Source organism: Lolium perenne, chromosome 4 (assembly GCF_019359855.2).
Source record: "Lolium perenne isolate Kyuss_39 chromosome 4, Kyuss_2.0, whole genome shotgun sequence".
Taxonomy (NCBI): domain Eukaryota; kingdom Viridiplantae; phylum Streptophyta; class Magnoliopsida; order Poales; family Poaceae; genus Lolium; species Lolium perenne.
The window spans coordinates 77939273-78009615 of NC_067247.2; the positions used below are offsets into that span (position 1 = coordinate 77939273).

The window sequence follows — 70343 nt, forward strand, 5'->3', positions numbered from 1 at the left end:
AATGGCACCTGCTAGGGGAGGGGCATCAGCAGAAGCACATGTCAGGAGGGGATCGACGGTGATGCTCCAGATCATAGCGAAGTGAAGGATCATGGTGAAAGCAGCCGTCTCAAGGGGAGAATGGGATTCGGTGGAGAAAATGAAGGGGGGAAGAAGATGAGGAGGAGTTAAATAGTGGAAGAGATAAAAGAGAAGACGCCCAGTTAACTCTGAAATTTAATGTGCGACAATTATTTGCTTTCATTCGGGTTTGGGTGGAGAAGGTGAATGGGAGGAGACAAGGCGGAAGTAAATAGTGGAGGAGATAAAACAGAAGACGACCTGCTGCATAGACTCTGACATGCATATAAGTATGTGGGACGATTATTTGCTTTCAAAATCTATACCTAATAATAAAGGGAGAAGCGTTTCCTCGGTTTGGTCCGTATGATCTAAGGTTTCTGCCAAAAAGTTTCGTCAACGCTTTTTTTTGGACCGTTTTGCCCTCCCACCAAAATACATATTACATCAATTGGCATAGTACCGGTTCGTTTGGTTCTTTGCTTTTCTTCCTCCACCGCGTCCGTTTCCACACGGCACGAGCAAGGTCACGGCAAAGGCCGGAGGCGGACGTGGCCGACCAATTGGAGTGCGGCGGCGCGGCCCGCCATATCCCGGCGCAGCAGCGTCGCTCGCCGCGGGTCAACGCCGGCGTCGGAGGCTCACGGAATCTGCAGGGGCGCGGGCGCACGCAACTCGCCGCGTCCACATCCCGCGAGCAGAAGAAGAATCAGGCGCTTCGTCTTGACATATCCCGGGCCGAGATGGCCGCCGCGCCAGCGTCCTCCGTCCCTGTCCTCTGTATTTCCTGACCCCCACCTCTGCCTGCAACCCCGTATGCTCCTTCCCTCCCGCCTCTGGTACTGCCAGGTCCTGCTGTGCCGGCTCTTCTCCTGCTGCGGGCCGAAGCCAGAGCGTCGCCGCACCAGGTGGGAGTGGGTTCTGCGCATCTCGGTCACCTACAACGAACGCGGGCAAGAGGGGTGCGCCGCGACGGGGTGAGGTTGAGGACGCCCGTGACGGATGGCGCGTCTAGCGGCGAGGACGGCCTGGGAACAGCCGGCGCGGCTTGGGCACGGGAATGGAGCGAGGTCGTGGTAGACATAGAAGCGGCAGGAAGTGAGGTCGCCTGGATGTCGATTGGATTTCTTGCAGCTCCTCTACAGGATCTACTCTGATTAGTACTACTAAAATAGCAGCAACTGGACAGTGCTCCTTGTGACGTAGGGGAGAGATTGCGAGGATAAGGTTTGGATGGGTATTGTCGACTTCCGCACGAAAGCAGCAACTGTTAATCTAGAAAAAATAAACTTTTAATATGATGTCAAATTGTGGCATTTATTTAGGCAAACTTATTTTTTCTTTTATTTCATTTGTCACTATTTTCGTCGACCCATATAGACGCTGGCTGATTTTTTTTTTCAAAAATCCGCTAATATATTAATAATCATCAAAAGTATTACAAACACCTCCAAAATTAATAAACATTGTCGTATATGTTGAATGCAACACATTATAAAATAGATGCCACACACTCGGCTTTCGATTTGTTATCTGCATGCCTCAGCTTACACTATTCCCTAGCCCGATGGAGGCGAAATACTTCGTGGAGTAGGTTAAGGCGGCGATGACACCGCAAGGATCAGCTCGTATTAGCGCCCATACCTGTCGGAAGAAACATGCGACCAAGTCGGTGGTGGTGTGCCGAACCACCATGCAGTTTCATAACGTAATCTCACTAATCTTGATGCACTTAATCTAATGACTGAGTGACTGAGATTTAATAAATCTAAGGTGCCTGATTTCCAACAATTCCTTATAGTTAAACTATAATAAGAAGCCAACGATTTATTCGTCTTCATTTTCTCTTCTTAACGCCAACGGTATATTGATATGGTATGTACGGTGTAGTGCGATCGAATCGGCGGGTGAATGAGCCAGTGAAGGCCCACCTAATTGTAGTTCATTAATGGGACAAACATATACAAAAAAAAGCATAGGCAGTGTGCCACGGTGGCATATTACTGATGGACTTTTAGAATTGATTACGATGGTGACCAATTGGAAAAGTGTCAACACAAATACTTTACCGGATAATTTGAATGTTTTTTTATCCCGGTGCAACGCACGGACACTTTTACTAGTAAAAATAAAAACTGAATGCAATATAATTTGTTGAGGTGGCAGACTTGCTGAGGTGGATGATTTGCATGTCAAGGATGAGGTGGATAGGCTGCATGTAAAGAGAAATGAGATCACCTATTAAGAATAGAAAGATAGTTGAATTCGGCACTTATTACGTACAACAAGGGATTCATACTTTTTTTCTCATTCCACTTACATTGAGCTAAATCCAATCGTAGAACTTGAAAATCTTTTTTTAACGATTTTGCTAGTTATCAGCGCTCATTCTACACTTTTCGATTGCATCATGATTCGTGCATATGAGTAGCCAGTTGATCGCAACAGAGATTTTTTTTTTTCAATTATAAGTGGGATGCAACTCAGAAAAATGGTCAGCACTACTAAATTTGCTTTGTGATTCATGCTAATCGGGAGTTGCAATTGAAATTTAATGATATCAACTAATTGTGACTAAAAACGAGAACGAGTTACTTCTCAGTCAATTGAGAACTAATCGCACCTTTTTTTTTTAAATCCATGTTCGTTATTAGGAGTAGTTCAAATCTGATATGTCATGTTCGTGTGTTGAAGTGTATAATATTCGCTTGCAAGTTGCAACAATGCAACTCGATTGTCCAAAGGAGAACTTGTATGCAGCAGAGACCAAAGTCAAACCATGGAAAATGAAATGAACACGCAACGAGCAATATTCTCCACGCTACGAAATAACCCACGATTATCCCGTGAATCCTGACCGGCGCAGCTCCGCAGCCAGCGATTACTCCGGGCCCGCAGCGCCGGAAGGAAGGCAAAATTTAGACCACCCAAACCCGGGACCAAATCCATTCTCCGGTGGTTCAAACCCAAAGCAGCTCCCTTTCTCCCCATCCCCCCGCCGGCGCCACCGCCACCGCCACCGCCGCCTCGCGACGATGCTGCTGGTCAGCCAGGCCGCGAACGGCTCCCTCTCCGCGCGGCGGCTGCCCTCCAAGCCGCCCGCCAGCCACCGGGGCGCCAACCCCTACCCACTCTTCGCCAACCCCCGAATCACACGCCGCCGCCTCGCGCTCTCCGGCGCCGACGCGCCCCGCCGCGCCTCGGCGCAATCCCCTCCCCCCCGCGCCGCCGCGGGCGAGGGGCCCTCCGGCTCCGCCGCCGCCGCCGAGGACCCGGTCCTCGTCGGCGTCAATGACGACCGCGTGCCCCTCGAGGGCGTCATCCAGGTCGAGAAGCCCGGCGGCGCCGACGCGCAGGCCAAGCTCGTCTCCTACGCGTAATCCCATCCACCCCCACCCGCCATTCCCAGCTTCGGTCTTAGTCTCATTCGGTCTCGGTTCCTTCGCTGACGCGTGGGTTGCGTGCGCTCGCAGGAAGGTGGGGCTTTTGGCCGGAGGGGATCTGCTTTGCCTCCTGGTCTTCTCCGCGATAGGAAGGTTGAGCCATGGCCTACCCGCCCTTGACGCTGAGACGTTCAAGACGGCCGACCCGTTCATTGCCGGTCAGAGAAACGTGGCCGCCTCTCTCTCTTTTTTTCCCCTTCGCTGCTCATCTGTTGGACGGAGGCGTTGCTCACAGAATCGGGTCTTCTGCAGGTTGGTTGCTCAGCGCCTACTTCCTCGGTGGGTTTGGAGATGAGGCCAAAGGGAGCAATGGTGTGGGGAACGCTGTAACTGTTGCAGCCAAATCCTGGGCTGTTGGGATTCCGGTAATTACTATCTCCCATTCATGCTCAAAAAGAAAAAGATCTCCCATTATCTCTTAAATTGAAAACCCAAGCTAGACCTTTAATTGGAACAGACATTACATATATATCCTGGGCTGTTGGAACAGACATTACATGTGGATTTCGTAATGTTTATTTATAGGTTGTGATATATTTATGAGCACTGCACACCCATCTGCAAACTGACAATTAGCTGCTGCGGTTTTGCCTGTTAGTGCCATGTTCCATCAATCAAATCCATCCTGCTGAACACGTGCTCTATCGTAGATTCTCCATAATTCATTATGCTGGATACATTGAGATGTACCTTTATCAATACAACCATTGTATGCATAATGAAAATCGTTAATTAGGTAATATGGCGGCTGTTTTCTTCTTGTTACTGCTGAAAGATATAGTGGAAAATCAGCCCGCAGAGATAGCATGCCTTGCCTCAATAATTTCTTGTGAAAAGAAAGGTGGGTGTTCTTTTTTGTGTTTAGGTTGTGCGATTACTTTTTTTCTTCTATTTTTCTAGTTTCTTGTAGTGTCAATGTTTTTTGTGAAAGGTAAACTTCAAGCACAATCTGTGATTGGTATCATAACTAAAGAAGCATACCATGATGACATGCTGTGCTTTTGAGTATTTGTCGGTTTGCCCAGCCAGTCTTTTGGTGTTAAGTCTCCTAGTAGGCTAGTAGTAACAATTCAGATCATTTTCTAAGAGTTTAGACATTTGTGCCAAATAACGCAAGATGTAGGCCATGAGTTTTTTTTGCCTCATTGAGTGTTGAACTGTGCATAATATTATTAGATTTCCGTGAACTACTGGGCATCCAACGAAATCGTATATAAAAGGTAAGGTGGCCATTCACACATTTTCCACTACCATCTCGAGTAAAAAATTGTGCATGTAAACCTAATGTGCGAAGTTTATCATAGTCTTTTGAAGCTGGAGAGCCACTGTTAACTTGCGCAAGTCTGCATATGCATCTATGTGTGTTGTGAACTCTCTAAAAATGTGCATAGTCATTTGCCTTATTATGTGATTGTTTCTTTACACTTCTTTGCTTGATGACTTCATTAGCGTAGAAGTATCTGATGATGATGTGTCTGCTGGTGTTCAATGTCTGGTACTGACTTCGATTTGCTCTCTCCTCTCAGTTAGGAATTGCCATTCGTTCACTGGCCTCTGGTCATATTCCACAAACTCCTTTTATCTTGGTGGCCATGGGAAGCACTGGGGTCTTGTTAACTGCATGGCGTGCTCTGGCTTCCCAAGTTCTTTCTACTGGACAGAAGAAGGATGATGTCTACAAAAAAGGAAACCCTTTTGAACTTTTTGAGGTTAGATTTTTTTTAAACAATTACAACAGCATCGGTGATTTCATTTAGATTTTTTTTTTTTTTGCATAAAAGGCCATTTTAGCTTAAAATTTCTCCTAAACGTACTGTAGCATGATTCCTTCGTCTATTGATAACCATGACCATGCAAATGCTCCATCCTTCCCAAGGTGGCTTCTTTAGGTCTGATGATTGCAAACAACTCAGTGATAATAGGAAGCTACATTTTATTTGTTAATGTGTGTTGTAGGTCGGCATTTACGTTTAGTGGCCTGTGTTATCAATTACTGTACCATGTAAGAGTATTATTGCAATTCTGTCGAAATATATAAAGTAGTTGTCAATTATGGGTTGCAAACATGGCAACAATTTTGTTTAACATAAAATAGAAGCTTTGCTGCCTAAAACTTGACAGTTCCTCCCCATGATCATTTTGATTTAAACATATCATGAATGGACATTTTCATATTGTAGCAATTTAGAAAATGTCCTGATAAAAGAAATGTGGTGATGATGATTGGACTATCTGCTTATTCGTTAGGAAAAAACTACGAGTATGTACTATTCAAAGGCTAAATGTTTCTTGATTTCAGTTAAAAAGTCATCTTCTTTGCTCCCATTGTAAATTGCTTTCCTTCACTCACGGATACTGGCAGGTTGAACTTTCTTGAAACAGTTAGGAGAAATGCTAAAACCTTTTATCCTTGCAGTTGCTCACATCTCTGGTGCGGAGGTGGTGACACCTGAAGCTCGGACGGGCGATGGTTGCCACTGACCAGGCGACCACTAGGTTCAACAATCTATGGTGTAAGTACAATTTTGAAGGTGAAGATGGCCGTATTAGAACATAGTTGGAGGACAGGCAGGGCCGAATTCTTTGATAAGATCAGAAGAGGCCATGCCACATATGTTAATATTAAGATGTAGCTGATCAACAACTTATGATCATGTATGCAGTTTGACCCAATAAATCTTCTAACGAATAAACTGTGCCTCTTGATCTTGAAAAATGTCTCTACTTGATTGTGAGCACGTGAATATATCAGCCTGGGATTCCACTGGTATGCTCACTCTTTCATGAATATTTGACATGTTTCCACATGTTCTCTACTCATTCATGTAACATTCCTTTATCTTTCCCAATGCATAATTTCTCAGTTTATACCTATCAAATACAGCAATGTTTCCTCAGAGACAGGAAACTACAACGATATTGTGGCTTCAGTGTAATTGTAGGATATCTCTCATTGCTGGAGAACATCTCAAAATTAATTGACGACAATATTGTTTGTACAATATAATTGCAGGGAACGCTTCTACTATATATATCCAAAAGAAGAAGCAAAACGAGAAGAGCATGATCTTCATTTTTCAGATTGTAGTTGTTAGTAAAATGCTACTTCTACGCAGTAGCATTTTAGATGGAAAAACAGACGGCAACCCAACTACTTCTACGCTAGTTGCTACCGGCGGGTCTAGAACTCTAGATGCCGCCTCTGAAGAAGGGCTCGCCGAGGAAGGAGCTGGAGTAGGTGCCGCCGCCGTTGGGGAAGAGCGTGAGGAGGCAGACGACGGCGAGCACGAAGCCCCACGCGTAGCGCTCGCTGCCGAGCGGCGTGATCTCGTCCTGCGCCGGGATCTCCTCCCCGCCACGGATGAATGTGGCGAAGAGCCCCCACGCCAGGCACAGCACGCTGCCGCTGATGGCGCCCACTCCCAGCAGCAGCGACGTGCCGAACGACAGCAGCGCCGCCGTGCTCCGCCCGAACAGCGCCTGCGCGATCCGGCCGCCTTCCAGCCGCCCGATCGGGAGCAGGTTCAGCGATGTCACGACGATCCCCAGCAGCCCCGCGAACGCCAGCGGGTCCACCGGCACGCCGACGCCCTCCACCGCGTTGGGCAGCACGTTCCCGAGCTCGTCGGCGTACGGCCCGATCACCAGCTGCACGAACGACAGCAATGGGTTGTTGTAGAAGAACTCCGGCCGTATGAACCTGCCGCCGCGAAAAAACGTCAGAGCTCTACTTTACTTTGCTAGTATTTACAATGGCGAGATGTAAGGTAGATGAACTGCTACTTACAGGGCGTTCTCGCCGCCGTTGAAGCTGCCGTCGACGATGAACGCCGAGACGGCCAGCACCACCGACGTCAGGTACGCGCTGGCCGTGCGGGCCACGGGGATGTCGAACAGGGCCTTCTTGTTCGGCAGCAGCGACTCGTAGTTGTTCATCACGCCGAGGCACCCCGTCCAGTTCGATGGCACCAGCAACGACGGGCTCAGCTTCACGCCGTACTTGGCCGCCGTCAACCTCGTCGCAATCTGACACGTACGAGTTTGTTATTCATCCCAAGATGATTACAGCAACGGGGAATAAGCAAGAGAAGATTAATCTGCAGATGCATATATGCAGGAGATTGAATATAGGTGTAGTACCTCGGATACGCCTAGGATGGAGAGGAAGCCACCGAAGAGAGGGAGGACGTCGGAAACGTAGTCGTCGAAGGACGCGCCGGGCTTGAGGAAGAAGCCGCTCATGAGAGCTATGGTCCCGAACGTCGTCACGGCCAGCGCCACGGCGCTCAGGTAGCCCCATGGCGTGCTCAGCTTGGTGACCTCGAGCTGCAGCTCGATCTCTGCTTTCGGCTGCACCATGCATACCTGAACCAAATGCCGTTTGTCAGTGTCAGTCATGCTAAAGGGAAAACATTTCAAGTCTGCATTGCAACTCACAAATGGAGTGCAGTTGATTAGATGGTGATCACACACTGGGCACGAGATACTTAATGATAATAACCTGCTTTGTGATGTCGTCGTTCCTCTCCTCCATGAACCACAGGGTGACCTCTGTCCCGGCCGTCTCGGCGATCTTTTTCTCGAGCTTCGGCCTCACCTCCTCGATCGGCTTCCTCAGGTTGCCGATGAAGATGCCACCGTCGCCGAACCTCCGCACGTCCACGGCGAAGAACGTGTCGTACCCGAAACAGCTCTTCAGCTGCACCATTAGACCAGAGATCATCAAACCTTCACCACTTTACATCTCCAATTCAGTGTTCAACTGAATTTTTCCCAGTTAGGCAGTTAGCTAGCAGAACAAGTGATGATACCTTGTTGAGGTCGAGCGCCTTGAAGGTCTTCTCGGCCTCCTCCAGCCTCTGCTTCTCCCGCTCCAGCGTGTTCTTGATGAACCCTCGGAGCAGGCCGGAGACCGGGCTGGCGTCGGGCTCGCGGTCGAGCTCCCGGAGCTTCCGGTCGGCGCGCTGCTTCTCGAGCTTGATGGCGGCCTCGATGGAAGGGTTGCCCATGAACTTCCTGAATTCCTCGTCCGACCTCCAGTCCACCTCCTGCTGCTCCTCCCTGCTCTTCCTCTCGCCGTCCTCACCATCACCTCCTTCCTGATGATCTCCTCCTCCTACGCTGGCATGATGAGAAGATGCCTTCGCCTCCTCGACCTTTTGCTCGTCAGGAGCCACGGCAATGGAGGAAGCTCGCCGGTTCTCCGTCGCCTGCTCTTGCTGCTCCTGCAGCGAGCACCTGACGACGGACCTGTTCCTGACAGGCCTGACATGGACCCTGTGAAGGTTCTTGCAGAAGCTCCTTGATACCGCTGCGCTTCTACTACTGCTTCTGCCTCTGCACACGATAGATGCCACGAGAGAAGTGGAAGCCATTGGCGGCGAGCTGTGGAGCTCGGTTTATGGTGCCTGCTGCTTGTTCGGTCTGGTGCTTCAGTTTCGGTGTGGAGAGCTTGGGAGTTCATGGCGGAGCGCTTAAAATGGTTGGGAAGGAGGAGGATGGCGAGAGTTCTAGAAGGTTGGAGAAGGCGCCCGGAGGAGTCGTGAAGAATGCGACGGCCGGAGCTGATGAGGTGATCGATCGAGTAGTGGCGGGTGGCGGGTGGCGACGAAGGAGGTGAAGGCCCCCGGCTTATCCAATTGGTCAGGACGATGCACACTTGGCGGCAGCTCGGCTTTGTAGGCAGGAGTGGAGGAAATGTATCTAAATGCGTTTATTAACTAGATATACAAACCGGGAAAACACCAAAATCTCCCTCCCGGGCTGCTCACGCGGGCGGCTCCGGAGGGCACCCCTTCCCCCAACCAGAAAACCTAGATCCCGAGCTGCTCCGGCCGCTGCCGCCGCCGGCGCCGACGGTGGTGGCGGCGCCTGGCCGCCGAAGGTGGAGGGCATGGTGGGGCGGGCTCCTCTCGTCTTCTCTTCGCGTGGAGAGGGGCCGATGCGGAGGCCGCGGCGGCGGGTGGCGGCGGCAGGTGGCGGCGGCGGGTGCCGGCGGCGGGTGGCTGGTCGCGCGGATGCGTGTGGCGACGAGCGTCCTGCCGGTCTGCGAGGTGCGGCATCTGGCCGCCGGCGGCGCTCGGGCCCGATCTGGGCCGGGCGGGCCGCTGCCGTTCGCGACCGGTGGGGAGGCGTCCGCTTTGATCCGCGTCGTGGTGCCTGTGTGCTGGAGCTCGTGGAGCTCGCACCAGACGGGCCCGATCTGGGCCCTTGTCGCTGCTCTGCTTCGCGGCCGATGCGGGCAAACTCCGTCGCCACGCAGGATTGTGGTAGCTAGGCCAGCAGCACGACGGGCTGCTGGGTGGTGCTGAAGGCTGGCTACGACACCAAGCTCGCCGTTTCGCGCTCGTCTCTCTTCGGTGGCGTCCTTTGCCGATGATGGCTCTTTCCTTCCATTCATGTGGGCAGCGGGGTTGAAGTCAGGGCTGGAGAAATCTTGGGTTGTTGCGTACGACGGCGACGCCCGCGGGCGCCGTTACCTTCTTGAAGGCGTCGTCGACCGCCCCCCCTTTTTCGTTCAACCCTTTCTCGGGCACCAGGGGAAACCCTAGATCCATTTGTTGGATCAGACAGTGGTGCCACTTCGGTGACATCCCCTTGTTGGAGGCTCTGTCGAGGTTGTCCCGGGAGCCCCACGACGGCGGTTGGAGCTAGAGGTGGCCGCTACTCTGAGCATGGTTCTTCGGAGTGCTATGTACCCTTCGTCGGCGCCTAGTCGACGTTGCGTCCTCTTGGTCAGGTCAGGTCCTGCCGCCCTCCCGCCTCTTTTGGGAGGGCCGTACGTCGACGTGTACCTCCCTAGAGTTTCTGTCGTTCTAGGTTTCCTGCTATGGTTGCTGCGCACTTTGGTGACCTTGTGCCCCTTTGCCACGCCTTTGTTGGCCGGTGGTTGGGCAAGGCGGGTGCTTGTAGTGTGTTAGTTTGGGTGTGCGTTGTAAGCCGGAAGGCACCATTTGTTCGGTTTTCGGTCCGGTTTCCCACATAAACTGGACCATGGTTTTCTCTTGTAAGCTTAATACAATGACGCGCAGCTCTCCCGCGGGTTCTCGAAAAAATTAACTAGATATATCTATACATAGACAAAGTGAAATCAATTACTTTAAATTAGAGGGGATAGTACTACAGTTTTCTTAAGTCAACTGAGATTTTCTTAAGTCACTTACAAAAGCGTTTTGAGTTGCACTTTTCTGTTAAAAAAAGTGTAATTGCATTTTTCTAGCAGAAATATGTAACTGGACCGAGTTACACTTTTTTAAAATGCAGTTGAAAGTCTCAATCAACTGAGACATAGACACACCCATAGTACTACTCATACCAATCAATGCTTCATTAAAAATAGCGTGTAAAAAAATTATGACAGCCTACTCCAAACTGTATACACGCTATATTGTGCTAATATGGTGCTATATTTTATTTGCGTTAAAAAATACCAGGTATAGCTAAAAAAAATAAAGAATTTGAGAAAGAATGAAGCATATAGTTAAAAAATGTCCACATGCATGGCCACAATAAAAAATGTCAATTACTTTCTCCTTTCTAAATTAGGATGCCTATAATTTTCAGTCAAAGTTAAACTTTTTAAAATTTGACAAACTACATACAAAAAATATTGACATCTAAAACATTAAATGCACATAATATGAAAATATATTTTATGATAGTTCTAAAAATATTAATTTGGAATTATAAATGTTGAGACTTGTTTCTATATAGTTGATCGAACTTTGAGAAGTTTTGACTTTATCCAAATATTATAGGGGTCCTATTTTGCGATAGAGGGAGTATTAACATCCCACAACATATAGGAAGCAAATTAATTACTCCGTATTAAGGATCATGGATGGACATTCTTTCGATTAAGAAGAGGAAACATCAGATTGCAGATCATTAGCACAACAAATTAGGAAGGGAGTAAACTAAAAGAAAACTAACATGCTACAGAAAGCATGTAAAACAGAAACCAAATATAAAAACATCTCGGGATGCCTCCCGTAAAGCGCTTTCTTTACAGCCATATAGCTAAGCTTACTTATTTGTTTGAAGTGTTATGGAAATTATGTGGTAGCATACATGCTACCTCCTTCTTCCTTGAAAAGTGTTCCATACATTTCTTTTGAGGAAACTGAAACTTAACATTCCCTTCTTTGGAATCAGTGATAGCTCATGTTGTTCTTAGAAAAGGTCTTCCAAGTATAATAGAATTAGAGATATTTCTCCCCATGTCCATAACAATGAAATCAACAGGTACATATGTCATATGCAATTCAACCATTACATCTTTTAATTTTCCTATGGCTATTTTGGTTGAATCATCATCAAGTAATAAATCAATAGAGCAACATGAGCTAGATCCTAGATCATATTTTTAAGATTCAGTAATCCATATAGCTCTTTCGATATGACAAAAACACTAGATCCTAGATCAAGAATGGCATGATGTGTTTCTTTGTCAATATATATTAAAATCTTGGAGATCCACACATCCCCAAGCTTAGGTGGTATCATGGCCTCATTATTATACCTCTGAATCTTTTCTTTAATCACATAGTTAGCAATATAGGAACCAAAACTAGCTTGATTAACATTGATAGTGGGATCTTTAGCAAATTTATCAAGTAAAGCAATCAATTTATTCAAGCTACATTTATCAAGATAAAAGAGTGGTTCCCTAGCTTCACTAAACATCTTAACTTCTTCAATTTTGTTTTCCCTATTATTTAATTCCAAATTTTCATGCCTATCATCAAATTTCTTATATTTTTTACTTCTATGAGGAAACCATCTAGCATAACAAAAGCATTTTGGGCTGTTAAATTCATAAAGCTACGCCCACTTTGATTATCAAGATACATTTTACAGGTATTTCCCAAACCACTATAGAACAAATATATTAGCATCCAATCTTTAAAATGACTTTCTGTTCCGTATGCAAGCCCTCTAAATCTTTCCCAAGCACTTAATAAAAGTTCAATTTTATTCTGCTTAAAGGAAGAAATGATTTCTCTAATATGGCTTACAATTTTAGGTGATCCAAATCTTTCTACAAAGACAACTTTAAAATTAAACCAAGAATTAAAGTTTCCATGTGGCCATTTTAAAATCCAATCTAAAGCTTTACCACTTATCATTGTTTTGCATTTATCATTGTTCCATAGGGAGTAAGGAAAAAAGTTTAACTTTGATAATATTATTGTTTGTATTCCTCACATTAAGAGTTTTGCACTTATCATTGAATGTTTTTAATTGTTCCATAGGTCAATCATCAGGTCTTCCATAAAAATGATGTTCATAAATAAATTTGACTACTTTAGGATCAATTTCAAAAGACTCAATAGGTATATCATTATCTTGAGGAAAATTCTTCACACTAAAAGGCCAATGAGTCCTTCTTTCCATGATTTTCAGAAGAAAGTTGCTACTACTTTTTATGTGTTTTTCAATTTTTTAAGAAAGAGAACTAACAAGAAAAAACTAAAAACAAGCAAACAAAGACTAAAAACAAGACAAATAAAATATGATGCAAAATCTAAAAGAGATAGGAGATCTCACAGTGATGTTAGCTCCCCAAGCTTTGGTGAGACACGGCGCCAGATAATACTCTGTTGCTATGGGAGTTGGCAATCTCTGTGGTTTGACTCTTCTCAGTTCCCCGGCAACTGCGCCTAAAAGTAATTTTGATGATGGCTACTAGCAACACCAAAAAGATCTTGATACGTTGGAACTCCAAGTGCAGAGTGTTGTATCAATGGAGTATCTTCCCCACACAAGGGTGACTCGAGGGTTTATGTCGAACTCTCGGGGAACTCGATGAAAGAGCATCCTCTTCTCTCTTCTTCAAACAATCCTGCAAGTAAAATAAATGCATTGTGTCCTCAACTCCACCAGGTGGTTGTGAAGTACAAAGTTTCGTGTAAGTAAATAAAACAAGTAGTAAACTAGACTAGATAAAATAACTAAGTAAAATTGTAAAGAGATTGATCGTCTTTTGTGTTTTGGATGCAAATAAGAAAGGTAAATATTTTTGTATTTTCGGATTAAAATAGTGCAGCAAATAGAAAACAAGGTAAATGCAATATAAAGGTGTTTCTAATGATAAAGATTAAACCGGGGTTCATGGGTTCACTTGACTATTCTCTCTTAAAGTTGTGGTTGACAAAAAGCAATTCATCAATGAGATATGAAGGTACGAATAATATTATATGTAAGATCAGAATTAATATGGGCATCACTTCCTAACATAGAGATGATGAAACACATCTCTCTTATACTCCACAAGAAAGAAACTCCATCCCTCTTGTATTAAGAATTAACTGAGCATAGCAATAAGTACTTTGACATGATGTTTGAATATCAGATATGCTACCTTGAACAATGAAGATCATCATTACTGTCACATGATGGACATAGCACATGCATTCACTTTATCCCTAGTGGGGTAGCAAAAAAAAGGTAAAAACCATAATAGCTCTTGGACATATTGTCACTATCCAATCACTAAAACCATGCTACCCAATCTAACACACACATCACCCCACACATGCTCTTGCATATAAGTTTGATCAGAACAAATACTTAAGAACGGGGTACATAATACGCATCTATCAATACATCTCACCATATAATAAGATCAGATCTCATAAAACAATATCATAGAATAAGGATCCACCGCATAGGTATTACAAATATGACCATAATCATGATAGGCAGCTCATATGGCACTAAGTACTATGAAGAACATGAGAGAAATAGATCAATCTACTGCCACAAACCCATAGTACGGAGGTGAACTACTCCCTCTTGATCATGGCGATGATGATGAAGACGTTGGAGAAGGTGGAGATCCCTCCGGCGGTGATCCCGACGGAGTTTCCCCCTCCAATCTTCTTTCAGCAGCCTCTGGTTTCATGTTTCTGTCTTTCTGCGCTACTCTCCTCCCGAGAACTCTTCGGGGTCATATATATATATATATGTTTTTAGGGCAAAATGCGTCAATTCGCAAAAGAATCAGAGCAAACAGGCGACCAACGGCTGAATAGAGGTGGTTGGCGCGGCCAGACTTTTGGGTCGTGCCACCTATGCTCGTTCAGCCCTCAATCCGCTCCAGATGTGCTTCCAGGGTCCATGTTGTTCCTCCCGATGAAAAAATGATGCTCCAAAAATCCCAGCTCAATTTGACTCTGTGTAGATATTTGAAAGTGAAAAATACGCGAAATACAATTTTCCTATTATGGAGGGTTATAAACCAAATAAAGGGGATCATTGGTAAATCCCCGTAAATCAATGTAAAACATGGTATTATCATCATATATGTTGCAAATATGTGAGAATTTAATATGATAAAGGAAAAGTTCATGTATCCATTTTGCATGCATCACTGTCCTTGAAGATGCAGCTGGGGCAGCGTCTATGGGATGGCCATGGGCGGTGGTCGGGGCGGCACTCCCCGGCAAGGTGGAGGCTACCACGCCCAGGGGTGGAGGCATGTTGTAGGACTAGGTTTCCAGCTTAGGCACGTCGTCCTGTGGCGGCGTGGTGGGGCGTGGGGCGGCGCGGCTGGTGGCGGGGTGAGGTGGAGGCCAACGGCTAGGGCAGCGTCGGCCCTTGGTGGTTGATGCCGGCGGCGGTGGGGTCAGGTCATGATCCGGGCCCAAATGGGCTTGGCAGGCCGCAGTCTCGCGGCTGTCGAGGGCTGTTGTGCGGCCTGCTAGCTCCTGCACGCTTCCTAGGGTCGTTTGTTCTGCTGGCTTTTCGGTGAGATGGACGGTGTAACACCCCAAATTTTCCAAAACAAAGAAACATTCATTTTCCTATTTTTCCAAATTTTGGAACCAACAAAAACTTTTATTAAACTAAGTTAGGAGCATAGTGCTCATGCATGTGTGTGATGGTATTGCTATGACACTTAGGTGAAGTACTTTGAATATCTCTAAAACCCTAAAACTTGCCCTTTTAGGTCAAGAAGAAAACAAAAACAAAAGGAAAGAAAATAAAAGAAAAAGGCATATGTGGCACATAACCATAAATGCAAATCTTGGCTTATGCCATCTATACCTTACCCAAATGGTTTGAAACCTTTACCAAACTCAATCTAACACCAAATGAACCCTAAACCATGCCTAAGTGAATCAAGAGAAACAAAATAGAAGAAAAAGAAAAATAGGAATAACCCACATGTGCTTATGGCCATTTTGCAAAACTTTGAACTAGGCCAATTTAGCTTGTAACATTAGTTGGAAAATGTTACTAAACACTTATAAACACTTTTGGAATCAAAGAAACTCAAATCAAATCAAAATTGAATTCAAATTATGCTCACATGCACTAATGGTCAAAACTGCAATTTTTAACCTGATGCCTACTTTGAGCCTCTGTATTAGGAGTTTTTCAAACCAAAAAATTCCAACTCTTTGCACCTCATCCAAGACCACATCAAGGTGAACAACTTTGGTAAAGCACACCCCTGCAAATTCTTGCTAGATCAAAAGTTATGCTCAAGCAAAGTTGGAACTTTTTAACAGATTCTAGTTAGTGTCAAAGTTGAAATTTCACAAATCTTTTTAATTTTGAACACCACCACCCCCCTTGTGTGTCTTTGATCATTTGAATCAAGTTCACCAAATTTCATTCAAAATTTTCAAACTTCATTTCATGCGGCCATTTTTACAAACACATGGTGAGCAAAATCAAACCAAATCCAAATTCACTATTTGAAATAGTGTTTGGCCAAACTTTGAACACCACTTGCTCAAGCCTTGTTCCCTGGTCCCCTCCAGCACCAATGCCACTAGCTTGCCAACCTAGAAAGGGCTAGACATGGCAATGCCATGCCATGCCGGCCATGTTTGCACACACCATGCCCTAGCTCACCCCTCTCCTCTCTAGCCGTGCCCACCTTGTCTCCCAGCTCCCCCTTGCTCTACTGAGCACGCCTGCACACGCCCTTGGTAGAGAGGAGCACGACAAGGCCCAGACCACGCCATGCCCACGACGCCCAGGGTTGCCAAAGTGTGCACGACCACGTCGACGCGTGCACACCGGAGCGCGCCAGAGCGCCGTGTCGCGCAGCTGCTCCAGCCCTCGCCTGGACCCCCTCTTTCGCCCTGAGCGTCACCACCATACCAGGAACACGCGAGACACCCACCTGTCCCCGACCGTGGCCCTCCGTCGCCGGAGACGGAAACAAAATCCGCCGCGGCCGCGCAGATGCTCGCACGCGCCCGACAAAGTTAGGCACCGCCCAGCCTCACCGTTGCCGCCAAGAGGACCGCCTTGACACGCTGAACAGCGCCGCGCCCTCGTCTAGCTCGCTAGCTCGCTGCAGCCGCGTCGCCATGGTCGCCCTCGCCGCAGCACACTGCCTCCCTCCGCCGCTATAAATAGCGAGCTCCCCTCGCTCAACTCACCACACCAGCACCTTCCCCTCTCCTCACTGACCCTCCTCAGCCACTCGCCCCTCGACATTAGCCATCGCCGCCCTCCAATTGCTCCATCGCTGCCCGTGACGCCGCCGTGGAAGGAGGAGATGCCAGAAGCCACCCCCGGAGCTGCCGTTTGTTCCAGGAGCCTCGCCGCCGTCTACAACGCCGCTGCAACACTTCTCCGACGATCGCTGCACCGCCGTTGAGCCTCCGACCCCCCACCTGCGTCGCGCCAGTGAGCTCCTCTCACCGTCGACGACGATGAATGAGATCCGTTGGATCGATTTCTAATCATACGGCGCAAACAGACGCGTACCGTTTCGGTAGTTAAGTGAGGCTGACAGGTGGAGCCCACCCTGTCAGGCAGCCCACGCGTGCTGGACGCGTGGTGGGCTGGCTTCCTCTCGTTTGAATCGTTTCGGCCCAGTAACGTTTCCCGCGCGGCCCAGAAATTCAAATGCGATTTTTGGATTTAAATCAAAATAGCTCTCAGATGCCACTACAAGAAATATGTTGATCTACGACCCTCCATTTTCGTCAATAGATCGTCATGGATTTTCATATATGACGATTTTATGACGAAAAACAGATCGTCAAAAACCGAGCGTCAGAAATCAACTACAACGACGATTTACTTGAAAACGTCATAGTTGTCTATGACGATATTTGATCGTCGTAGCCCCTATGACGATCCAATATCGTCACTGGCAATTTGGCCAAGCCACATCACATCCTACGTGTACAATCTGACGTGGCAAAATTATGACGAATAAACATCGTCGTTAATCAAAATCAGCCCGGTCCGTTTTGGTGGTCTACATGGGCCGGGCCCAAGATTCATCCAATTTTAGTTTTTTTTCCTAACAATTCTGACTAGCCAAGCCCAACAATTCTGCCAGTTTATTTCTAGGCTACAGCCTTTTATTATCCAATTATTTTTCATTTTCTACCATTTTGTTATTCTTTTCTGAATCGTACACACTTACGGTCCAATATTGGTCCAGCATTGTTTTGGGCGTGACCTTCTAATAGGCCAAATAGCATTTGTTTGGCTTTCAACATATCAGTAGTTTATCTTGAGTATTTAAGTCAGCAGAGCATAAATTTTCACAAAGGAAGACCAAAATAAGAATATATATATTACAATGCTATAGTTCACATCACCCAGGAATGCAGTTTACAAAGATGTTACAACCATGCGATATTTCAGATAAGAGGAGGATATGATTAGCTACAGAGATATATGACTATATACTCTTAAGAAGATAAGAAACAATTCACTGCGTATAAAGCCTTCCTGCATCCAACTTCAACCTGGAGCTCTTGTAAAAGAGAGGAAATGATGGTTACTGTGGCAATAACATACAACATATAGAAACAAAATAAAACAGTAGCAACAGAGAGTATACATATTAGCAAGTATAATATTGGTGAAAAAAATACAAAAGTGAATACCAACAGCGTCTAAGAAGACCCAACAACTTTCTCACAATAGTCTGTTTTTTTACCACAAATACAGCTACAACTAAGGCACAGATCTTATTCGGGCCACATCTTAGTAAGCTACTTTTCACCAAATTCAAAGATTCAGTTGCAGCACAAGAATATAATAACATAATTTGGAATTGGGAGCCAAAAAAGACCAAAAATTATACTGATTAAAGATAAGAAAACATAAATGTACTACAAAGTTCCTAGTGTGAAATAGCTCAGATTAGATTACCATAATGTGTAATGGTTAGTGAGATAGCTCATGTTTATTCAATTATAACAATGAACCAAATAATATAGCTCAAATATTTAATTCAGTTATAACTCATCCACTCACTACTCAGTTACAAATCTATGGGTTCCATTTTCAGTTTAACTAATGTTTTAGATTTATAAGGCCACCTAGATCCAGTTACCACATTCAGGAACAGGCATAGGATATAGGATAATTAAGAAATAGAAACATATGTAGCATTATTAGTAACATAGACTGATTGTGCATGTATATAATAAAATAGTTTCAACACTCAGTAAAGTAATTGGCCAAACAATTTAGAGAGAACAGAAGCTTTGACCGTGCCTATACATTTGGGTGCCAAACTAACATAAAAAAATCAACCAAAAAAGATAACAATTTAGTAGCTGCAATTTTTACTAACTTATTTTGGGCATCATAAACGTCTAATTTGCTACGCAAGAGCATACAGATCTAGACTCAATGAGCTCATTAGTTTTCAGGAAACAAGGTCAGTGAATCAGAAGGAAATGGCAAGCAACACAACGACTACAAAATTGTCAGGCAAGTGGAAAACATGTGACCATTCACAGCAACCTGATAGCTTCGGTAACAACAGAAAAGAGACAGTCTAGTGTGTTCTGCATGTTGCTTATCCTGATTTTAAAAAGGTGAATTGGCACCAGTAGATTTAGTAATGAACCATGTTAAATCGGTACAGTCTGGAGAATGACATGCCCTTCCAAAACAACAATTGAAAGGATTTGCTTTAACACTACCAAAGATGCATGTCAAGATGTCCAGAAAATTAAGACCAGAAACGTATCCAACTGGAATGTTGATTCTAGCCCTTTCAAGCAAAACAACCTGAAGAAAAACGCTTGCCCTTATCTTCTAGTAGAAGAAAATATCAACAACATATGATTCGAAAGTAGAAACATAGAAATGGGGAGCAACATCTTGCAAATACAGGGGGATTTGTTTCCTTAAACTACAATATGAGCAGCAATACATCTACCAGGACCTAGTCCATTACATGAGGTTGTAATTCTTCGTACATTACAATCCAAGTAACTGAACTCATAACCTTAAATAGGATCGTTAATTACTGCAGTACCACTAAGATTGGCTTGCATAAAATCAGTTCTATAAGCAGAAAAGCCTCACTTTGCATGAAAATACGGTGAAAAATATTAAGAGATCCGGTACCAGTTGAACACATATACAACATCACTACAGTACCACTAAGATTGGCTTGCCATCATCTAGTACTGAAGAACAAAGCCTTTGCACGCATATGTAGAACGAGATACTTCTATAAATCTTTAGTCAAGCATATATCTTCACACGAAAGAAAGAAAAATCATAAACACATGCAGCAGACAAAAAATCAGCCGTAGTTGCACCCTAAAAAATAATTACCAGTAGATCGATCTAGAGATATTCAAGTATGTCCTCACCACGTACAGGAGCACCGTTCACCTCACAGCCGCTAGTTCCGTCCACCTCGTGTCAGGGTGCGCCTGCAGAGAGAAAGAGAGATACTGAGAGAGAAGCCTAGAGAGAGTTCTATGGGAGGGTTAGGGAAATAGATAGAGGCGGCCAGATCCTTCGACCCCGAGGCCACATCTAGCAGCCGCGTCCATCTTGGCAGTGAGCCCGACGATGCTGCCGCCCACGACGACCACGTCGTGGTGCGAGAAGGAGGAGGGAACGGAGGGCGGACGAGGGGATCGAAGGCCAGGAGACGGTGGCGCCGCAGCCGCCGCTGGTGGTTCCGCAGCCGCCGCAGGTCACGAGCGCGCGTGGGAGATCTGCCTCGGGGCGGCCGGCGGGAGGGATCTTGCTAGGGGCGGCGCAAGGGAGGAGGTGGGTTTCTTGGGTGGGGCGGAATCTATGGGGGCGGCGGCGCACGATGAAAGTGGGATGTGAATTAGGGTTTGGCCTCAAAAGGGGTGATATATTGGCCGATCTGAAATTTGGAGGTCGCACCTCGCGCGGTCTTTTCCGAAGTTTCCCTCCACCCCTCATTTTCCTTTTTTTGGAGGTTGCACCTCTCATTGTTGTTGTGCATCTCACACTACAGTGGCTGCAGGTAGGACCAATCTCTACCTGACCCCACGGCCCAATCTTTCAAGGTAGCCAAGTGGGTGGTAGCCTCAGTCCCGCAGGCTCCCTGAAACTGGAATTTTTTTTGGCAAGTGATATTTTTGCTCTTGTTAGTTTCGGCGATTAATATTCAAACATTACAACCTTACGAGCGTACCTAAGCAGAGCAAAAATTATGGTGGCGAGCATTCAGTGTAAAATCGACATGCCATGTAGCTAAAATAGCTGAGGTGGCAGACACGTGGACATAACACGTAGGCAAAACAGTTGAGGTGGTCGCCTAGTCATTTGAACACATCAACAAATAGCAATTACGACGATCATAATTGGTCGTAATCGCCAAGAAATAACGTCGTAGACCGTGTTGGCTTTGACTATGACGATTTTAGCATAGAAAATAATGATGTTTTTAGCCAAATCGTCGTAATTATCTAGGGTTTTGATCCCCCAAAATAGCTAACGACCATTCAGTGGAAAATCGTCATAGAATCATGACGATTTTTTCAAGGGTCATTGAGAGAAGGTCACAAGTCAACATATTTGTTGTAGTGTGCTTTTGCAAATTTAAATAGAATCAAATTGGCTAAACCAAATTTGATGAATTGCATATGGTTGGAAAGCTAGTAAAAAGATCTATTCAACCCCACTGGTCTCATCATGAGATTCTTTGTAGAATTAATGTGAAAAAAATACCAAGGCAGGGCCTTTTCAAACTTCAAACTTTATTTAAAATCCAACCAAAAATGCTTTTGAGTTGTTTCCAACTCTCATAAATCACATTTCACATACTCTACATGTTTATGTAAAAATATCACATGGTTACTTTGTATGATCATGGGCTAGAATAGAAAATGGCTCTATGGCTATTTCTAGTCAATTGATATTGTCCAAAACTATGTGTTAAATCATATGAGAGGTATTGCTCTCATTTAAATCTTGTCTCTAATGACTCAACATGAGGTAGTGACCATGGTCTATTTAATCTCATATTGAATTATTGGATGACATTAAATCACAACTATGTTAGTATTAAATTGCATGAGGTACTTTACCTCATTTTAATCATTTTCCCAAATGATGATTATGAATGGTTGACCTTGGTCAACATGGGTTCATACATTATTTATTTGAGGAGATTAAATCTTAACAAGAGTCAAGGAGAGGAAATTATTTCCTCAAGGAACTAAATAGAAACCCTAATCAATATTGTAATGAGAAGAAATTATTTTTCTTAAAAAGGAAACAAAGTCAACCAACATGTTACTAGTATTGTGATGCTAGAATAGCTTGTGAGAACCAATTGTGTGCTTAGTCTAGCTCTTAAACTTTGTTTGGTGATTATTACCTCGTATCCGTTTTTAGACGCTAGTACCGAAGAGTACCAGGAGGAGGAGGTCTACTTCCAGGAAGAAGAAGACCACGTTGATCAGTACACCAACCAAGGCAAGCTAATATTCTTGCAAAGTGCAAAGCTCTACCAGAGCAAGGCACACTCGCCCATTACTTTATGTTTCATGATCCCATCCCAAGTTTTATTCTTACAAGTTTTTACTTTGATTATTAAAGCTTACTTTTATAGTTAACTTTGGTCTAAGTATAGAGTACTACAAGAGTACCAAACTTAGCCTAAAGCAATACAAGCTAGTTAGCACCCTCATGACTAGTTGCTAGTGCTAACAAATAAAATTGACTACTCTAGATGGGAACATATGAAATGAAATGACTTTGAAAGATTTTGAAGGTGAATATGACTGGAATGACATGATGAATTTGATAAAAACTGATGGTTGGGTTCGGATGCGATACCATTCCAATTTACAAGTACCCCCACAATACCTGATTATGGGTAGGGCTTAACTAGAAGTTTATGTGTCTTAGTATGGGTTCCCTCTAAACAAGCGTCATAGGGGTTATGCCGAGGCTGCCTCCGTTGAAAGTGAACTAATGTGAAATGACGTGAAATGAGGTGAATGTCCGGCCCAAGCCCTATGCAGTTCCCAGGCTGACGGTTTGTCTTCACTGGGAGGCCAAGCTCATGGGAAGAGGTGCCTATACTAGGATATGTAAGTGAAAGGTTATGGTTGATGATCCGTGTACTGAGTTACGATTATTCAGGGCTATCCCTGACGGATGTAATCAAATGTTGTGACACAAGAGTACAACCTCTGCAGAGTGTAAACCTATTCGAATAGCCGTGTCCACGGTTATGGACGGTTGGAAAGACCATACTGTTCCGTCATCAGACCAATTTTCAAAAATATGACATGTGAAGGGTGACTTGTGACTTGAACTTGAATTGAATGGTGAACTTGACTTGAATCACAACAGAGTTGTGGGAATGACACTAATGTTCCCACTTGAGTTAGTTAGCAAATGAAGAGTCTTTTATTAAATGTTTATGAACTAAAATTGGCTTTATGCAAATAAACCTAGAGCTTAGCATCCCCTTAATAAAATTGATAGTACTTACACTAGTATTAGTTTGCGAGTACTTTAAAAGTACTCATGGCTTTGTCCCTGGCTATTCAAATGGCCAGACTATGAAGAGGAGCAGCAGTATGAAGATGACGGCCAGCAGGACGTCTACAACAACTAGGAACCTCGCTAACGTCAAGCGTTGGCCTGTGGACTAGATAGTCCGCTACTACTTCGCTTCCGCTATTTGTGATGTTTGTTGATCAATAGATCAACTATTGTTGTAATATTGGATCATGTGATCTACTTTTGTAAGACGATTATGGGTTGTAATGAATGATGACTTATGATATTCAACTGTTATGTCTCGCAACAACAATCTTCCTGGGATTGCGATGTATGGCATAATAGGCATATGGACTTAAAAATCCGGGTGTTCACAGACGGCGAGGATGGCCGGTTGCATGGGGGCTCGGCCTAAATAATGGTGGTGGTCCCAGGGTTCCTCGATCAGGAAGACGAAGATCTTCCTGATGCATGTCCTACTAGATTCGGTTGGAGTGTTGAGTTCCGGAAGGCTCCGCCGATGAATGTAACAATGCACCTTATGCTTGGAGTTTGCTGGATCGGGTGGTATTTGGTTGTGCGCACCTATGTTTTTATTCCGACCGTTTGGTTCTCGAGGGATCGGCGCGAACCTCTGTTCTATGTTGTCATTAGATACCATTCTGGGTCCATGAGAAATTAGAGGTGGAGAATATCATAAAGGCCGGATTGGAGGACTAGCAATGGAGAATTGAGTCTCTGTGATGTTGAGGGACTTGTTTGGTGTTCTGTGTTCGCAACAACAGTATGCAAGTGGGGGCGGCAGCACAGGTGAAGTTCAGAGTTTTATCTTTCAGGGTGAAAATCCAAGGTTTAGCCTTAATTGGTTGTGCTTGGCAATGTCCTTGTTGAAACCATTGTTTGGCACAGGTGAAGTTCAGAGTTTTATCTTTCAGGGTGAAAATCCAAGGTTTAGCCTTAATTGGTTGTGCTTGGCAATGTCCTTGTTGAAACCATTGTTTTGATAGCGGGGACTATCTTCAGGATGAAAACCTAAGATCTTTTTATCGGGTGACGACGGCGCTTGTGCACTGTTTCCGTCTTGGAGGCATCGCTTTTGAAGTGTCTGGAGTTCAGGTGTTTTCTTGATGGTGGATGTATTGTTGCTGCTAGCGCTGGAATATCGTAGCGGGAATTTTATTTCTTAGTATTTTTTTCTTTTTTTTAGCTGTGTGCATCCGTACTACCATTAGGGTATGGCGTCGTTGCAGAGGCTGGGTAGAACATGCTCCGGGTGCACCGGGTACATAACTAGGTGGTATGTCTTTTTTCATGGAATATTTCTTACATCAAGGTATAGAAGCATACCAATAGAATTGTTTCATCCTTGCAAGTTGCAACTATGAAATAACAGGGTATAAGGTTTACAAACATGACAATCTTTATCGCAATCTGAACATTTGGTCCAAAACTTACATTTGTAATATTAAAAACTTAATCAAACAATGCAAGTTTTAGGAAAGTTCTGTTTTTTTTTGGGGAGGCACGTGATCACCTAGACATCTGAGCAACGAAATCTTCCAAATCTTGCGCGATGATCCATCTACAGCTGTGCAGGAGCAAAACTGGGCCCTTCGCGCACGGTGGAACTATGTTTGTGATGTGCTTGTGCCTTCCACATTACATTAGCCACATGTCGGTTGCAATAAGTCTAGTTTTTTTGTGCTACCAGGGTTTTGATGGAGTGCGATGCGGTGATTTGTACTAGTAAGTATATACATATACTAGAGAGGATTCGTTAAAAATAGACTCTTGCATAACAATTTAAGCGCAAGAGGAGTAATCGATTGAGCGGTGATGGTGATTGTCGTTTCCATCAAGATATTCTCATAATTTGCAGTTGCACGAATGTGGATATTCGAATCAACTGACTATTATAGGTGGCTGAGAATGATCCCAGAAGTAGAAAAAGAACTATAACTGTAACTAGCTGGCGAGCCGTAACCAGGCTGCTTTAATCCTGCTCTGACGACGGCGATGCTTTGTCGACGCCACGGGCGCGGATGCAGAGACCGAAGTGGAGGCAGCCTGGACGGTTCGTGCCGATGCGTGGCGGCGCTTGCACAGGTCGTCCTCGCAGCTGCAGAGCAGCCCCATCCTCTCTAGGTCAAGCAACGGCACGACCGGATCGACCACCGCTACCGTGCGGATAACATCAACGTCACATCGGACGGCGAAGCAGTCGTCCACAAGGTATCCCGAACTCTCGAGCTCTTCTCTCGTGATGAAGCGCTGACCGGAGGCGCGCCACTGCTTGAAGGCTCGCGAGAAGCTGACACAGTGCGGCGTCGGCGGTGCCGGCTTGCCATGGTGAGGGAGCAGGGTCAACCGGACATTAGCGTCGACGACGATAGCGTCATACTTGGCGGTTATAAACTGGACGAGGAGCGAGATGCCATCGGCGTCCTCGTTGGATACTCCGTTGGGGTAATACGAGATGCACCAAGTGTAGCCGCCTGCCTTGAACTCTGGCGATCTGGCTGCCATGCCATTGCCAAGCAGCAGTTTGGTACGCGAGTAGTCCTTGATTCTGAGCAGGTGACAGGCGCTGGCGCTCGTGTCTGCCACGGCGGTAATGGTCGACGAGGAGACATTGTCGGTCGACATTGGTATCTCTTGGTGATTGGCGATGCACAACTTCCTCGGTTCTCAAAAGATAGAGGAAACGGCCGGGGATAGAAGACTTTTGTTAGATGAAGTCCATATGTAGCCCGTTAGCAAGGAATCGTAACAACCTTGAGTTTGTACAAGGATATGGGTCCTCTCAAACTTCTTTCTTGTTTTCCAATCCTTGTAACCGCGTCATTTTTTTAAAGGAGGTTCAAAACCATCTTTATTGAAGTTGATGCAAGGCAACGAGAACAGAATGGACAACAAGTGTACAGTAGAATACATAACATAAAGCTATGGCAAAAAAAAAAAAACATACTTCGTCCCAACATAATTTGCTTAACTTTATCTAGATACTGAAGTATATAGACGTATTTTAGTTATAGATACATCTGTATCTAGAAAAGGTTGACCAAGTTATTCTTAAATGCATGGAGTTAATATACGAATTTAACACATCAACTAAGTCTAGTTACCACAATAATATCTTCAGGAAGCCAAAGTCGCCCTCGTGCCATGGTTGCCACGTCTGGCGCTGAATACGACCAAGATAAGGATTTTAATCATGATATCCAAGACAACCAATGAATGCCATCAATCACACGATGTTTTCAACAAGGTAACAATGCGTGTTCCTCGCTGCTGAGCCCAAGTAATGGAGATAAGAACAAGAGCTTTCACCTCGGACATGAAGTGGTGATCAAATCACCATCTTGATAGAGAACTACCGATAGACATGCCACCCAAATTTCCAAGCTAGGCCTCACTGACACTAGCGTATAGGTGCCAATCTTCCCACCTTAGACCACATCACATCTACCGTCAGGGGGCCTCCCATGTGGGTGTGCATATCTGGCCGCTGCCACTTCACACTGGTGTGAAAAACCTGCAACATCCATCACGAACGTGAAGCCACTACCTCAACGTGGCGACGTCTTTCGTGTGATAGCTTGGTCGGGAGTAGCTTTTGAAAACCTCAAAACAAGATCTCATCTGCCTATGAGAAGTACCTTTTTTTGCTTTTCACATGATACAAAGGTTGTTTTGACTTGCTGCAAAGGTTGTTTCGACATGCTACAAGTATCTATTTTTTTGTTGTTGTGTAAGCATGAGTAAAATACTGCAACATTGGCTGGGTGTATACTACCAAGAGTTTTTTTACAATGTTGCAAACTTGTTTCTCTAGTATTGGTTGAGTTATGCATATATGTTTGATGTGGCAAATGGTGACAAACTTTTTTACGATTTGTCCAAACAAATATGGAGTTGTTACATATGTTCAGGAAAGGAGGTAGTACTCCAATTTTTCCAGTGGGCTAGGAGCATAGTGCCCCATTTTAGAGTCTCGCACAGGGCCCTCAATTTTTTCCGGCCCAACCCAGCCCTGATTATGACTATGTTTTGCCAACAGAGCAATGGCCCTCCTTGATCCACCTTTAGCCAGTCTCTAAGAAAAAACACATTGAGCAGTAAAGATGTCATTTACAAAGGGTTTGATTTCTTACCACCTTTGTAGGGCTCCATGCAACCCTCATGTCATATTCCAAAGTCCGAGTGTTGAAGTCGTTCGTCCATTGAGGTCTTCAGACGGAAAATCCACTTGATGCCTTCTTTGGAAATTTATGTCTCTTCCTCAAAACAAGCATCTATCTTGGTCTTATATATGGCAAGACGCATCAGCATATCGTCCTAAGGCTTCAGATTTTTTTGTCCCCGAACCAAGCACCTGATTCATCGAGCTCGATGAAGTGGGTGAAGGGAATATGTCAGAGAGGCAATAATAAAATGGTTATTATCATAGTTCATGTTTATAATATATATATTTATTTATTTCTCATGCTAGAATTGTATTAGACGGAAACGTTAGTACTTGCGTGTTTAATAAACAACCAAGAGTTCCTAGTGAAGCCTTTCTTTTAACCAACTCGTTGATTAACCGATGATCAAGGTTTCCTGATCATGAACATTGGAAGTTTTTAATAACGGGGTCACATCATTAGAGAATGATGTGACGAACACACACCCAAGTAATTATTGAAATACGATCAAGTCATTAAGTTTACATTGTTATATCAAACAAATACGAAGTAACTCTATTCTGAATACCATGAGATCATGTCAATCAGTAACACCGGAAGAGTACTTTGATGACATCAAACTTCACACCATAACAAGACGGCCATAAAGGTGGATTTGGGTACTATGAAAGTATTAGTTGAGGATCATGGATCAAGAGTGGGATTTATCCATCCTAATGATGGAGAGAGATACTCTGGGCCCTCTCGGTGGTATCACATTGACATCGTTTGCGGATACGTTTGTAACAGGTCGCATCCTGATGGAAGCATCGTCCAGGGTTTGCTCACCGAAGAGTGCATCTCTTTCTGCACGAGTTATCTAGATGTCGAGGACCCTATTGGTTTGCCTAGAAACAAGCACCTCCGCAGGTTCGAGGGAGTAGGCCACAAAAATGGAAGGAGGGAATTGCACATGCATATGTCTGGTCGGACTTCCGAGTTTGACAGGTCCAACTTAGTAGCGCTACAACACATTGACTTGATCCGATCATTGATTGACAGAGCACAAAACCAGGATAGCAAACAGTGGCAAGCCGATGACGGAAGCAGAATAATTTAGAGACCACAACTCCCCTTTCGTGTGCTGGTTCAGAGACCACATTGATGCTAATCCCCCACCAATGACTTGTGACGACGATAAACTAGTATTGGCCTTGTCACATGGCCCCGCGCCCAATATCAACGGGTACATATTCTACAAGGAGGAAAAAGACAAGAATAGTGATTACCAGAACTCACCGTAACGATCGAATCCTATACGGATGACGTAAAGACTAGATACTACGGTAGGATTGAGGAAATCTGAGACCTTAGCTACACTGGGGAGAAGGTGTCGATGTTCCATGTTTAGATAGGCTAAGAGTGTCACAAAAGAAGACCGGTATTTCACCACCATGCTTTTACCCAAAGCCAACAACTCAAAGTCCACGAACGCCACCGCGCAAAATGAGCCATGGGTATTGGCTAAACACATGGACCAATGCTTCTTCCTAACCGATACATCCAGGCCTAGCCGTGTTGTCGTGAGGAGAGGCAAGAGGGCCATTGTCGGAATGGATGGAGTTGCAAATGAGAGAGACTTCGACGGTCAGGTCGGAGACCCACCGATGCAATAATCCGATGACGAAGACGCGACATACACTATAAGAAGAAGCAGGATCACGCTACCTAGGTCAGGTCAATCTTTCAAAAGAAGAATTCATGACACGGAGCTAAATTATTCAACGGCGGGCAAAAAAAGCAAGAAGAAAGTGAAATACTCTTCCGATGATGTAAAACTTTATTTGCAATGTATGAAAAATAAAGTTTATAATGTTATATCTTTTGTAATACATAACTCATATTATGTATGACATCTAAATTTTCTAATGTTATATTTGATGTATGACATCTAAATTTTCTAATGTTATATTTTTGGAAATATATAACTCATATTATGTTCGTCAAATTGAGGACCTAGAAATACGCGCAAGACTATTTAAACTGGAATGGAGGTAGTATTTGCAAAGATGGTATTTCCGCTTTATAATTATCTTGAAAAGATAAGAAATGAAAAGGCAATAAAATACAGAAAGAGAAAAGGGAAAGAAAATAAAAATAAAGGAATAAGAAAGTAAAATAAGAGTCATGACAAGGGGGTAACAAATATAGCTAGGGTAATAAGTCCCAGGTATAGCCACACCCAGAACATACCCCCATCGCACCCTGTCAGGGTGCGCCAGCAGTAACCAGTACACCTGGGACTTGGCCGTTTTCCTTTCTCTTTTCTCCACCGCACCCACATCTTCCCCAAATCCCCCACCCTCGCAAAACCTAACCGCGCAAAACCTAACCGCGGTCGTCAGAGCAGTTGCACCCGCCATCGTCCCGTGCCGCTCGAGCCGCCCCACCCCGTTGACATGGCCGCCGCCACACCATCCGCCCCGCGCCTTCGACACCGCACCCGCACCCGTTGTCATTCCCTGCCGCTCGAGCCGCCCTGTACTGTTGACACGACTTCTGCCACACCATTCGCCCGCGCCTTTGACACTGTCGCTGGTCCACGTCGTACGGTGAGCATCCTCCCCCCCTCCCCCTCTCCCTTCCCCTCTCTGCCTTTGCAAATTTTAGGGTTTAAATGATGCTCGATTTTAGTTGATTTAGGGTTCAAAATACATAGTTGATATTAGTTATTTAGGATTTGGCATTAGGTTTATATAGTTGGTTAAGTTGGACGTAGTTGATTTAAATGAATAACTTTGATTTCAACTTTGATTTGGATTTGGCGGTAGTTTATTAGGCGGTAAGATATACTTCTAGTTGGCAGTGATATAGAAATAAAGTTGAAAATGAACTAGTTTAATTTATTAAGTTATTCTCTGGTTCCAATACCATATAGAAATTTATGCTTGTACTTGAAAATGAACAAATGTCAGGGCACTGGATTATTTTCATGTTCATATAGCAGTTCATGTGTACTCGATCCATTGGCAGTGGTTTTGTAATGAAAATGCTCTCTGAATTTGGTGTTGCTGATGATTATGGTTATGGTGTTGCTGATGGTTATGGTGTTGCTGAGATGGTTATGGTGTTGCTCAGAATGAAGCTGCTATATATGTTTGCATTTCTGTGTACATTTAAAGGGATTGAGTTGCCGGAACGTTGATTCATTTCCGTTTTGGCAAATATAGCACTTCGCATGATCATTTTTTAGCAAAGGTCATGCTGATCTTTTCCGTGGATTTTAGCTAGGTTTGCTAATAGCTTTCATATTTGATTAGTGCTAGCCACTATGTCGTCTCCCGGACACCCCAGCGATGGCGCCGGGTCTTCTCACCAAGATATGGAGTTGCACTACCATCACTATTTATTGAATTCGTCGTCGCAACCTAGGCAAGATAGTCCACCAGCTACAAACGACCATGAGATGGAGGATGTCGTTGGGGGTGACGAGATAAGTGACACCATCGGGGGTAGTGGCGCCGAGACAAGTGGCGTCATTGGGGCTAGTGGCGCCAATACTAGTGGCACCGCTGGGAGTAGTGGCACCGGGACAAGTGGCGCCAAGCGTCCGCGGAAGGCAAGGCGCCCAAACATGATCGCCACTTGAAGAGGCACTGTATTAACGGTGGGCCCCAAAAGTGGTTTGCCGACAGAGCCTAAGGATATCGCGAGATGGTACGACAACCAACTAGCAGAAATCCTCCGAGAGGTCGTCAATCTCAACGAAACAAACCTCTGAGGGAAGAGCAAACAACATTTGCGGATCCAACTCCTTGCGAGGTTGCACGAACGATACAAGTTCCTAGGCGACTACTCCTCCTCTCATCAAAGAAAAAACATTGTGAACACACAAGTCCTCCTCAAGTTCACCAAACACCTGAGCGTTATAAGTACATGGTGAGAAAGATGGTGGGTGAGGGAAAAAGTTTCGAAGAGATCCACTATTCCTTTCCGAAGGTTACACAAGAGGACTTCAATACTTTCGTGGCCAATGAAGAGCTACAAACGAGCAAGAATCGCAAGACGTGGGGGGGAGATGCGGGAGATGAACAACGGCAACCTCAAACTTGGGAGCCAAGGTTATGAGGGAAAGGAGCCCAGGTGGGAGAAGGAGGACGAGACATATAGACTTGCCGGTATTGAGAACCCCTAGGATAAGTACAAGGACCCGCATGAAATAAGATTTATCAGGTCTCGGTACCATAAACAAAGACCAGACGGGAAACTTGTCACAGACCGCAAGGTGGTAATGTATATAGTATGGGTCTCGAATGACCCGAAGGTCCTAGAGATTGAGAAACAACTGGTGAGCAATTTACCGGCTTAATTAGATCCTACCAATCATCAAGTATTGTTTATATAATAGTACAAACATTCTGAAATGGTTCACGCTACTTCTGCAGGAAGCCGAACAACAAAGACTTGCCCAATGTGACGAAGGTTCCCCATCCCATGTGTCGACGGGCAAGGTAGAATAGACAAGCCTCTCGTCTGGGCGATAAACATAGTTCTGAATCATTCACCTATGAGAATGCCGCATAGAGGCCGTGTGGATGGCGCTGGCACATGCCATTCGCACTACGGCTTGGCGTCTATGCCAGATAAAGCTGAACTCGTACCTGAAATCAAAGCTGAACTCATACCTGGAATCAAAGCTGAAGTCAGAGCTGAACTCCAAGAAGATTTTGATGTTTTCATCGCCTGGTATGAAGGTGGCAAACAAGGGCCCCGCCCGGTGGCTAGCGTAGGCGCCAGCAACTCCATGGCGCTGTCGGGTGGAAATCACGATGTTATATTGGAGACTCCTCCGGCCGCCAGCAATGACGCTTGTGCTAGGGATTCACCGGCCATACCGGCCGGCTAGCAGCCCCTCCGTCACTTGCACGCCTGCCGTCGCAGTTGTCAGTCCATCGACATTTGCCGAGCTCGACGCCCTCACGGTAATTAACTAAGTGTACATCCAGTTAATAATTACTTCATCCTTGCCCTCTCTCTAACGTCGTACACATGTTCTCGCAGGCACCCTCTGTGCCATGCACCTTTCTGATGAAAGTGAATGACGAACTCAAAGATGTTGCAAGGGGGTCCATCATTCGGCCTCTGGATAAGAAGTACCTCACAAGAGATATTACCACTGAAAATTACCGGGTTGAAGTGGATTGGGCGTTACCGGGCTGGGAGGATTTGTATCCTCCTAATCAACCAGATACCATCGATAGAGAGTTGAAGGTGAGAGAACTCAAGGGTTGGCTACTGCTATGGCCAAAGATCCTAATTAGGCTGAACACCACCTTGGGGTCGGTGGCAAGCAAAGAAAATGGCGTTGCGCCACAACAGCCAGCACCAGAGGTCAGCGCCCCTCCACAATAGCCAACGCCAGAGGTCAATGCCAACGAACGTGAAGATTTCGTATGGGATATTCCTTGTTCTTCACAAGCTATATCTTCATGATGCCTCGGTGGGGACAAAATATCAGTGCTCCAAGAGGCTCTTCGGTTCTCAGGCCACCTCCACCCAGATTCTGATCCCGAACACACTGCATGTTGCGGCCGGAAAGACGCTAGCTCCTGGCAACACTCCACAAAAGAAGAAGCGGAAAAGGCCACAGAAGCCCAAGGACAAGAAGGAGCCATTTCGCTGTCTTGACAAGTTACCCGACACGTGGTGACCTCTACATTACTTGGGTGAACATTAAGAAGAGCATCATTGTCATCCATTGCTTCCCCGAATAAGTAATCATTCGCTAATCACCATTAAATTCTACCCTATATCTCCATCATTCTATTGCATTTGCGAAGGTTAATTCGAGTATGATGGTTTGTCGCATTGTTTTGCGCAGAGACAAGTAATGCACCCTCATCGGCGTGCACCCACAAATGCAACTTCCCTTGCCTCAAGCAGTCGTTGGAAGACAATGGGATGGACGCGTGGTACGCCATCCTTAAGATGCGGGAGTATGTAAAGGATGCATAACACATCTTGTTGCCAGAAGGTCTTCAAAAGAAGATGACAAACCTGGTAGACGCCATCGACAGCGAGTTGAGAGAACATTGGGTTCACATCCAGTTGATGGTTTGCACGATAATCCACTAGGATGTCAGCAGTAGGTCTGGCGATGTTCTTCTACAGCCACAAGCTACCATCTAATGATGAGGTAGAACTCCGCTTAACGGTGTCGTGTGATGAGAGGCCATTCAACTCGCTGAAGGGTTGCCGTCCATTCCAGCCTAAGCCTACAACTTATCCTACGATGTGAACTCTTTTTCTTAGTTTGAACGATACATCGATGTACTTGCGTACTGTAATTGCTATTCCTACCCGATCAACTCGTCGCTTTTATTTAGTTTCTACGGATGTGCATGTGAACTCATGTGGTCTAAAATGCTTAACTTGCGTCTAGTAATTCGTTACTCGTTCGAATCACACCATGGAATCTTAATCAATTCCGTTTACGTTGGTATTTCTAGATTATGGTGTGCTTATCTTAATCATTTCCATTTAATTTGGCCTTTCTTCGAGAGAGTGTCGATGATTAAAATATTTGGTCACTACACTTGGGGGCGGCGCTAATGAGCCTGGTGTGATGGCACAAATATCAATCCTTTGTGCATCCTACTTGGCCTCGCTAATACCGTTCCTGAATGTTAATATTTGTTTCGACCAACAAAATATGAGGCATGCTATTTAGTTGATACTACTTGGCTCGTATTTGAGTTGGTACTTCTTAATTAATTAATTTCATTGGACGATGATTACAACTAGCACCATCTAATGACAAAAGGATAGTGTAAGACCATTTCATATGTACATGCAAATTTCTTGCGCATTTTATTTGGTCTTGCACTTCTCTTTTTGTTTTATGTGTACCTTTATATGAGGCCTTGTCATTCCATTTACTTTGGTCTTTCTTCGAGAGAGTGACGATTATTAAAATGTTTGGTCACGCCACACGGGGGTGGCACAAGTGAGTCTGGTGTGATGGCACAAATATCAATCTCTTGTGCATCCTACCTGGCCTCGCTTACGCCATCCCTGAATGTTAATATTTTTTTCGACCAACAAAGTATGAGACCTTTATTTACTTAATACTACTTGACTCCTATTTGAGTTGGCCTTCTTCGTTTACTTTGGTATTTCTTATAGAGTGCCGATAATTAAAATGTTTGGTCACTACACGTGATCCTATGGTGGTGCTAGCGATCTTAGTGTGATGGCACAAAAATACAAATCTCGATCTTGTGCATCCTATTTGGCTCGCTGGCCCCATCCCTAGAATGTTATAGTGTTTGTCGACCAACAAAGTATGAGGCATATTATTTAGTTGATCCTACTTGAGTTGGCACTTCTTAATTAATTGCATTGGCGTTTCGTCTCATACTTATATGTTGCATATATATCATCTATGATTTTGCTACTCACATTTTATTTGTCTTGTGTATGGATATACCGATGTATGTCGTGTACAAGGGGGGTTCCTGGAATCTATGATGATTGAAACAATTATAGGAGACAGGTGCACCGTTTCAGCGACAACACAGCTACAAAGGATACCAAAATTGGGCGAAGGCGGAAGGAAGATACGCGCGCTATCTAGCGGGAGAGATGAGAGAGACGAGGAGGAACCGGATGAAAACCATGGGCTTCGTAATGATACTCATCGTGACCATGATCATGCTTTATGTGATTGTAGTTTAGGTTAGTAGCTAGATTGTGAGGTGTATGACACTTGTGACTATGTACCGACTTCTAACTTTGTCACTTCTAAAACTTTGTTCGGTGGTGTATTGTATAAATCATGATTTCGAAACGAGACTTGGATATTTGTATTGATACTGAAATGAGACTTGGCTATATGTGTTTTCCAGATTGCATATGTATTGAATCTGTATAAATATCAATTGTATTGAACCGTATAAATGTGCTACTACTGCGATTTACAGAGTAATTTTTTCTCTCTGCGTCGATTTTCAGAAGAAATTGGATCATGGGAGAGGCCTCATGATATAGGCGCATATCCCCTGTGTCTACTATATACTTTCTGGTAGTTATACATATGTGTGACTTAGATTAAGAGAAATTATCATACTTCTTCCGTTGATAAAAGAATATCGGAGGTTTGCCTAAATTCAGACATACGTCTAAATTTATACAAACTTGCGACAATAATTTTATGGATAGTGGTAGTTCAATTTTACTGGAAAACAATTTTATGACTGAATGCAAAAATTGTGCATATAGGCAATCTCCCGAGAATGCGAATTTTTTTCGTTTGAGGGGAGAGAATTGAAAGATTTTGGAAGAATTTTTTTTATAGACTAACAAACCAATCGGTAGGGGCAATACCCTACCTATTGTGTGTGAGAGGAGCAACATGGGGCCAGGTTGAGAGAAAGAGATGGATACGGGAGAAATCGTGAAAGTGAAAAATCAGAGGGAGACGGAGAGACGAGGGACACAACCATCACAAAAGGAGTGAACTAGGACAAGGTAAATCGGAAAAATTGTTGCTGCTTGCTATTGAGAAGGCGAGAGAGATATGGCACGGCTTTTTATTTTTTGAAACAAACATGAGAGAGAGAGATGATGCCGTCTCTTGGTTTCAATGGATGCATCGAGGAGATACTACTGATGCTTCTGGATATTATAACCATAGCATCGCACGGGTATTCTGCTAGTAACGTTATTATCTTATGCAACAAACTTCACGCAATGCCGGATAGGGGATCTATTGGAGCACCAACTGCCAACAAGTGATAGTTTGTTTAGGGTGAGCTTTACTCTTTGGTTAGAGGGCCCCCTCCCGGGTTGCAAGCGCAGGCAACCCCGAAGGGAAAATCCTAGATCGAGCAGCCCCCTCGCCCCTCACTGCCCTAGGTGTTGCTGCCGCCTGGCCGTCTAAGGCGACGGGTACGGAAAGCAAGCACCGTCGGGCCTTGCTCGCGCGGGGCGGGACAACATGATGGGCGACGCATGGTGGTGGATTCGTGTGGCGGCGCACGGTGAGGTGGAGTGGCGATGCTGGCCGGCTGGCTTGGCGAGAAGGTCGGCATAGGCGGTGACACAACCTGGAGGCAACGACGCGGTTCCCAAGCTGCAACGTTTACCTTCTCGAGCCTTGTTGTGATGTTGGAGGCGCATCGGTGGTGCTCCCAGACGCGGGGTTCCCTGGAGGCGGCAGAGGCCGCGAATGAGCCAGTGTGGGCGGGCAAGCTGTCGATGGTGCGGGTCCGATCTGGGCCTTAGGGCTGCAGGTTGCGATTGTAGCACAATTTTTAGGAGGTGACAACTATATTGGGGCGAGATCTCGGCCGTTTAGGAGGTGGAAGTAGGGTGGGGGGTTGCGGTAATAAGGTGTGTCCTTGTTCGTGCAGGTCGGTGGAGGTCCATGACATTCCAGCTACAACGGTGAAGTGTCGTCGCGAAGGTGATGATGTGAACAACTTGGACGGCTGCCCCAGTTCGGCGGGTAGTAAGCGAAGTGTGCGGCTATACGAACATAATTCTTGCCCGCCTTTGGTCGGTACCGCGAAGACGGTGCCATAGGTGTCGTTCCCCTCCTTGAGGCATCTCCGAGGTGTGTCGACACTTCCCTCCCTCTCGCTCTAGTTTGGTAGATGTCTCCGAGCGAAAGCTTAGGTGTGAAGTTGGACCAGCGCGATGGTGGCATCCTCGACGGCGTCACTCCGTTGGGAGAATCGCGTTGGAGACACAGCTTGGAGGTCCTTTGTTTCACTCATCCGGTGCTCGCCGCTGTCCAAGGTTGATCTTCAGGGGCGTTATGCACGCCACGGCTGGTGCGTCCAAGACAATGCCTTATCGGGGCCGACCAAGTTATGCCGTATATCTTCTTCAGATGGTGTGTTGTCCATTGACAAGGAGTCCTTTTGTAGTTGTTGTTCTTTGAAGGCATCCGCATCGGTTGAGACGAGGCTTTGTTGCTTAGAGCATCTCCAGTCGCGTCCCACAAAGCGTCCCCCAAACCGATTTGGGGCGCGCCGGACAAAAAAACGCGTCCAGCCGCGTCCCCCAAACCCGTTTTTTGTCCGGCGCCCCGAACCCGTCCCCGTCTCACAGGGGACGCACCGGGCACGCCGGACACAACGAAAAGCGAGGCGAAGCGACGCGGGCCCGACCCGTCAGCGGCACGGAAGCCTAAAACCATGTCGCCTACCTTTGGTCAAGCTACGTTAATGGCGTCCCTGATTTCCCAGGCGATGCAGGTACGCGTCTCGTCGTGCATGGCCGCGTGGCTGTCCGCGCCAGCGTTATTGCGTGCAACCACCCGCTGCCGCCGCTGTACATTAATAAACGCCCTGCGGTTCGTCCCAATCTCTCACCGCTCCCAAACCTTCTCGTCGCCCCCCCCCCCCCACCCCAGATCTTTTCCTCGCCGCTCCAAACAATGTCGACCTCGTCCTCCCGCAAGATCGCCGCGGCGAACGGCTTCGGCCACGGCAGCCTAACCGTGCCGGAGGCATGGGCGTTGTACCACGCGGGGTATCCTGTCCCGCCGGATATGCGCCTGCCAAGTAGCGGCGGCTGGAAGATGGCCGTGAACGGCATTGGCGTCCCGCCGCCGCCGAAGCCGGGCATGGAGCAATGGAGGGACGGCATCAAGGCCCGGCGGGCTCAACTCACCGCCGAGGAGCTGGCGGATCCGACATGGGCGGCCAAGGACAACGACGCCTGGTGGGCCACGTACTTCAAGGCCAAGTACGACGTCGAGATGCACAGCACCACCGGCCTCATCGGCGGGCCCAATAGCTGGAACAGGGACGGCCGCACCCTGTTCTGGGGCGTTCCGGGGCGCACCCTCGACAGCGTCATCCGCAACGGCGCTCCAAGGTTGGAGACGCCACCGTCACCGCCACCGTCTCCTCGAGGAGGAGCACCGCGATGGCAGCCGAGGAGGACCACGTACTCGTCCTCCTCGAACTCTTCTTCCTCAGGACCGGCCCGATCGACGCCGTCCTCGTCGTACCGCTCGGCGCCCTACACCGTCCCCAAACGCGTGGTGAAGGAGGAGCCGGCGACGCCCGTCAACACGAGGCGTGGCGGCAGCGGCAGCCGGCGGCAGCAAGAGAGGCGTGGCGCCGCCCTCCTCATCCCGAAGCCGGAGGTGAAGGAGCAGCCGGAGGAAGCGGCGCAGGTGGCGCTGCTGGCGGAGTACGAGCAGCAGTAGCGGCTCATCGCCAGAAGCGACGACCCCGAGGACTGCCCAGGGCTGCGAGCGGCATTCTTGGTGTCGCTCAACGATAAGGACGCCTGGAGGGGCGACGTCGAGACGGCGATCGCCATGTCCATCCGCGACTCCGGCAAGCCGCTCGTGGACCTCACCGACGACGGCGTGGCAGGGCCAAGCGGCCTGGTGAAGGACGAGCCCGTCGACGAGCCGGACGAGCGCGTCAAGCAGGAGGTTGTCACCGACGACATGTACAACTTCCACCAGTACTACGACGCCTCCGGCCGCCGCAAGTACTTGTAGATTAGGTTTAGTTTAAATTTAGTCCAATTTCGTTCGAATCTATTTAATATATGCCAAGTTTGGATGAATCTAATTGAATCTCGCTTAAGTTTAAAATTTCCGAAATTTTGTTTGGGGGACGCGACTGGGGAGCGACGTCCCCCAAACGCGGCACGAACGAAACACGTCCCCCAAACGCTCAATCCGGCGCGGTTTGGGGGACGCGACTGGAGATGCTCTTTGTTGTTGTTTTATTGGTGTTGGCTGTCTTCAAACTAGCCGATGGAGAGTTCGTGCTAGTTCTGTTATATTCAAACCCCTTTCTTCTTAAAGATATGGTACATCTTGACGTACTCTTGAAAAAAGAGTTTTTTAGGCAACAATAGTGATCTGGTCGAGATGCTCTTAAATCCTGTTTTGTGCAAGAAAGATGGCAACATCACAAGTACAACAATTTTGGAGGCCACAACGCCTACTATTGAGGTAGAGACAAAACCTTTGGTTGAAAGTCCAGTAGATGGATTCACGAAAATAAAATCCGGATGGAGGATTATAGGCAAAAAATCCGGTTGACGAAACATAATACTCTCTCCGTTGGAAAGGGAATGTTAAAATTTTGTCTCAATTTAAATGTAGACACAAGTGCTTGAAGAGAGTACTAGGGTCCACATTATCATAGGCTTGAGTGGTATTTTTTCCAGTTTGCTGCAAAAGATAAAGGAAGTACCACGCTCGGAACCGAGAAAACCAGAAAAGGAATGATTCGTCGGAAGAATGTAGCAAAATGCACGCGCTAAATGAGACAAAATGTGTATCAACTAGCATTGTATACCGTCGACATAAAATGGTTTAAGGACAAACGCTGTGGCCTGTGGGCTCTCTACCTAGTACAAGCCTGATGTCACTAGACCTAGTACGCTAGCACACTTGGTACGCGTGAACTAGACTATGACTACTCCTTGTGCTCCCAGATCTTCACAGAAAAGTTGGGTAATGTATATATTTCAGATGAATGATCACTTCACGGTGTCATGTCACGGACATGCTCAAAATCCAATAAACACTATGCGACTCTCCCTCTCTCAGCCGAGGAACAGGAACAGCTAATGTTTCTATATTAAAAACAAAACAGGCAATTGGGTCTGAGCCATTAGTATTAACTATGCTAGCTTAGAAGATTACTGCAAGCGTGTAAACAGCCAATCAATCAATCACACCGACATACTATAATACAAGTCCCAGATTCTCTTATTGGGATGTGCAAATCTGGTAGGCGTCTAGGTGAGGGTAATATATACTCCAACATGTACAAAACAATCTCTCCAACATCTGCAGGGCTGATTAAATTTTCAGACCTACCGTTGATTTGCTGCTCTCCATCGCCAACAAGTTGGTTTTTTGTTCTGTTTTCTGCTGGTTCTAGCAAGAAGTGAAAGATAGGACACCTAAGCAAGCAATGGCAGCAGGATTCCCCACAGTGTTTGCTTTGACCATATCCCCACAAATCCAGCTAGTCCTGCATTCCGGACTGTAGAGGACAAGAAGGTGAAAAGATTGCAAGATTCTTCATGTTTTTCTTTTCTTTTCTTCGGAAGAGAGAGAGAGAGAACAGAAGAAGTACAGTGGTAGGAGGGCTGTAGGTAGGCTGGCAGGGAGAAAAGGCCCAGTACCATGTCAGTTGGAAAGAGATCTCCCTCCCTCATTCAAAGCTAGTTTGGTGTGGAAGAGAAGCACCTTCCCTGCCCTCCCCCAGCTTTATAAAGAGGGAATTGCAGTTTGCACCAGGTAGTGTTCCGGGCGTTGTAAAGACCACCAGGTCGACCTCTTTTTTGCAAGATGCACCAGGTCTTGTACTAATCTGTTGCATTTTAGTCTAGTACTAATCGTTAGCAGCAAAAAAAAAATGGTGCTCCCAGCAATCAGGTCGGCTCAAGTGCATGACGATTTGAGCATTTTCATCCTTTGTTAGAGCATCTCCAATAGACGCAGCAAAGCCACGGGCTAAAAAAATCGCCAGTTTACACGCGCGGACCCCAGTGGACGCGCGAAAAAGAGGCGCGCGCTAAAACCTTTACAGCGCTCGCGCTGTTGCGCTATCCCGCGCGGGAAACATGCCGCTTCGACTGGCGCGCGTGCTATAAACGCCACGCGCGCGCACACGCCAACCATTCGGAAAGTTCAGTCGCTCCGTGTGTCGCTTCGCCTCTGCCTTCCCTCGTCCCGCCGCTCTGCCTCCCACGCCACCGCTCCGTCGCCGACGACAGGATGCCTCCCCGCCGCCGCTCCGCCTCCGGCAACCGTGGTGTTCGCGCGCGGCCAAGTGGCCGCTTCGACGCCGAGATTCGCTCCGAAGAGGAGCGCATCCACCTGGGCACCTTCGACACGGCGCACGAGGCGGCGCGCGCCTACGACGCCGTCGCCTGGCGCCTCGGCCGCTCCCGCCGCACAATGAACTTCCACGATGTGTGGACGCGGGAGCGAGCGGAGGAGCTCGCGCCGCCGTCGCCGACCGTCACACGCGAGCAGCAGCGGCGCCAGCGCGAGCTCGAGCAGCGGCTTCTCATCGCGGAGCGCGACGAGCGCCTCCGCCTAGAGTGGGCGCGGCAATTCAAGGAGGACGTCGCCGCGATGGAGGCGTTCTACGCGCCAAATGAGGAGCAGAAGACGGCGGCGGCAAAGAAGAAGGCGGGCCGCGAGAAGCGCCGGGCGGAGTCGGCGGCGAGGAAGGCGGCGAGGGCGGAGAAGGCGGCGAGGAGGGCGGAGGAGAAGAAAAACAGCGCCGGGCCGTCGACGATCGTCCTCTCCTCCTCCTCCTCCTCCTCCTCCTCCTCCTCCTCCTCCTCCTCCTCCTTCGAGTGGACGTCTACTCCGGTGTCCAACACTACTCCGGCGTCCGAGAGCACCCACTCGTTGGTTTTCGATTGGAACTCAGAGTAGATTTTAGGGTAGTTTTAAATAAAATGTCGTCGTACCGTCGAATTTTTAATATATTTTGTATTTTTAGTTACTTTTTCGTGTTTTGTTTCGAACCAAAAACGATTAAAATAGTCGATCGAGCCACGCCGCGCGCTGCATAATGGCGCGCCCGGTGGAGGAGCACTTTTACTACCCGCGCACGCGCTGCAAAATAGAGCATTCGGCGGGGCAAATTTCCGCCCAGCGCACGCTATCAGTTTACAGCGCGGCGAAAACAATCGAGGTTTAGCGCGCCGGAATATAGTGTGCCTGTTGGAGATGCTCTTACAAACAAACCTGAAGAAAAGTATTTTAGAAAATTTTGGCATGATATCTCCTTATAAAAAAACCAACTTGAACATTTTATATCGACGCTGGCTGTGGGGGACCTGCTGCTAATAAGGCTATCAACGCAAGGCAAAGCAAAATTTAAACTAGAATGCAACAGATTAGTACAAGACCTGGTGGATGTTGCAAAAAAGACGTAGACCTGGTGGTCTTTGCAACCCTTGGAACAGGACCTGGTGCAAACTGCAATTCCCTCGCTTTATAAACAAAGCCATCGTAATTTACTCCAACAAGTGTAGAATGCTAATTTACTAACAAGTACAATGCTGCTTCAACAACAAATAAAGAACATACTACAACATATTACTAACTCATTTCAAAAACAACATATTGCGGAATGTGTAAAAGTAAAACTAAATATCTCATGTAAAGATCATAACGAAAGTACACGAGAATCCTTTTTTCCAAACAAAAAGAATAATTATGATCTAGCATTTGGGTGAAATCTTTTCAAAATGGAACATGACAGACGCATTGCTACCCCATTTTGCACCAAGCAGCTACCCTTGCTGTTTGGTCAAACCTTGTTTTAATTCAAAGTTGCAGCTGAGTCACTTCACTAGTGATATATCTATTCCAAGATCAATAAGAATAACAAACAGTGGCCAGTAGGTGTACCTCTTGTTTAGAGTTATTATTTCAGAACTTATCCTACAGTAGGGCTGTGGCCCACGTGACATTGAGGGTATGCGAAGCTGGGACAGGTGAGAACAGTATGCTATTTTTCACCGCCCTCTACTTTATTTGTCTCCCTTGCAACAGCTAATTTAATCCATCTTCATGGACTAAAGTAAAGCACGGCAGTAAACTACTAGTCCTGGTACACCAAGCCTGCTGTTACTTTTTGATTAGTTGTTTGCTTACGCCAAGGTTTTGGAAACATTAGAGAGGGAAGAGAGAAGAGGGAGCAGTTGAAGTGGTTAACAACCCTTTGCCAGAGAGCAAGAAGGAATCATTTCACCTCAGCGGCAGGTAACAAACGCCACTTAGCAGCGTCACCCTCTCCCCACTCCCCTTCTGCTTCCCTCCCTGCCCTTCAAATCTTTCACCGCCGCCCCCTGCGGTCAAATTGCGATCCATATTTCGCTTCAAGAGCGACCGAGCTCTACAAGCGCGCAGCAACACCAGGTAACCCTGCGAAAAAAGATTTAAGAGAAGAAAGATCATGAGGCTGCTCCTGCGTTCTTGAATTGTTCCCCCCTCCCTTCTGCAGGCGAATTGATGTTGGCCTCTCGGAGGGTTCGTCTTCCATCGCGGTCAGGTAATTTTTCGAGCAGTTACCGTCTTGGACATCTTAGTATCTGTTCCTTTCAAGATCTTTACACCGCACCCCATACATGGTGTGGTCGAGTGGTCAAAGGTTGTTGCTTTCCGTCCTCCTCCTCTCGGCAGGCTTCAACACTGCCCTAGTTATTTCCTGCAGATCCTAGTCTAGCTATGTTTGCATTCAAATAGCCACACCGGTTCGGTGCTCTTTTTTAATGTAGATAGCAACTCCTAGCTTAAGCGCTTGCTTCATTCGACTGGCTCTGTTTTATATGTCCTGTTTTCTCCTTAGCTTCGTATCTGTGATTTTCTAGATAATGATGAGAAGATTCTAGGGTGATCAAATCCTGTAACAAGGTAGGCTCATCTTGTTTTGTGTGTTCCGGTGTCCTGACGATGCTAGTTTTGTGCGTGGTCATCATAATAGGGGCCATTTTCTTGTTTAGATGTAAGGTGCTGTTTTGAGCTTCTTGGATGTAACTGCTCGGTTAGTTCCTAACTTGTTTGAGAGTTCTTCATCGGGTGAAACATGTCTCTTTTCTCTAAAGCTACGCCGATAATGTGCTACATGCCTGGTTCTTGAAGATTTGGTAGGCTTTTGCTGTTTCCAATTAGCTTTGCTGTTTTCAGTCTTCTAGAAAGAACAGGCAGATGCAGGCTCTCCTCCCCCATCATCATCACCACTTTGCTCCACTAGACCTAAGTTAGTGAGTGATGTCTGGTTAATGATGGGGTTATATCTTCTGTGTCTCCTCTGCCTTTATGCTCCGGGTTTAAAGTTTCACTTTCTGGAACCTGGACTGAGTGTGCTTCTTTAATCAGTAGCAGATTTGGTTTGTTCCTCAAGGTTCCCAAGCATATCTCCAGTTGTCACACTGTTGCAGCAGGCCTTTGCCTGGACGGCGGATCGTTCTTTCTGGCTTTCTTTCATCTGTTGATAGGGATTGTGGGGGGTGATTCTTGAAGGGACTAGTTACTTTTTACCTCTCTGTTAAGGATTACCAGTTGAGTTGTTCATGTGATGCAAAAGGGTTTTGCAGGCTTCGTAAACTTTTACTCTGTATTCAAGGTGCATTTGTCTTTCTGTGCTCTTTGAGGACAATCTAGTGCAAGTTCTAACGTACATTCTCCTTTTCTTTTATCCTGAACAGTGAACTAAGGAGGATTGGTGTTTTTAGACAATTGGACATGTATTCAGGCCAGCAATCTGATCAGGGTCCTGTTGCAAACAGTGGTAAAGAGTTCCTGGAGGGGAATTGGGGTTCTGTGGCAATGCATCAAAACATGGGGTATAGCAGTGGGACATATGGATTTCAAGCTTGCAGCATGGAGTTCGAAGAAAAGCCGGGGCTATATAGAACTTCTACTGGTTAGTGTTTCTTATCATTCAGTTATCCCTATCGTTTGGAGGGTGATAATTCTGATGGTAATGGCAATAATTCTCGCAGGTGCATTCTGTCAGAACATCCAGATGAGTGATGAGCATAGTGGTGGTGTGAAGAAAAGGAAGGGAACAGATGACTGCATTGCTTTGCTAAACCCATCAGCCAGTAGCAGCATGCAGGTGAGCTTGTGGTCTATCTTGTTCTACTCTAGATGTAGTGACTAACTGCATTATCATTCGGTGTTTTAGAATGTGGGTGATCTACAAACAGAGGTTTCATCTCAGCCAGAAAGGAATTCGGTGGAGGAGGACAACAGAAAGATTTCATCGAGAACGCAAAGCAAGGAAGGATCTTCTGATGGCGATGGCACTAAAGATTATGTTCATATGCGGGCAAAGAGAGGCCAAGCCACTAACAGCCACAGCCTTGCAGAAAGGGTAAACTTCTCATTAGTACTACTGAGATCCCATTTCAGTTCGCTTTATGTTCTTGCTATTATCATGGTTGAAGTTGGATACAACTCTTCGCAGATGAGGAGAAAAAAGATAAGTGAGAGAATGAAGCTTCTTCAGGATCTTGTTCCAGGATGTAGTAAGGTAACTTTCTTCTTTCTGTCGTAAGAACTTCTCTAGGATCATCTTGTACTGCGCACCTTACCATGTTGCTTCTCATAGATTACTGGCAAGGCAGTGATGCTTGATGAGATAATCAATTATGTGCAGTCCTTGCAACGTCAAGTTGAGGTATTATTGTCTATTAGTGCACATGTAAATGGTTGTTTCTGGGTATATGTATGCCATCTGTTGGAATATTATCCTGTGCTCTGATACAACTTGAGACCTGCAGTTCTTGTCGATGAAACTTGCAACCGTCAACCCTGAGCTTGGCTTTGATATTGAGCAGATTCTATCCAAACAAGTAAATTCACTGTCAAAATCATTCTAAATATTGTCAAAGATTTTTAGACCCACCTGTTCAGCGTAAACTCATGTTTGTAGATGATGCTTCCACAAGATAGACATCTTGCTTTCTATGGAGCTGGCCCAGGATCAAACACCCTTACTGCTCATTTTAACCAAGGAATCATGCAGCCAGATATGATGTGCAACGCTTCCAATCCTGTGGGTGTTTTGCACGGAGGGTTCCACGACATCTCCACAATGCATCAGGTAAATTCAGTCCATTTTCACCTCATACCAATCACATCTAATATCTAAAGCCATGTCAATGTACTTATGTAAACCGTGAATCTAGATGCCTGAAATGTGGGAAGCGCTTCAAAACATCCCTCATATGAACTTCAACCCTGCTGCGGCCACAGATAGCAGCACCAACAATGCTGGTATATCCAATACCCTCTCTTCAAAAAGCTATGTACGATCATACCACTCTATCAAACTTACAGAAATGTTCCTCTTGTACTCTGCAGGTTCCATGAAGATTGAACAGTGAGTTACTGGTATAACTCTGGAGTTGTTCTGTGAACCGTAACGCGCTTGCAGAATTAAGTTTTGTATAGCTGGAGGTCTAACCATTTGTTGCTGGTTTCCTACTCTTTGCTCCCCAACCCCGTAGTGTATGGTTAATGGTACCCTATCTAAAGACCTCATGTACAGATGGGCTCAAGAACTGATTCTACTGTTAAGTTTCTTTCACGCTTCAGCTTGTTGAAAGCGGGAACCCCATATTGTTCATGAATTCCAGGCTTGGGAGCCATATGTTGATGCCCTAAGCTTACTTAGTAGACTGGCTTATTATTAGAATTGTTGGTACAAACATCCAAAAATATTAATGAGATGGCTTTGTGGGGAGTTTCATGAATCCTGCATTTATTTGCAACAAGTTTCTTCTGAGAGCAGACTTTGTTTACCTTTTTTGATTCCTACCTCACCTAATTGTGTGCCCTATGTGGAAGTCTGTGGAATCAAAGTGATAGTAAGTACCTTCTGGAGTTGTGATGCTTGTACATAAGTGTGAATCACCCTTCTGTAACCATGCTTTGGGGCCCCTCTTATGGACACGGTGATCTCCTGCCTCTATCTGCAACCTTATCTGCAGCTCAAGAGTACAAATGTATGAATCTGCCGTGTAGATTACATTTCCCTGGAACTTGTGATCTGGGCTGATGGGAGAATTATGTACGGTTTGTCAACTCAGAATGCTAGCTTACTTTCTCGTTCAGTTTTGTTCTTCAAATATTCACAGATGTGGTTCACAAACAGGGAAGTGCATGATACTATTTACATACAAAGAAAATAAGTAGACGAGAACCAAAATTCTCAACTCATTTGCATTATAATGTAATGTAAGGGATCTTCCACATTAAGCTTTGTTTTTGTTAACTACTATCCAGACGGTACAAAGTTACACGGCACAAAGCAAGAAGTCTAGAAATACAAAACTGGGAAAAATTGATAGTGAGCTGCTTGCAATATTAAACTTCTGCCTTCTTCCTCCTCTTTCTTCTATCTTGTTCTCCGTCCCTTTCCTTACCCCCTCGTTTTCGTGATTTGCCCTGAAAGGAAACAAGAAAAATCAGAAGACAGCACTGTTTAATGGAAGAACTAAGTGTACAAATATGATGTGCATAATCATGAATATTATTAATGCATGATATTTCTCTATTATAAATGAACAGATGAGGTGCATAATAAATTCCATCTAGAATAAGAGTTACACCAATCCTGAATATAGAATCTGGTAAGTCAAAATCTCATTATCAAACAAGTGCAGCAACTGACAAAGAGAATAGTTCAGAAAAGATATGCATATAGGTTGGTGACAATAATGAATGCTACACAAAGGACCTTGCAAGTTGTGATGGACTGATGGTATTTTAATCGACAATGTTCTTAGTCACTGGATATATAAATGTACCTCAGCAGAGAACGTTCTAAGGGGGTCACTACTTTTGCCTGATCCCCTTCTGAATCCCATTTTTCTCTTCCTTCCAGGATTATCAACACCCATAGCAGCCCTTGAAAGTTTGATTGCATTGCTGGCTTCTTTTGTTGTGGGGTCAATTAGGTACTCAGGGACATCACGCAGGTGAACAGGAATTGCTTTGTTGCTTAGTATCTTGTCATGTTTGAGCAAATCTGAAAAAAGGTAAAAGATTAAGCATCATTCATTTAGAAGATTTAAATACTGAGCCTTCAAGCTGTTCTGAACAAGATTGAAAAATCTAACCAAGGTCTGTCGGATTTTCTTCGAAATGAGCCTTCAACCTACAAGGCAGAAGAGATTAGTGTCGATGTTAGAAGGGAAATATAGGCAGAAATGACTAGAAACTGAAGGTGTTTCCTCATGAAATATTATTAATGAATAATGAGATGTTATATCTTGATACCTTGCATCAAAAAAGTACTATATCATGAATTGGATGATGAATTTTTCGATTCGAGTTTTGGCAGGGCAGGCAATCTGCGAATATATGTTGATGCTTTTATCTACTACTCCTACCTCTGTTTCTAAATATAAGAAGTTTTGTCAGTTGAAGTTGATCTAGCAAAACGTCTTATATTTACAAACCGAGGGAGTAACTGCTATATCATGAAATGATGGATAGTGAATAGTAAATGAGGTGGATTGTAAAGCAACTAATAATATATTTGAGGTCGATTTCAAACACTAAGTAAAAAATGGCAATGTGAATCTGGTGCCTTTTCCCCACGAAATTCCATTATCATCATGCTATGTGCATTTTCTTAACACTTGGTTATTTCCTCGATGGCCGGAGACTTTTCTTACTTATCAGAATTCAGGATTTCATTCTTTATGTCTTGACGACGTGCTTCCTGTATATCGCGGCTCGTCACACTCCTAGCAACATCCTGCAACATGAACATCAACTGGCATTAGCTAACCAAATCAGTGTTGTTTTCTACAGAATAGATAAATATATTCAGTAACCATGTGTGTTGAAACCTCGAGAGTGGTTAAAATAAGTTAGCAGAACACCCCTAATGTAAAGTTAGCACCAATAGTGTTTAGCTATAGCAGTTCTGGACAGATAAAACCAAACTGGCCTTGATAGCCTCATTTTTTTGTTTTTCGTACAGCTTTGGCTCATCAAAACCATGTAACAGCAAACGGTAGAGCAGGAATTGCATTACTAAACAAATGGCATTCCATGCCGAGATATGACCAAGACAAATAATAATAATATGTCCACCTGAGTTGTCTTTGAATGTGAGTGACCTACAACAAACCCAGCATCTTTCTAGTCAAGAGATTTCTATGGAAGATCTAATTGGCTATAGCACTATTGTGTGTGTGCGTTCTACTGGTACATCAGTAAGAACGTGGGACTAAAGGGTAAAAAAGGGAAGTTGGGTTTTGGTGAACCTCATGATGGGATTCGGTTAACCATTTATCTTTTGGGTTCAAACCTATTTAACCGTTTTGTGTAAAAGGTAATATACGTTAACCATTAGGTTATTAGGATAAAAATGGTTAACCATTGGTTATTAAGGTTCGGACCACTTTTAACATTGTATAGCACAAATCGTTGGTAAATGAGAAATATTAAATACTCGCAAAGCTCGGCTTGCTAGATTGAAGAATGGGTGAAAAGATCATAGATAACTTCCATTGTAAATTGACGAGCTAGCTAAGCAGCTAGCAGCAACAATGTATCAGCTGAGAAAGTTGAACATCTGGAGGAGAACGGCGAGCGGTATATTCCCGAGCTTAATGAGGCCTTTGATTCTTTCTCTATTTCTTTAATATAAAGTGGACTGCTAATTGCGTAGCTCTGCAAGCATCTTCAGATAATTCAAGCTGTACTTGCCGTCCTGGCCTACCCAGGTTCGGGTCTTCCTTTCCTCGTGTTGTGAATAGCAAGACTGAAAACTGCTGATTGTGAAAAAACACTAGATGGTAGGCAACCAAATCACTCAAATTAGCTAGGAAGTTCTCACGAAATCACTCAAATTCGTCTAGGACTAAGCTTCGATGCTCCAAGAAAACCATGGCAGGGTCATTGACGTTGTCTACGGCGACCAAGATGGCGACCCGCATCGAGCCGTGAGAGGAATAGAACTAGTCAGCCGAGACCTGGGCGTCAGGGAACAGGCAGAGGGAGAAGAACTAGTCTGCAGAGACCTAGGCGTCAGGGACAGGAAGAGGCAAACCATGGTGCGGCGAGGAGCAGGTCCTTGATCGAGGGAGGCGGTGGAGCAGATGCGGCGGCGGCGATTGGTCCGATACTGCGGCTGGGAGGCGGCGACGGCAGTCGTGCGGAAAGCTAGCGAGAGCAGCTCGTCGGAGGCGGCGCTCGGGAGCCATGGGATGAAGTAACGGTTAACCAAAGGTAGAAGGGGATTGAACCTAAAAAACCATTTGCATATTACGGTTAACCCATAGGCCCATTGGTCTCTTTTTTAGGTTAGGTTAACCTATCCATTGGATAAACGGGAACCAAGTCCCATCTATAGGTGAACCCTGTGACTAACTCACTCTAGTCACATATTTATCACAACCACTTAAAATAGCAAGTGATCAACGCGTAAATTATTCTAGCGGTAGCAGATGTAGCAACTACGAATACGCCTGGGGGAGGAGTAACACATTCATCACTCCATACCTGAGCCCTATATCGTAGAGACTCCACAGCATTTGTTGTTAGTAACGGGAAAGGCAAGATGCATTTGGTATCTTTTTTCTCAACATCTTGCAACATGTTTTCAATCTCTTCAAAAACATCATCCTCCTCTGGAGAAACCTGAAAATACAAGTATCAACATAAGAGAAAATAAATAACAGAATACATAGGGTTTACTAAACATGTAAACCATGTCTGGCAAAAATAATTTATGTGATTGAACTGAACCGAGCAAAAACTGAACTTACAAGAGATATAGATGCACCAGTCTTATTTGCCCTCCCAGTTCGTCCTATTCTGTGAATATACCCAGCAGGATCCGGAGGCATGTCAAAATTAACAACCTAAAGAAGGGTTAAAGAAAAGGATCAGCCCTGCAACCTGTTATGGAAATTACTAGATGGAAGTATATGATAGCAAAGACTTTGCACGAATTTGTAAGAACATAGGAGATATAAACAATTAACTCAACTACTTCATGTAATCAAATGATTGATTTCTTATAACATGTTTTATTTTGGTGTAGTGGACAAGGCAGAGAAAGGTGATATATTACAAAATATCATGCTATACATCTTTGTATAAAAGAACCATTGGTGAAACCGCAAGACAAAAACTCAAATGAACACTTTATTTTCTTTATTTTACAACAACAACAACAACAACCAAGCCTTTCAGTCCCAAACAAGTTGGGGTAGGCTAGAGTTGAAACCCATAAGATCTCGAAGCCAAGTCATGGTTCCGGAACGTGGATAGCTAACTTCCACGCACCCCTATCCATGGCTAACTCTTTGTCGATATTCCAAACCTTCATGAACACTTTATTTTCTTTATTTTAAAGAGAGAATATTTGTTGATTATTCCTCCCTGCAGCAAACTGGGCACCAGTTGCTGGATGAATATAAATTATAAATTGATGCTGCCCCCAGGTCCAATATAAATATTGGCACCCCTAAAAAAAAGCAAATAGTTCAGCCCACCAGTTCTTAACATACGTTCAACTGGTCTTAATTGCATCTATAGCATGTACCTGCCAATTAGTTGGCACCTCTCATCAAATGACTGAATTAATTGATATGCTTGAGTAGACAAAGAAATACTTACCGTGAATACATTTTTGAAGTCAATTCCTCTGACAACTCCAAATTCAGCATCTAAAGTTTGTTGCATATGTTTGCGTCCCCTTGAATCTTTCTTGTTTTCCTTGTTGGTTTGCTTCGCCTCCTTTGTTTTATTATCATCTGTTGCTATCAAGTAATCGAATAACCTAGCATTGAATGCCTAAAGGAAAAGAAAAATACTCAATGACTCTTCAGTCTTTCAGAGCCACATTGCCAATGCAGGCTAGCAGTCTAAGCCTTCAATAGCATTTCACTTCGGACAATGTAAAAAGTATAGCAAGTTAGCAACATACAGAAATGGATAAATAGCAGCGATCTGTATGAACTCCATGTGCCAGCACATAATGGCAAAACCATGAACAGTCAGCCTAGGTGGTCTGGTGGCCTGGCTTTACAAGTTTTAAGGGGTCCCGTTTGCACAAGTTTTAAGGGGTGGATATCTAGTTTTTTAAGTTGCAGGTGGTAAGTACACACAATATAATTACTTTTTGTACTCCCTCCGTCTATAAAAGGATATCTCAGATTTGTCAAAATTTGGATGTATCTAGACCCGATTTAGTATATAGATACATCCAGATTTTGACAAAGTTGAGACATCCTTTTATGAACAGAGGAAGTATAAACTATCTGCAAGGCTCTAAGCACCAGCTTACAATTTTCCCAACATTGGACATTGGTTAGGCACTTTTTCATGTACTATAGATAAAAAATGAGTTCTGGCTCCTTCCAGTCAAAGATTGTGATGAAATGGGTGCAAACTAATGAAATCCAAGAAAGGTAATTAACTTATTTGATGACCAATTGGAGGAAAAAAACTAATTGTGAAATCACTATCGACTATGTATACAAAACATAGGACCACACAAGATAATTTGGGATCAGTTATCTGCACCAACAATAAATCAGGTTGCGGAGAAGCTCTACCTCAATAATATGTAGCCGAGAATTTTGTGGCAACTCAGCATTCAACACCGCAGATCTTATCCCAAACTGTAAGTACAGCATATTCCTCAAATATTAGTTATTTTATCAATAGCCATATATCAAACAAAGGAAACTAGCAATGACTAAACTATTCTATTCAAAGGAATGGAGTGAAGAATATACTCCTCGAATGAACCTCTCTAACAAAAACTGAAATAACATCTCACAGATGGGAAGAAAAGACCTTTTTGCTACCCTTTTTTATCACCCCATCCACATTTTAGATCACCCAAGAATCTTAATCAGGACTTTGTGACAAAATTCGTGCTACAGATTTGATAGAACTTCTTACTGATAGCTTCATATTCATCTACTGGTGCTCAAGAACATAATCTCCAATATTAGCAGTTCAATAATTAAATATTCTGGAATAAAATTGATCTAGTAGCTTCATATTCATCTACTGGTAGAACAAAATAGACGCAAAGGTTTGGCAACCACAAGATAATCACTAACTCCATCAAATGAAACAATGCAAGAAAAGAGCAGTGGAAAACTACAGATCCAAATGATATCACATTTAATTTAGCACTGTAAGAAAATAGTGGTAGCATTTTACCTTTTCCAAGAACAGCCTTAATCTGAATGCCATGTCAATTGAGTTCACAAATATTAGGACTTTCTTCTGAATAAGCTCTAATTTCAGAAGGGCAAGGATATAAAGCATCTTATCCTTTTCACTGCATGAAATCTGTAGGCAAAAGATTGTATGTAACGTAATCTGATGTACAGATATAAATGCACAAAAGCAACAGAAAATCAGCACACTAAATGCAAATTAACGAAATAATCATTTAAGAATGGTTCAAATGGTGGACTACAAACAGGCAACCATAACTAGTAGACGCACCTGCTGGTCTACTCATGGATTTACAGTTGGAATTTTAAAGAGATATTGTAGTTTTTGGCTCAAAAAAGGTGACATTGTACAAAAAGTGAGTTCCACAATAATGTGAAAAGGAAACAAAAGGTACTTGCCCAAAATTGTTGCACGTTTCTAGGGACCACGTCATCCTTCACATGACCAACCTCAGTAAGAGTTAAAATATCAGGGTTGTGCAGAAGTAGCTTTGCCAGTTTCACAATATCAGGGCTGCAACAAAGTAAATTTTGGATTACAAAATGATGTAAACCCAAACAGAAGTAAAGGAATTAAGTAGATCGGAACTACTACAGTTAGATTCATCCTATATCAAGGGGCGAGAGAATCAGCATATATAACATGAAAAAGCTAAACATCCACAAACTGAAGTCCGCAATGCATGGGATTAAGATGCTATGAATAATTTCAGATAAAGGAAGAAAGAAGAACCATATTTGACCTTGAAGTTGCAGACATAAGAATGGATTGGCAACCTCTTGGAATATGTGGGACAAGCGCTTTCAAGTCATCTTCACAGCGATAGGATAGAAGAAGGTCAGCCTGGCAAAGGTTAAATTTGATAGGCATACTTTAAAAAGTGACACTGAGTAGTTGCATAGAAACTTTTCTCAACTTCTGCAGTACCGTATATCAAATTTAAACTTTGCAGTCACAAAGGTAGTGTATGCACTAATTGTCTAATACTGTACATGATCCAATTAAACAGTTTTGAACTTGAAGCAGAAAATCACAACACTCAAAGATTATTCTGCAAAATAATACAGATCCACAACTTTGATAGCTGTGTTATGTTTATATGGGAGGAGACCATGGGGTTTGGTGTTTCAACATCAAAATAAAATTGTCCGTTCCATGTTCGGATAAATCTTTTCAAGATCATGCATCTAGTGTGTGAAAAATGCACATGGAAAATACTGCAGCAGGAAAATAAACTGCACCTCGTCGAGAACCATCATTGAAAGTGACTCTTTAATGGATGACCCCTGAACAATGCCCTTTGATATGCATGTTGCAACACAAGCTGGGGTTGTCACGAGAATATTAGGGGGGCCAGACAACGCAAGTTTCTGCAAGTAACAGGCAAAAGCAAGTTAGCTGTGTCATATGTAACCCTAGAAAACCAAATACCATTTGGCAAACATAACAATCAAAAGAAAGCAAAATGTCTCACAATATCCTTATCTGGCATGCTTGCATTCACTTGGACAATCCTCAACTTGGATGTACACAACTGAAGGAGAGATGATGCCTCATTAAAAACCTAGAGCAAACAAAGTCATTAACAATAAAAAAAATGCATTAGTTATTTTGAAGAGAAGATGGTATAAAAAAGGACAGCAAAAAAAAAGGAGGGGCTCCTTATTAAATTATCACATTGATAGTTAGTGACAATCATGTAGTGAAACAAAATATATAATAATAGTGAACATGAAAATTTAAATTTATTCAGCATGCAGTAGCAAGTTGTAATATAAACCATTGAACTTACTATTGTAAGGATGTTTAACGTGGTTCAAAGAACTCATACAAAAAAAAAAACTCAGTGCATCCAATATCAAATAGCAGAACAATTTATTATCGTGCATATGTGCACATAGATATAAATCACTACTGGTGAAGTATTATGGGGAAAAAAATAGAAGCCACATACCTGCTGGCATAGCTCGCGAGTTGGCACCAGGATTAAGGCATTCGGTGCAGATTTCCGAACAGTGCCTTCCGAGGACAACCTCAATAGCTTTTGCAGCAGCGGGAGAAGGTAGGCAAAGGTCTTCCCAGAACCAGTCTTGGCCTGTGCGACCAAATCAGTCCCCTCCTGGAAGCACAACATTGGGGCCCTTGTTCAGTACAGCGAACTACAGAAAACCTAAACACACGCAATTTCGGCAAGTGGTTGTCCAGATTTCTGCTGCCCCATCTTGAACTGAATGGCTAAAGCAGTTAAGCAATGCTGAGCAGAGCTTCAATAAAGCCAAGTTAAATTCAGTATGGTCTGCACTGCAAGCATTTGTATTCTAGCTCCGATGAACCAATAAAAAAGTATATCAAGCTAAACTAGCTAAAACCTCTTCTGACTATTTTCTGTAACCAGACCCGACTGGTGATTTAGTACTAACTAATTAAGCGTTCATTCAGTAAAACAGTACCAAAACGAGCCTCTGAGCCAACTTTGATTGTCAAAAACTTAAAATCGAATAGTTCCACGGAATTCGCACAGAGCACAAGCACAGGCGAAGCAAATGCTAGTAAGGGGAGCCAGAAATCGCGCACCAGGATGCGCGGGATGGCCTCTCGCTGGATCAGGGTGGTATTGGTCAGGCCCTTCTTCCGCAGAGCCCGCTTCAGCTGCTCGTCCAGTCCCAGCTCGTCAAAGCTCACATCCTTCACCTCCTCCTCTGCCGCCGCCTCTCCCTTCCCCTCCTCCTTCACGCCGCCATTCGTCGCGCCCTGGGTCTGGGTCTGCCCCTCCACCGCCACTTCCTGTGCGGCCGCCTCCTCCGCGGCAGCGGCAGCGGCGGCGGCTGGTGCGTCCTCGTGCGGCGCCGCTGGCGTCTCTACCTGCTCCTCCTGCTGGCGCGAGCGGCGCTGCTTCTTCCCCATGGTTTTTTTGGAGGCGTGGGCGAAGTAGCGCTAGGGTTTAAGGCGGAGATGGAAGGAAGAAGCGTGGAGGTTAAGGGGAAAATAGACGGCCCGCACAGGATTGAAGTGCTGTGCTTGCGGGCGGGCCAAGCTTGCTATATGGGCTGCATAAATATCTAGGACGGCATGTGGCCCATGTCCATGTGAAATTGTGAATGTATGAATGTATCTTTACTATTAAATGGGAGTTGGTCGTTTGACATTCAACGCAATTTGGTGGTCGTCATTAAAATAATCCAGGCCGTTCAATCTAATCTTCCTACATCCGCTTCGTCCGATCAAACTAGACAAAGTATCTTCCGCCCTGAAATTAATTATGGTATATCATCAATCATGGGCTCAAGGCTATGGCATGAGAAGATATTTCCTATTACCGACCTGGTGCTCGTATCTTAGGCAATATAAAGGTAATTAGCAAGATATTTTTCCTATTTCAGAAAGCACGCTCACGTCCAGGAATAAGCATAATTATTTTCTATTCTGTAAGACGCTATCAAATATCCTAGCGAACAACAGGGCCAAACATAAAGCCTACCAAAAGAAAAACTTGCTAAGCCTATCATCCCGTCTTTTAGGCCTCGAATCCCTTGAAAAATTACATCTTCCGATGCTGAGTTCGAGCCCCGTCGTGAGTCTTGTTCTCCAACCCAAAGGTTGTTCACCGCTTTCCGCTCTGCCTTCATCCTGCTTTCTCCCTCGCCAAACACCTCCAAGATCGTCTGCCTCACCCATGCCGCCGCCGGAGCGACCACGAGGTGGCGACCATAGCAAGCCACATGTCGCCGGGGAGGCAGCACCGCAAACTGCGGGGTGCCGAGCCCCGCTGTGAGTCTTGTTCTCCAACTCAAAGGTTGTTCGCCGCTTTCCGCTTTGCCTTCATCCTGCTTTCGCCCTCGCCAAACACCTCCAAGATCGTCTGCCTCACCCATGCCGCCGCCGGAGCGACCACGAGGTGGCGACCATAGCAAGCCACATGTCGCCGGGGAGGCAGCGCCGCAAGCTGCGGGTGCAGCTCCCCTAAGGACGCCGCTGCCGTCTCTAACAACACTCGCCGCCTCACCCTTTAGGACAGCGGCGCTTCCCACTCTGGCGTTACACCATCCCCTTCTGGGTTGCAGCTTCCACCTTCCCTTCCAAGATCGTGTCGCCACATCGAGTATTGTCGCACCGCCAGGACAACACCCTAGGACCGCCCCGCCACCATATCCTACACCACTCCACCACTCCAATGCCTATAACGTCACCGCATCCTTTGAGAAGGTAAACGGGCCTTCTTTTTTTGTATTTTTAAGATATTTGATTGATTATTTTTAAGATTTATTTCCTTATGGTATCTAATATCCATTATTGAAGTACCTTTATATTTTTCTTTCTTTTTGCAAGAAGTACTATTAGTTGTACATCATCGAGGAATTGATATATGTGTATGCCTCAAGCATATGTAATGTACTCCCTGTGATCATAAATCTTGAGTGACGTTGGTGGGGACATTTCATATAAATAAATATCCAGAAAATACCTCATAACATAGATTTTTTTTCTTTCAAATAGCCACGCCGTAAGCCTTCCTGACTTCACGCAAATCTTATATACATTACCTTATTTGTACTCTTGGAATATACTGTTTTATTTGCATTCAGACTTACGCTTAGTATTTATATTGTTGTTCAGAAGGACATTAGGCGAATGGGTGTTTGTCCCCTGGGAGCTATTAAAAGTGTACCTCCGTTGAACCATTTGCTTGTATAACAACTATGAAGACAATGAGAACACTAGACGAGTCGTGAGCTTGCTGTTTGTGAAAATGTGTGGTTTTTTAACAATTGGAAGGATGACATTATTTTACCAGCTGCCGATGAACTATGACTTTGTTGCATGTATATTTGGATGTTCATATATTTATTTGGTTCATAACAATATCTAATGTTTTGTTATAAGATAGTGCTGAAAAAGATTAGAGAGTTGAGTGTGTCACATATGTACGGGCACAATGGTCTCCCATGTATTATTTTTGTTCATCTACTTTAAAAACTCCTGCAACTCTCTGTTCCTAGAATCCGTGGATTCGGTTCGTCATATCGGTTATTTCTCCCTTTCCAACAGGTGGAAGTGCTAGCTGATAAGGATCGGGACGACGCATAAGGTTGTATTAGGTGAGCTAACATGCATGTATTCCGCAATTGCTTCTATTCACATTGTCGTACCCATTCCTCCGTTATCGCTGTTGAGCACCATCTTGGGTTTTTGTGGGTGGTGGTGTGAAGGAAGATGCACCAGGAGAAAGATTTATGGTGAGGTGCAGAGGGAGGAACCAGGATAAAGGTGTTTGTGTTCATTGTCTTTGTGTACGACTTCCATATGTATTTTCTTGTTACATCTGATTAGAAAATCTACAACCAAAGGAGATGTCAAATTAAGTTGTATGTTCTTACTTCACCTATAAAAGGTTTCCTTTTTCTATTATGTTATCTTGTGAAAAGGTCAACATATGGCAGTCCTATCAAATGCACCAAGACACTCACTAATGCCACTATATTTCTATCATTATTTCTTTTATTGAATTGTGTGACTTATTCAAGTGATTGTGTATCCATGTTTTGGATGAACTAAGATTTACTGGTATGTCTGGTTATTTTTTCTGCTATCGATTCAATTCCCCAAATGGGATGGGATTAGTTCAGTAACCCTCATGACCACATTTCTGTAATTAAGTTGTGTTACACCAAGATAGGTTCATGTTGGTTGGTGTCTCCTATAAATTTTCCTTGTATTCTGAGTATTTAGCTCGAATTCTGAACTATCAAGTTGCAAGTCAAAAGGTGCTACAGTAGTAATGCATGTTGTTTCATGATTTCACTTTTTTTGGGTTGAAAAACAAATGATCGTGGTCTTTCTAGGAGTTCAAAAAAATACATGTGAAGATTTTATTTTTGTTTTTTTGAAACGGCTTGTGAAGATTATATTGCCAAAGCAGAAAATGAGCAGCAAAATGTCAGACTGGAGATGGATAAATTGAGCTTCCCGTTGTACATGCTTGTATGTTGGTTTCTTCTCTATCTACTAGAACTGGTATACATGACAGATAACTTTCCTATAAATCGGTGTTCGGGCCTTTTTGTGTGAGTTCTTGTTATGGCATAATCAGATATAAATTGTTTAGTTACTTGGGATATTAAGATCTAGGACAAGATACATTTATATGTTTCTATTTTATCATATACTCCTTCTGTTCAAAAAAGCGACCCAGATTTATATAGATACGTTTGAACCGCATATGTTAAAATGGAGGTTGTATCCGCTAAAGTGTATTCCAGTGGGAGCTTGGAGCTTTAGAAAACTATATAATAAAAGAAACAAGTAGCAAACACCCCCTTGTGTCCACGAGATGCAAATGCCGCAGTTGTTTCTATGAGTTCATGATAAAATAATGAAAACCATTGGATATGGTTTTGTTGAGGTGAGATGGCTAAGTTAGCCGATAGAGCAAAGGCGAAGTAGGGTAGAAACATGACGGAGACAAGAAAATATGAGTTGATGAGAACTCAAGTTTGATGCTTATTTTTAACGAAATAGTTAATTATAAATCAAATTTGACATTCACTCACCAAATAAAATACCGTAGCAACGCACGGGCATTCAACTAGTCCCTAAGAAAAAGTCGGTGATTCCTATTTGACGCTCGTTGCGCCCGTTAGCGGCACAACACGTAGGTAAAACTTTTAACGTGCCCGGAGAAACGGCAGGACTAGCGATGTGGTGGAGGAGGCAGGGCAGCGAGGCACCGCTCGCCGTGCCAACCACGGGGGCGGTGGCGGCGAGGGAACTGTCTTGATTTCATTGGAGAAGAAGATAAGAGGAAAGATATCTTTACTATTATATTGGAGTTGATCGTAAGTCGTACAACGTGTTTGGTGAAGGAGATTCGGGGCATCCTATCCTATCCGTCTAATGTAACATCAACTCCTTCGCTCAATATATGTCCGTCAGATGCACTCCCTACCGTGTTACCAAAGGATCGCTAGAATCACCGGAAATCAGAACAACGAGATCTAAGAACCACCGGACAAACAAGTCAAAATAGGAAAGAAAAAACACAAAACAGAATATTGAGGATTTTATACACAATTAATTAATGGAAATTAATTATCTTTCCAAAATACTCTCCACATGCTAGGTGGTATTGAATGTCATTCTCCCTCCCTGTTCTCTCTACGCTCATTGCCTTTCTCTCCCTTGTTTCTCCAATCATCGGCGCGGCAGCGACGGGTACCAGCCTTGGAGGCCTCGTCGACGGGAATGATGGCCGGCGGCAGTGGCTCTCGGGAAAATAAGCAAGGCCGGAGCGGAGGGAACCAGGGGCGGCCGGGTGGGTGCAGCAACTCGCAGGGGTCAGGGGCGGGTTTGGCGGCTCGCAGCCTGCGACTCACAGGCGACGCAGCGGTGGGAACCCGGGGCGGGTGCTGCGGTGATGGCTCGCAGGCCGGCGCGGCGGCGAGAATCAGGAAGGGAGGCGGCGGAAATCAGGTAGTCGGTCCATGTCCACTCCGATTTGGCCTCCTTCCCCATTCGATTTGGCCTCCTTTCTCCAATTTTGCAAGGTGAGACGTACTGTGTTGAATACTCCGATTTTGACCAGGGACTGCTGTTTGTTCAATATGATTAGATAAGACCACATACAGCCTATGGGCCAATGTATCAAGGTGAGATAATAATAGCATAACTTATACACGAGAGATGTACACATATAACCATGACTTAGTAGTTATTATTTTAGGTGAATCATGTCTTATCTTCTCTGATTCTAACCTGAATTAATTGTGATACAGGGATCGCTGTCGCCGTCTCCCCATTCCAGGACCGCCGCGCGGCCACCCCAAGGCTCAAAGCCACACCAGGGAGATGGGTTAGCTGGCTCATCCGTTGCGACCACATCGACGTCCATACATACTCCTTCCAGTGGCCGCGGTTTCCGGCCACATTCTCTCTAATATGTCCCTTCCACATCTGAATTCTGTTAGTACTACATATATGTTTAGATTGATTCATGGGTTAATTCAATTCAATCATGTCTTGTTCCGTTCGTTTGCAGGAGATGAGGTGAGCCTGCCATTTGCATTGTGCCGCTCTTCCATACACGAATACTTGGGATGGGATAGCGTAGCTCCAATTTTGGCTTGAACTACGATTCCTGCATATTGAATTGGACGCTACCGGAGTAATGTAAATTTTGTCCTACTTTGAAGGTTATCCTATATGGCGATTCATTTATGTTTGTTTAAGTTTGCATACTTTATTTTTGAATCTCCCACAACTGGGTTAGCGCATGTTAGCTATTACATCTGGTGTTCTTACAGGTCCTGGAATAGCTTTGTTTTACTTGCCTTAGATCATTATTTATTATAGTACTTTATACTACCTCTAGACGTTTTTAATGACGCGGTCAGTACCATATTTCTGAAGGATGCTAGCCTAAAAAGTTATTCACCCGCGTCCATTTAATCCGAACGGAGGGAGTAGTTTTTTTTGGTGCACAGTCTATAACTCCTTTCATTTTTTAATCAATGCAGCTATGAATTACCATTTGTTGTGATGCTAACAAGTTATGACATAGCCTTAATAAATCAAGACTTTCCTTGCAGAAATTCCCTGGCTCCATGGTGATTGATGAGGCCAAGGGTCTTAAAACTCCATCAATTATATGTAAAACTGCTGCTTTGTTTCTAAAATAAATCACTTCTTAACTAGGGAATTGCATGCCTTTGATTGACACACTTATTCTGCATTTTCTTTAGGTACTGTATGCTAACTATTAAAATTTAGTGGCCACATGGAAACTGCAAGTTATGACACTCATTTTTAGTTTATTTGATACTCCCTCATTTTAGTTCTCGCTAATATGGATGTATCTATAAATAAAATGTGTCTAGATACATCCATATTAGCCACAAGTAATATGAATCGGAGGGAGTACCAAATTCTGGTCATCAAAGTTTGGTTTCAATTTTAACTTTTCTTGAAGTTTCTACATAAAACAAGAAGAGAAAAAAAAAATAGCAGATTGAATTTTATTTATAGGAGTTGGGCATTACAGAAAGCAAGTGTGGATGTCCGGTGGTCATCACATCAACGTCTTGCTAGGCATTACCGTGCAGATGTCCAGCGGTCGTCGCATCAGCGCCTTGCTAGGCCCTAAGTCGAGGAAGTGAGGATGTCCACTTTCCAGCGACACGTTCGTAGGCCCACAGAAGTATCACCCAGTATTGTGTGGCGGCCAATGATACACATGTGACATCATCTATGTTTTCGTCGATTGTGGATTCCTTTATAGAAAATTTTGCTGCTAGCTTAGGAAATTAGTAATAGAAAATGGACAATGGAAATAAAATTTATACTATTCCCAACGCTATCATGAAAATGCTCTCCGTTGCTTCAAAAGAATAAATAAAATTAGCATGCTCTTATTGCATTGTTTCTGAATCTTCCCCGCCCGATGAGAGGTGGGAGATGTGGGCATGGTAATGGTAATGCGGCCACAGGTCACGATTTCTAGGTCGATGGATGAGAGTATTCCTAGGGATGGTATGGTAGCATCTTTGGCAGATGAAACAACCAACGTCTCTGCTTAGATGTGTAAGCAGCACACATGGTAGAATATGCAAGGTGGTTTAGAAAAAATAACACATTGATACTATGGCTTAGAACTCTTTGAGCTAACAAAGAAGATGCAATGTGGTTTAGCTAACAAAAACAACGGCACCTCAGGCTTTTAGGTAAAAATTAGATACTTTGCAAGAACAGATGAAAAAACTAACTTAGATCTTATTGTTGGCATTTCTTTAGAGTAGGAGCATAAAGATAGAATGGGTTTATATGATGCAGTAACAACCATATGGTGATCAATATTGAAAGAGGGTAATATCCACTTTGTAAAACTCACATATTAATCCAGTGAAGTCCTGTAATTGTTCCTGTAATTGTGTATATTTTAAATTATCACATGAAGTGCTTTCACATCTTGATAGATGTGGCATTGTAGGTTCAGTTGCTCCCAGGGCTTAAGACCATGTTGGGCACGACATTCACCTCTGAACCGCTGGCGCCTTCGTCGGAGTTGATGATCCTCATCATGAGTTGCTTCAATACACATGAATATTATATCTTTCAAAATTTAATGGATGCAAACATATTTGAAGATTAAAATACATGTGCATTTATGCTTACACATGAGATATTTGTGATGATATAAATAGATTAAAGTGTAGAACAGGAAGATTGTTTTAAGACATGGAAGAATTTTACCTTCCAGGTCCCAGGGCTGGCATTAATTACACAAGTGAAATGCACGATTTTCTGGTCTTGGTGACTTTAATCTGCAGGTTTATCAACACCTTTATGCATAGCAGGTTCCTCGGCAGCTTCAGAAAACACTAGAATCAGCTCTCAACCAAAGGTGTGTCAAGTTTAGTATCAACTGGAATGTAGACTTTGATGTTACATCATCCTGTTAAGTTAAATATCAGCATAACGATCCTGAAAGTGAATTAAAATATATGTAGCTACAGTATACATAAAAACTTTGTGTCAAAAAAAAGTATACATAAAAACAGTGAACAACTAGCTAGATAGGAGTATTTACTTTTCCACACACTGAACTTCAGAATTTTCCTTCTCAGCAACCAGAAAATATTAGAGTTCAATCAGATGATCTGCAGAAAATACGAAATATCAGGGATAAGCAATGACTGAACCACTAGCCTAACTTCACCGTCAGTTTGTTCTACAATACATTAATTTCTTAGTCAATAAGCCATTGCCGCACAAGAATCAACAAAAAAAAAAAGAATGGTGAGATTTCAGTTCCATGGACAACACAACCACGTCATGTGTACTTGGCTCAAATCAATCAATCAGATGATTCTGTACAAATAGAAGCAAGATCTTGGGGCTGGCCAGAAGTGAATCACCTATGGAATCCGAGTTTGGTCAACGTGGAAAGAGATCGTCAGAAGTGGCGGACATCCAGACGGTGTCATGGTAGAGCTGCACCTCGAAGTACGACTGAGCGTGCACCATCATGTACTGCAGCGGCTCCGCGCCGCCGTCAGCCAGCGAGAGGATGGACGAGGAACGGCGACGGATCATGAACGGACCAGCCACCGAGGCGCACAAACCGGTGGTGCTGTCTCTAAGCCCTCGCTACGATTCACCTACTTGTCCCGCAGGAGGAGGAGGCCTACGCCGTGGAGCTCTCATAGGCGAGGTGGCCACCGGCCAGGAGTGGTGGAGATTAGGCGGCAGGGCAAGCAAGGTCGGGAGCAGAAGGAGGGCACAACCGTGTTGCCTGTCAGGGAAGTTAGTAAAGTTAGTAGGGGGCGGAGCTACACCAGGGGAGAAGATGTCGAACGAGAAGGAATGGAATGGAATGGTTCCGTCCCGAGGTCACGGAACGATTCCGACCCTGTGTTCGGTTCGGAAAGGAACGAGAAACGGAATGGTTTCAGATTGTGTTCGGTTGGAGGAACTAGGACGAACAGAATAGCCATAATCAAGGTTAAAATGCTAATAATTTGAGGTTAGGTTTAATCTGATGGATAGCTAGCAGCAATCGCCCGCTTGCTGCCTTCACGCGTCCTTCGCGCCGTCAAGAGCTGCGCATGCCTGGCTCCGTCGCGGGTGCTGGCCGCCAAGAGCCGCTGCGCGTGGCCGCCGATGGGCCGCGGCTGCCAGCCACGCCGCCGCTCGAGCTAGCCGACGGGAGTTGCGCGTGCCTGGCCTTGCCACGGGTGCTGGCCGCCGGGAGCCGCCGCGCGTTCCTGCCGAGAGCCGCCGCGCCTGCTCGTCGTCGGCCTCCTCGCGTGCTCGCAATCCGGCGCCGTTCTCACCTCAGCCGCCGCGCCTGCTCGCCGTCGGCATCCGCGCCTGCCCGCCATAGGCATCCGCGCTTGGGCGCCGTCGGCCTCCTTGCGTGCGCGCAATTCGGCCTCCTTGCGTGCGCGCAATTCGGCGCCGCGCCTGCTCGCCATCGTCCCACGCATCTACTGAGAGGACGGGGAGAAACGGTTAGGGAGGCTAATTAGTTTTTGAAGGGATTAGATGGGCTGGTCAGCTAGCCGTTCCTCGTCGTCCGGCCGATTTGGTGGAACCAGTGCGTTCCGCATCTGAGCGGAATATTCTCTTTTGTGGAACCAGTTGATTCCGTTCCTTTGGCAAACCGAACATGCGAACAGGCTCCAAGTACAGAATGGTTCCGTTCCATTCCTCTTCATCCCAGAACCGAACACACCCTAAGTGAAGGTGAATAAACGGGACACGAGTGTCGTGTCCGTGTGTAGTCTACCATTTCTTTTTGTTTTGCAGGTGAGAGAAAATATACTCTTTTAGCAGATTTCGAGCTAAGAAAAAAATATATATCTCGAAAGCCAATGCATCCAACAGTGTAAATTTTTAGACAATAGCATGTGTACCTACGATTCCGACTTCACAATATTTAAATTTTCAAGACTTTATTTTTCTGTAGCAATGCAAAAAAAAATCATTTTTTTAAATGTGCATCCTTTGGAAGATTATAAACCGTTTGTGGACACAATAGATTCGACCTGACGTTGTTTTGGTGGAATGAAAAATCAACGGGTTTTACACGATCGAAGAAATTGTCGTTGTTCTTTCTATACATGTTATACATGTTATGTATGATTAAATATAATTGTTACCTCGTAAATATTTTTCTTTTGGCGAATGATACTTAAAAAAGTCAGCAGTGAAAACTTGAGTTTGTGTAAAGGCATGTTAAGCGAGCGGGTTCAACTCGCGAACTATTCGCAACTGAAGGAACGGTCCTTTAACAACAGTAATGTTGCCACGCCGGTACTTAGCGACCCATAGATCGTGATCCTAAAATTGTAGATATTATTAATATGTGGTAAATGTTGACATATCAAGAAAAAGAATAGAGACCGTGGCAACGCAGGGGCATTCAACTAGTGGTGGTAAGCTACGGCCCATGACGCACTTCTGCGTGCATCCACGCGCTCACGTACAATGAATGTGTCAAATAGGAGCACTCGAAAAAGTCTATGTGAGTCAAGCTGGAGTGGGAGAGTTGATAGCATAAAACTACTATATTTATGCTAAATGTTTATAATATTACCATTTTAAAAATTTCAGCAAAAATTTGTCACTCTACTCAATTTTTTGCGCACTAAAACTCAAATTAATCTGGATTGACTCGTGGGGTACAAACGTCAAGGCAATTTTGCTGAGGTGGACTAAGTCCCACTTGTTAGCCCAATTAAAAATATAATGATATTCTAAAAAATATTAAAATATCCAAAAAAAAAGGAGGCCACCAACCATCCCCGCATCTCTCCTCTCAGCCGCCATGGCTGTTGGCTCTCCTACACACCGACGGTTGGCAGACCCTCCTCCCCGCTGACGAGCATTATCGTAGCCGCACACGTTGACTACGGCCAACGTGGCCACACGCTTATGATTCTCACAGACAACCAGTGCTTGCGCTCCTCACAGTTGACCCGCCCCACCGTGGCCCCTGTAGGGCATTTATGCTCCTAATCTTTATAATGGTATTTGGTGAATACAAGGTTAGACAAGACTAACTGTTTGCATCAAGTTTATCTATAAGTTAAGTCCTTTCTCCTATTTGGTATTGGGTTATGGTGCGAAAAAGGAAAAAGAAGATTGAAGTAACTCGAAAATGAAGTCGGGAATATCGCGAAATGGTAGGTCTTCCTTTTCTGATTTTGTTGAGTATAGGAACCCCACACTATTAAGAGGGGATCGAAAATTTTATTTGATACTTGGCTCAAACCAATTTCTCTTGCTTTCCATCAAATATCCTTGCCATTTCCATCTTGTTATTCTTCTACTTCTTACACAAACTCCAAAAGAAGACGCATTTTTATCTTGTCTTTCTTTGGTTGCCAAACATCAAAGTTGGCCGGTCATACCGAGCGTCAGGCCGGTATGACCAGGTGCCTAGCCTTTTTGGCTCTCTCCCAAACCAAACTGGCCGGGCATACCGGGCCTCGGGGTGGTATGACAGGATGACTTGCTTTTTGGTCTCCTCCCAAACCAGTGAAATCGGCTGGTCATATTGGGCCTCGGGCCGGTATGACCGGGTGCCTCGCCTCTTTGATCTTTTTCGAACCAGTGAAACTAGCCGGTCATACCTAGCCTGACCCTCCCCCTTTCGATCTTGCCCGAACCAGTGAAACTGACCGGTATGACCGGGCTTGGAGCCGGTCATACCGACCACCATTGGCCTCCCCTTCTTCCTCTCTTCGCGCACACAGTCAGCCCGACCGGTATGACCGACCCTCTCCTTTTGACTTTATTCAAAAAAAATAGGTAGTTTTCTATAAATGGAAGGGGCCAATTTGGTGGATCGCTGCTTGATTCATTATTTTCTGAGATCCAAAACAAAGTTCTTCATCTCTACATGCTCTCTTGCAAACTTCTCCGTCAATCTTTTGATCCAGAGAGATTCAACCAACGAATTTGAGAAAGGATCCACCCAATCGAAAGATATCTTCCTCCTTTCCCTTTCCACCGAATAAATTTGTGATTTTAGCCTTGTGTCAAGTTCAAGCTTCGATCTTTTTACTCTTGGAAGTCGAGGACTCCTAGGCGGTAGCGGTCGCCGGGAGCAATCGCCTTGTGATTACACGGAAAGTTTGTACGGGATTGGAGAACCCCCCTAAGGCCTCCACTAGTGGATCGAGCTTCTACTACGTGGAAGAAGCTCACGGAAAAGACGGTGAGCCTTTGTGACATTCGGGTTCCTTTGTGGTAACCGCACCGTTCCAACGGTGACTAGCTTCCCCTCAAGGAAGTGAACATCGGGATATATCGCCGTCTCCGCGTGCTTCGGTTATTTCTACCTTTTACTTTACTTTAGCCTTCATGCTTGAAGTTGTTTATGCTTGAAGTTGTTTATCGCATCATATTGGTTGTCTCACCTAGTTTACATTAGCCAACTTTATTTTTCCGCAAAAGCCTAAAATTACAACAGAAGTGATTAAAATCCGCCATTTCAGCTACTACAATAGTGTATTCCATGGCCCCCTCCTCGTGGAAATTAGTTACTACTTGAGCCACCAAAAAAATTGGAATTATTCCTTCCTCTAATACATATTCATACAGAATTCCCCTTGGAGTTATCGTGTCATTAGCCTAGGATTTACCCTTTTAACCATAGGTATTCTTTGTGGAGCAGTATGGGCTAATGACGCGTGACGTAAACTGAAACCAATAGGGAAGAGAAAAGTCAAAGGAAAACTCTAATATAATAGAAAATGAAATGAAACGGTCGACCCAGACATAGACGGTCGACCCAAGTGGCAGGTTTGAAAAAGGATCTTAGAGTGTCGAAGTGGAATCGTAGAGAGTGATTTACTCTATAATGGATAGGTAGAGCCAAAGAATGTGGACTATACAAGTTCACAATACCTTTTAATGAAAGAAAGACCCCCTCTAGATTACCGTCTCTATCCTTTCAGCCCCCTACGTTGTAGGCCCAGGAACAATGATACATTCGGATATTTGTTGAACCATTGGCACAAAAAAATCATTATATAGCGACTAAATAATAAATGTTGGAGACAGAGGTTAAATGATATTTTTTTTTTACATATGTATTAAGACGCTCGGTCTGATTTCAAAATTGTCCAGAGTTTTTAATGTTATGTTCATTGCAAAATGATGAGTCTCCTTCCGTAATTTTTCAATTACGAGTACCAGAATTGAACGACATGAAAATTATCGATTCTCAAAGAAATGTTAGAGCATCTCTAACAAAGCCTGTAAAAAGTGGAACTGAAAAACACGAGTTCGGTGCACCGAACTCGTATTTACGGGCCGAAAAATGGCAGGCGCAGAACAGAGCCCGTAACGAAAACCGAATAACAGCGGGCTCTGTTCTGCGCCTGGGGCTTCCGAACCCGTAAAAACAAGGTTTATGAAATTGATTTGCATATGATCGATCAAAGCTGAACATTTAAAACACAAACAAATCATGCATAGTTCATAGTGCAGACATCAAATAACACAACCAAATGACACAGTTCATAGTTCACCATCAGATCTAACCGTCGGCATCAAACATAGGCAGTACCGCCATCAGCACCATCGGTAGTACCTCCTGGAGTCACATCGGCACCACCTCCTGGAGGCACATCGGCAGCAGCAGTTGCCTCTTGACGAGCAGCTCTTCGCCTCGCCGTGATTTCCACCGAGGTCTCCTTCCACCACTCCAGCTGAACCTCATTCATTTCCTTCGTGTTCATCATCAAGATTGCCCTCTCTTCGGCCAATAGTAGCTTCGTTGCTTTGGCCTTCTTCACATCGATCCTCATCTCCTCCAACTTTGCTTTGGTCTTTGCTTCCTCTCGGCTGGCTTCAAGCTTTGCAAGGCTCACCTCCTTCTTCGTCTCGATGATGACACGTTTGGTCTCCAAAGTCTTGGTCGCTATCACCTCCTTCAACTTCATCATTTGATCAAACTTGTCCCTCAACAATGCAGCCTCCCCCTCGAGCCTCATCCTTTCCTTCGCTTTCTTGTTCCCCTCCGGCTTGTCGGCGTTCCTGCCATCTGCTAGCGTGTAGTAGCTTCCTTGTGACGGTAAAGCACTCGTCTGTTGGGAACCCCAAGAGGAAGGTATGATGTGTACAGCAGCAAGTTTTCCCTCAGTAAGAAACCAAGGTTTATCGAACCAGTAGGAGCCAAGAAGCACATTGAAGGTTGATGGCGGCGAGATGTAGTGCGGCGCAACACCAGGGATTCCGGCACCAACGTGGAACCTGCACAACACAATCAAAGTACTTTGTCCCAACGAAACAGTGAGGTTGTCAATCTCACCGGCTTGCTGTAACAAAGGATTAGATGTATAGTGTGGATGATGATTGTTTGCAGAAAACAGTAAAACAAGTATTGCAGTAGATTGTATTCGATTAAAAGAATGGACCGGGGTCCACAGTTCACTAGAGGTGTCTCTCCCATAAGATAAATAGCATGTTGGGTGAACAAATTACAGTTGGGCAATTGACAAATAGAGAGGGCATGACAATGCACATACATGACATGATGAGTATTGTGAGATTCAATTGGGCATTACGACAAAGTACATAGACCGCTATCCAGCATGCATCTATGCCTAAAAAGTCCACTTTCAGGTTATCATCCGAACCCTTCCGATTAAGTTGCAAACAACAGACAATTGCATTAAGTATGGT

General features: G+C 44.7%; 5 protein-coding genes and 1 long non-coding RNA gene across 8 annotated transcripts; 2 read left to right on the forward strand and 4 right to left on the reverse strand.

The window, feature by feature from the left end:
* The first annotated feature begins 2962 nt into the window (after positions 1-2962).
* LOC127293047 (uncharacterized) lies at positions 2963-6219 on the forward strand. Its single transcript, XM_051322598.2, has 5 exons — positions 2963-3436; positions 3534-3661; positions 3756-3868; positions 5030-5212; positions 5920-6219. Exons 1-5 carry the CDS (start codon positions 3096-3098, stop codon positions 5947-5949), a joined length of 795 nt encoding a protein of 264 aa, XP_051178558.1. The 5' UTR covers positions 2963-3095; the 3' UTR covers positions 5950-6219.
* A 210-nt stretch (positions 6220-6429) lies between these two features.
* Positions 6430-9062, reverse strand: LOC127293046 (probable zinc metalloprotease EGY3, chloroplastic). Its single transcript, XM_051322597.2, has 5 exons — positions 8315-9062; positions 8005-8202; positions 7644-7868; positions 7291-7529; positions 6430-7203 (listed from the first exon to the last, which is right to left on the reverse strand). The coding sequence occupies exons 1-5, from the start codon at positions 8876-8878 to the stop codon at positions 6693-6695; spliced, it is 1737 nt and encodes a 578-aa protein (XP_051178557.1). The 5' UTR covers positions 8879-9062; the 3' UTR covers positions 6430-6692.
* An 8987-nt stretch (positions 9063-18049) lies between these two features.
* LOC127293048 (uncharacterized) lies at positions 18050-20639 on the reverse strand. Its single transcript, XR_007845561.2, has 2 exons — positions 20108-20639; positions 18050-18235 (listed from the first exon to the last, which is right to left on the reverse strand). It is a non-coding gene; the product is annotated as an uncharacterized lncRNA (long non-coding RNA).
* A 4563-nt stretch (positions 20640-25202) lies between these two features.
* LOC127346928 (BTB/POZ and MATH domain-containing protein 3-like) lies at positions 25203-25883 on the reverse strand. Its single transcript, XM_051373169.1, has one exon. It carries the CDS (start codon positions 25881-25883, stop codon positions 25203-25205), a length of 681 nt encoding a protein of 226 aa, XP_051229129.1.
* A 17248-nt stretch (positions 25884-43131) lies between these two features.
* LOC127293049 (transcription factor BEE 3) lies at positions 43132-46684 on the forward strand. Of its 3 annotated transcripts, XM_051322600.2 has the most exons (11): positions 43132-43340; positions 43426-43473; positions 44630-44847; positions 44927-45042; positions 45112-45300; positions 45394-45459; positions 45538-45606; positions 45710-45781; positions 45862-46032; positions 46118-46205; positions 46293-46684. In XM_051322600.2, exons 3-11 carry the CDS (start codon positions 44667-44669, stop codon positions 46313-46315), a joined length of 975 nt encoding a protein of 324 aa, XP_051178560.1. In that variant the 5' UTR covers positions 43132-43340; positions 43426-43473; positions 44630-44666; the 3' UTR covers positions 46316-46684. The 3 variants fall into 3 exon arrangements, with proteins under 3 accessions (XP_051178560.1, XP_071674773.1, XP_051178561.1); XM_071818672.1 differs by lacking the exons at positions 43132-43340; positions 43426-43473 and adding an exon at positions 43812-43835; XM_051322601.2 differs by lacking the exons at positions 43132-43340; positions 43426-43473 and adding an exon at positions 43960-44547.
* A 437-nt stretch (positions 46685-47121) lies between these two features.
* LOC127293050 (DEAD-box ATP-dependent RNA helicase 16) lies at positions 47122-56100 on the reverse strand. The gene is made up of 15 exons (XM_051322602.2): positions 55728-56100; positions 55108-55272; positions 54628-54717; positions 54395-54523; positions 53896-53996; positions 53552-53666; positions 53133-53264; positions 52514-52579; positions 51573-51749; positions 50717-50812; positions 50451-50588; positions 48614-48696; positions 48053-48090; positions 47741-47961; positions 47122-47378 (listed from the first exon to the last, which is right to left on the reverse strand). The coding sequence occupies exons 1-15, from the start codon at positions 56055-56057 to the stop codon at positions 47298-47300; spliced, it is 1962 nt and encodes a 653-aa protein (XP_051178562.1). The 5' UTR covers positions 56058-56100; the 3' UTR covers positions 47122-47297.
* Positions 56101-70343: the final 14243 nt, after the last annotated feature.

What these genes read in the sequence shown, in the direction of transcription:
- LOC127293047 (XM_051322598.2), top strand. Translation starts at nt 3,096, where the DNA reads ATGCTGCTGGTCAGCCAGGCCGCGAACGGCTCCCTCTCCGCGCGGCGG. An exon ending in GGCCGACCCGTTCATTGCCG is followed by an intron (nt 3,662 to 3,755) that starts GTCAGAGAAACG and finishes GGTCTTCTGCAG; the next exon opens with GTTGGTTGCTCAGCGCCTAC. An exon ending in ACCCTTTTGAACTTTTTGAG is followed by an intron (nt 5,213 to 5,919) that starts GTTAGATTTTTT and finishes TTATCCTTGCAG; the next exon opens with TTGCTCACATCTCTGGTGCG.
- LOC127293046 (XM_051322597.2), bottom strand. Translation starts at nt 8,878, where the DNA reads ATGGCTTCCACTTCTCTCGTGGCATCTATCGTGTGCAGAGGCAGAAGC. An exon ending in ACGACGACATCACAAAGCAG is followed by an intron (nt 7,869 to 8,004) that starts GTTATTATCATT and finishes CATTTGGTTCAG; the next exon opens with GTATGCATGGTGCAGCCGAA. An exon ending in AACGGCGGCGAGAACGCCCT is followed by an intron (nt 7,204 to 7,290) that starts GTAAGTAGCAGT and finishes TCGCGGCGGCAG; the next exon opens with GTTCATACGGCCGGAGTTCT.
- LOC127346928 (XM_051373169.1), bottom strand. Translation starts at nt 25,883, where the DNA reads ATGTCGACCGACAATGTCTCCTCGTCGACCATTACCGCCGTGGCAGAC.
- LOC127293049 (XM_051322600.2), top strand. Translation starts at nt 44,667, where the DNA reads ATGTATTCAGGCCAGCAATCTGATCAGGGTCCTGTTGCAAACAGTGGT. An exon ending in GCTATATAGAACTTCTACTG is followed by an intron (nt 44,848 to 44,926) that starts GTTAGTGTTTCT and finishes TAATTCTCGCAG; the next exon opens with GTGCATTCTGTCAGAACATC. An exon ending in CCTTGCAACGTCAAGTTGAG is followed by an intron (nt 45,607 to 45,709) that starts GTATTATTGTCT and finishes TGAGACCTGCAG; the next exon opens with TTCTTGTCGATGAAACTTGC.
- LOC127293050 (XM_051322602.2), bottom strand. Translation starts at nt 56,057, where the DNA reads ATGGGGAAGAAGCAGCGCCGCTCGCGCCAGCAGGAGGAGCAGGTAGAG. An exon ending in GCATGCCAGATAAGGATATT is followed by an intron (nt 54,524 to 54,627) that starts GTGAGACATTTT and finishes TGTTACTTGCAG; the next exon opens with AAACTTGCGTTGTCTGGCCC. An exon ending in AGAAAATCCGACAGACCTTG is followed by an intron (nt 47,962 to 48,052) that starts GTTAGATTTTTC and finishes ACCTTTTTTCAG; the next exon opens with ATTTGCTCAAACATGACAAG.